The 63,398-nt window shown below is 43.5% G+C and overlaps 3 protein-coding genes and 1 pseudogene across 3 annotated transcripts; 1 reads left to right on the top strand and 3 right to left on the bottom strand.

Moving 5' to 3' along the window:
- Positions 1-2,512: 2,512 nt before the first annotated feature.
- Positions 2,513-3,469, bottom strand: LOC128846077 (olfactory receptor 14A16-like). The gene has a single exon (XM_054045151.1). The coding sequence runs from the start codon at positions 3,467-3,469 to the stop codon at positions 2,513-2,515; it is 957 nt and encodes a 318-aa protein (XP_053901126.1).
- Positions 3,470-16,344: 12,875 nt separating this feature from the next.
- LOC128846078 (olfactory receptor 14I1-like) lies at positions 16,345-17,372 on the bottom strand (annotated as a pseudogene).
- Positions 17,373-40,392: 23,020 nt separating this feature from the next.
- On the top strand, positions 40,393-41,334 carry LOC128846989 (olfactory receptor 14C36-like). Its single transcript, XM_054046293.1, has one exon. It carries the CDS (start codon positions 40,399-40,401, stop codon positions 41,332-41,334), a length of 936 nt encoding a protein of 311 aa, XP_053902268.1. The 5' UTR covers positions 40,393-40,398.
- A 17,078-nt stretch (positions 41,335-58,412) lies between these two features.
- Positions 58,413-59,354, bottom strand: LOC128846921 (olfactory receptor 14A16-like). The gene has a single exon (XM_054046192.1). It carries the CDS (start codon positions 59,346-59,348, stop codon positions 58,413-58,415), a length of 936 nt encoding a protein of 311 aa, XP_053902167.1. The 5' UTR covers positions 59,349-59,354.
- Between the last annotated feature and the right edge of the window lie 4,044 nt (positions 59,355-63,398).

Here is a 63,398-nt window from a genome sequence, read left to right on the forward strand (position 1 = left end):
CAGCATCCAAAGGGCCCTGGCCTTTTATACCCTCCACCCATGTGAAGGTGCTCCTCTGCAGTGACATCGGTCTAATTGAGATGGTAATCTGATCCTTACAGAAATCATAGACATTTAGGACTGGAAAGGACCTCAACAGGTCATCTATCAAAGACCTCTGCACTAAGGTTGGACTACATATTATTTAGATAATCCCTGATAGGTGTTCATCTAACCTGTTCTTAAAAAGTGACCAGTATTGAAGTAGGTTCTCCCAGGATACTTGGGTGGCCTGTTCCATGCTGCAATCTACTTCTCTGTTGGTGTGTCCATGTTTTGTGAAGCTGGCATTAAGTGTGTTAAGGTGTGTATCCCAGACTTTCTCCTAGGAGAAACAACGTGACATCTGAGTACCTAGCTGTAAATAACAGACTTCTTGGTGTGCTGGAGTGCTTAGTGGATCTGTGAAGTTAAATGCGTTGAGTTGTCTGTAGAATCCCATTGCTGATGGTGGTGTTCAGGAAGTTGATGCTGGTATGGGAGTATACTAGAGAAAGCTTGATGGGTAGGTGGTGGTTGCTGAAATTGTGGTGAAAATCTATGAAGAAATTTATATTGTCTGTCCAGAGGATGAAAATACCATCAATGTATCTCTGGTATATTGTTGGTTTCAGTACGAAATATTTGCAGAAATTCTTTAGTGAATAATGCTGAATAATAAATAGTTTGAAGGAAATAATAATCTGATCTTTTACAGTCAAGAACAGAAAAAGAAGCACAATAATTTGCAAGGATTATCTATCTATCTATCTATCTATCTATCTATCTATCTATCTATCTATCTATCTAATCATATGATGCTTCCCTGAATGGCTGTGTAAAAAACTACGCATAAACATGGTAATCAATAAATTTAATTAATAAATAATAATATTAATAAATAATTAATATCAAATAATTAATAATAGCCAAATTCTGTGGTCCAGGGCACGTTTAGTAACCTTTGAATAGTTGTATGCATAAAAAAACATTGGCTAAATCTGGATCTCTTTGAAGTGAAAAGTGAAATTGCACTTTGTCATAGTTACAGGGCTAGCTGCACCTCTGACCCCTTCTATGGTTTCTTTGAGTGCACCCATCAGGTCACAGCTTCGTGCCTGCCCCTCTCTTAGCGGGATCGATGTTATTCACCAACTCTTAAACTGGATCCTGGGGTATAGTAACTTGTGCACCAACTGTGATTTCCCAGCAGGGTCAATTGGATTCATTACCTGCTGTTATTCCCCCCTGGAGCTGTTACCAATACTAAATTGAGTGACCAGACAGCTTTCTCTACACAAAGTATAATAATTTATTTACCACAGCAGGAACAAAGCATAACATAAGAGAAAATATTACACAGTAACTCCTCCCCTGACACAATAAAAACTGAAATGGGGTCCATATTTGTCCTCATTATACAGAGTCAGGTAGGACTGTCTTTAGGGATGTCACTGTTCCTCAGCGGGTCACAGCTGACAAAGCCAAATTCAGGACAAACTGCTGAGACATAGGGCAGACTCCCGCAAACTGGTTGCTATTCTACCGTTACATTATACCAAGCCAGTAACAAACGTGAACTTCTGTCTCACCACACTGGTTAACGAGAAGCCAGACATGCAGTCTTCTTAATTATCCCAGCCCATGGCTCATCACCCAGACACTGGAGTAAAGGATGAGTGGTTACTGAAAACCAATTTAATCAGATATAGGGTCCTTCCAGTCCCAAGGGATCAGCCACTTAGCCAGGTAAATATATAACTTAGACCTTAGCCAATAATCACGCTGATACCAATCCTTTAGTAACTAAAATCTAAATGTTTATTAATAAAAGACAAAAAAGAGAATTATTAATGGTTAATAGATCATATACATTCAAGTGGTCTTTCAGTGTTCAAAGATCAGGATGATAGCAGAAATTGAATAAATTATTAGATTGCAAATGTTTCTCTGGAATCACCCAAACATATTAGGGGGTTGTCCTTGTTCCAAACTTGCTTGGTAAAAATCCAGTGCATAGAAATGAAGCAGAAAATGAAGACAAAATGGAGATGCCTCAGGGGTCTTTTATATCCTCTGTCATGTGCAAGAAATTTTACTATCTCAAAGAAAGTTCACAGCCTCTGTTTGTAGAAAGTTACTGTTTCAACATGGAGTCCAGGGTCACATAAGCATATCACATGTCCTTACATGCTTTGATGACTCACAGGTGCATCCATTGCCCATATTCTTGCTGAGGTGTCCACAGGAAGGCTTACTTGGCGGGATGCATTTCTTCTACTGGCCATTGTGAGAGCTAAAAAGCAACAGAGGGTCCTGTGGCACCTTTGAGACTAACTGAAGTATTGGGAGCAGAAGCTTTCGTGGGTAAGAACCTCACTTCTTCAGATGCAAGACTTCAGACTAACACGGCTACTCAGACTAACACGGCTACCCCTCTGATACTGTGAGAGCTAAGTGTCCTTGATGGGTCATCAACAGAATAATATCACAGTCAAGGGAGAACTATGGACTTTATATTCATGGTGAATAATCTCCCTGCTATCAGTCTCCTCAGGGCAGCTTGGATCTCCTCGGTCCTCATGTTGTAGATGATGGGATTCATAATTGGAGGCACCACAGAATAGAGAACTGCCACCATGAGATCCCACCCTGATGTTGAGCTTGAGGTGGGCTTCAGGTAGGCAACAGTAAGAGTCCAGAGGAACAAGGAAACCACAAAGAGGTGAGGAAGGCAGGTGGAGAAGGCTTTATGCCGGCCCTGTTCAGAGGGGATTCTCAGCACCGTGGTGAAGATCTGAACATACGACACAATTATAAAAACAAAGCAGCATAAAGATAAACAAGCACTAAATACAATTGCCCCAGATTCTCTGTGGTATGTGTCAGAGCAGGTGAGCTTGAGTAGTTGAGGGATTTCGCAGAAGAACTGATCCACCATGTTCCCTCCACAGAAGGTTAATGCAAATGTGGTCCCAGTGTGTAATGCAGAATTGAGAATACTACAGAGCCATGCACTGGCTGCCATTCGGACACAAGCTCTTCTGTTCATTATAGCTTCGTAATGAAGAGGTTGGCAGATGGCGACATATCGATCGTATGCCATGACAGTGAGGAAGCTGAGCTCAGCTACCGCGAACAAGGGAAAGAGAAAGACTTGGGTGACGCACCCAGAATAAGAAATTGACCTCGAGTTGGTTAGTGAATTGACCATGGATTTAGGAATGGGGACAGAGATGTAGCAGAGGTCTATGAAGGATAAGTTGAGCAGGAAGAAGTACATGGGGGTGTGAAGATGATGGTCAAGGGCTATGACTGTGATGATGAGAAGATTCCCCATCAAGGCTGCCAGATAAAGAACTAGAAACAGTAGAAAGTGTAACAGCTGCAGCTCCCGAACACCAGAGAATCCCAAGAGCAGAAAATCGAATGTTGAAGTTTGGTTGCTCATTTTCCTTCTCGGTATACTGTGTTCTGCTGTAGAGGGAAGGGCAAGGAAAAAGGTCAGAATTAGAGTAACAGATCGAATGAGTCTGATTCTCATCTTAATAATATTTCAGGGATGTCAAAGGAGCACAGCACTCTTCACTTCCATTGACTAGAAGTCATGAGGGCTCCTCACCTCTGACAATCAGAGCACTTCTCCAGTGTGTGATCACACAGGTCTAAGGTGACCAGACAGCAAATGTGAAAAATTGGGACAGGGGTAGGGGGTAATAGGAGCCTATATAAGAAAAAGACCCTAAACTCTGGACATCTGGTCACCCTACACTGGTGTAAATTAGATTAGCTCTTTTAAAGTCAATGGGACTGCATCTGTTTAGATCATGGGAGATGTGCTCGAATCACAGCTACTATTGCCTTCTGATTTCCCAACGTGGCTCTGAGAGCACAACTTATCTCTTACAACCCAAGATCTGCCTGGGACTGATCCTGAGAATTCTTCAGAGACACTTGAACAGTTCCTACACTCTTTACTGTCTGCTGGCTTAATTCAGACACCGCCTGCTCCAGCCTCTTTCCTACTCTTTCACTATTACACACTTTCTTTTCCATTGCCATGATCTGAGCCTGGCGGGTGTCTGATTAGGGAAATTGGTTTTTTTTATTTTATTTAGGGTTTTTTTTACGCTATTCTTTTTTAGTTCCTTTATTTCTTATTTATTTATTTCCTTCTGACATAATCCCTCGACCAGGCCGCCAGCCTGGTGCCTTGAGTCCCAGGAACTCAATATATCCATAAATTGACTCCCAAACCACAATATGGAGAAATTCCAAGCTGCTACGCTGGCCCGCATGCTTCTCTCTTGCACAGCATAGCAAACCATTTGTACCAATCTTCCCCTTCCTCTCCACCACTCCTGGTGACTGTCTCACCAAATCTGTTCCCAAGGGTATTCAGAACCCAAAGCAGTAGTCACTTAACTGGGTTCTTTAGGTGGTTTCAGGAATAAATTAATGGGGGGTGTGGCACAGCTCATTTGTCTAACAAATAATTGGCATAAGTAAAAGTTATTTTACCTAAAAGTACTTTTCTATTACATGTTAAGCACACACATACACACACATGCTGTTGTGGTAGGTTTAGAGCATTTTAAAACATTTATATTTATAAGTTAAGCAATGATTTTGTGGGATCAGCAGCGAGACTTCCGGGGGGAGGGAGAACGCCTTCTCTCTATCTGCTGAAAAACTTAACTGTTAGATCCTTGCCCCGCCCTAAAGCTTCCTGGTACTGCTCCAAAGCACACTTTCTAACTTAACTTGTTCTATTTTATTTTAAACAAAGCGCCAAACTTATAATTGCCTCTAGCAATTTTCCTAGCCACAGCCAATAACCATTCATTATTTTTATTAGTAAAGCATTTTTAATTATAACAATAAAACTGACAAATCAAAAGCACCTACAACCAAAGTTATCCAAACATTCTTTCTATTTTTATAAAACCTAATTCCCCTACCCCAACCTCCCATTTAAATAGCAAAATAGCGAACATAGAACTATTTAGCCTTTCCTGTAAGGGCCTAAAATTATTCTAGCTATATAATATGTAGTTTTTCACTAGCAATAACTAAACAAACAAAATAATGAACTACAGTACTGTCAAATTCTGGGGTAACAACTTGATAAAATTCAGTATGAAGGATGTAATAAAGTACAAGCCAAGATAAACTGTCCTAGCAGAGAGGGTCCCTCTATTGCAACAAACAGCAGACTTCAAACTTGGGTATGAAACTAAAATGCCAACATTGCCCACTTTCCAGGGAAATACAACCGTGAATCACACATTGTCCTAAATGGCACCTCAACTGTGATGATTCCTCCTCAATCTCTGTATAAAAAATGGCCTGATTCCTGGTTACATATTGATTTATGGCATCAAATCCTAGCTGCACTTCCATCTCTGTGCAATGACAGACTCGGAGGATTGCTCAGTTACGGCTGGGTTCTGCTCTAGGATCTGACACGGACCTTCTGTGTGATCTTAGGCCAGTCACTTCCCCTCCCTATGCCTTTGTTTACCCTCCCTCACTTTCTCTGCTGTGTCTACTAGGACTGTAACTTATTAGGCATATGTTCTTTGCACCTATTGACAGCATTTTTGTTTAACTGGCAGCAGTGTGGGACGGTGTTCAAGCAGGAGGTCTGGGATCTAGTCCCATTGAACTCCCCTATGTTCTTGGGCAAGGTCATAATAGACGGGCTTTGGCTGGGGCTTCAACTCTCTGTGCATCAATTTAAAGGTGCTGGTATGTTTAAAACATTCTGTGGGTTACCAGCTTTATTGCTTACTCAATTTTATCATCCTGCAACTATCCCTTTGAAACAGAAATAAACATGGTTGCAGTAGAGTCATGGGGTTCAAAATTGTGGCATAATTGGACAATATTATTGTTCCCCATGATAGTTTCCAGCTAGCGGTGCTCAGATATTTTTGGCTTGAAGTATTTCTAAGGCAAACTGGGTTTTTGGTATATTATTTTCTTTGAAAAACTGAAAACATTTCTATTGTTATTTCATCTGAAAACATTCCATTTTCAGCATTTTTAGCTGAAATTGTTTAATTCTCACATGCCAGAAACCAAACACATTTTAGTTTTCACAATTTCTATGAAAAGTAATTTTTTTCTGCTGAAAAGAAAATAAGACTTGACTGGCTCTAGATGTTTCACTGAATTGATCATAAAAGTCTTAAAGAGTTCCAACTATAATTCACGTTTATATTATTCAATTTACTCTTATATTAATATCCTGAAATATTTAATTGAAATATCAGACTTACTGGGGTGGTCTTTGCAGAAATTTCCCCATGCATTTGGTGTTCCACAGTCAGGATTCTTTGGTTCTTAGTACTCTCTCTTTCCCAGACCCTCATCACTGTATTATCCCGCAACTGTTTCCATTTTCCATTCCTGGATTTCCTGCATTGCTGGGTCTCTCGGCAGCTCCAAGCAGACAGGGATCCACTCCACAGATGGGCGCTCCCTACTCCACTCCTGCGGCAGGCTTGGCTGATGGGAGATGAACTAAATAGGGTCATGGGCTGGAAGTCCCTCCCAGTTCTAGAGCTGATCCTGTGCAGATTTCAGACATTGGCACAGAGAGGGATGTCCCTGCTCTGGAGTTAAATAACTAAGTCTGGTCTCCAGGGCTGTGAGCCCAACTCTGATCTCATCAGAGGAATCCACAGCTCAGGATGCCGTGGCTGTTTGATGAGGTACCCAGAGTCAGACACTAAAAACTAAGGGCCAGCTCCTGAGCTGTTGTAAATTGATACAGTTCCATTGATTTCAGAATAGCTAGGGATCTTTTCGCCAACTGGGGTACCGGCCCTTTGATTTCAATGAAGCTCTGGATGATTTTCACCAGCTGAGAATCTGGTCCATTGCACATTTTAAATCTATATTCTTTGTGTGTGAATGGAAAACAAGGATGAAAGGGAAGTTCAAACCTCTCTGCACGTTCTTAGTTTTTAATTACAAGAGTGGAACTTTTCATGGTTAAGGAGCAATTCTTTCCCTCTACGGACTGAAGATTGGAGTTCAGTGTTCAGATCATCAGCTTCTATTAGGATGAATGGTCTGACATTTTTCTTTCTTTCTTTCTTTCTTTCTTTCTTTCTTTCTTTCTTTCTTTCTTTCTTTCTTTCCAATTGAAGTTGAAAATCCAAAGTTCTGTTCCTAGTCGGAATGATTCGCTTCGTAACCATTAAAAGTTGCACTCTTTTAATGAATCCCATGGGACAAAGAGCTGAGAAAGTGCTGACTGTTTAGGAACTTTTGTCTCCTCTTCCATTTCAATTCACAGGCAAACAAAGTGGATTTGAAACTGTAAGAGACCAGATCCCCAGCTGGTGTAAATCTGCCAGAGAACCACTGAAATCAATAGCCTGTATTCCCAACTGCTGTATATCAGCCGTTTGTCATTGAAGTATGGGTCAGATCCCAGCTGGCATAAATCAGCCATAGTGCCACTGAAATCAAAAGGCCAGATACTTAGTGAGCAAAAATACCCCTACCTACTCTGAAGTCAACAGCACTGTGTTAGTTTACACCAGCTCATGGTCTGTCCCTTGGTTTTTAGTGTTTGCCCCTGGGTACCTCCTAATGACCAACTCTGACCACCCATGGCCGCCTCAGTTGTCAGCTCGTCTGGTGCATGCATCCCAAGACCTTTGCCCCTCCCACCCCCAAAAAAATCTTTGCTTCCCCTAGAGGTAATTACATGGGGTTAATGAAGGAACAGGCTATTCCAGGCCAGCTGAGGTCCTGGTGCCACTGGGCTCTGAGCTACTGTAGGTCACATGTCTGTGCTACAAATACCTAGGGGCACCCTTTGAGCCACAGCCCTGGCTTGTTTATATCTTTGCAGGGATGCTGCCATCGTGTGAGGTCCAGGGCAGGCCGTCTTCCCCCTCTTTTGGGACAGGGTTAACTAGGACAGGTTGTCAGAGTGGTGTACTCCAGAGGTGAGATCAGAGCTGGACTCATAGCCCCGGAGAGCAGATTCAGCTATGGACGTGTGGCTGGGATTTGGGGCCATCACTCAATGTGTAACCAGGTGGCAGGCTTTCTACCTGGTGTTGAGGTGGAATCATGACATACCCAGTATGGATTGCGTCCATTTTCCTAAAATTAAATGTTCATTTTCTCCTTTGAATCTGTGTTTCTTTATAAATATGATCAACTGATGGCATTATTCGCTCCATGAGAATATAGCACACAGTCTACTTATGATCACTGGGGTATTTACCTTCAAATATCTAGACAAACACACTTCAGTCAATGGAGTTAATATAGGCTTACATCAATGTAAAAAGTTAAATCTCTCTCTCTCTCTCTCTCTCATAATTCACAATCAAACAGAAATCTGTCTGCCACATTGAGAGTATGTGATAGAACAAGGAATGGTCATATTTATATTCCTATTCAATCATACACTCTACTTTTATTTCCTGTATACGTACTGCACACAGCCATGCACAAAGATAGTATTCAAGTAATTATTATTACTATTGACATCAGCAGCCAGCAAATTCAGAAATCCTTCTTCGGGTTTGATGTGACTAGATTTACATTGGACAGTACATGGAATACCAGGTCAGTGCATGTAATGGCACTTTTCTACTTATACCAAGATTGGAATAAAATTATCCGAAAAGTAATTTACATCAGTGCTCATGTTACTATTGAATTTAGTCCCAAATCTCTGGGACAAGACTTTGTCAGTATTAAATCAATTATATCAATGGAGCTGCTCTTCACTGGCATGGGTCTAGAGGAGATAGGAATCTCACCCTTACATCTCTGTTGTTGCAATTTCTCCAGGCTGCCTTCAGCCATATTTAGATTCTTTGGTGTCTTGACCATTGTCAAAATCCTGATCCCTTTGAAGTAAGTGGATAAATCTCATTGACTTCAATGGGATCCAAATTTGGCCTCATTCTGCAGATTGATTTTGTCTATAAGAAACAATGGAATTCTTTCTATTCAAAAAAGCATTTCCACCCTACTGAGTTTAAGCAGAACATGGATTTATTTATTTAGATTTAAAACAATTAAAAGACGCTTGTCAAATGTCTAGGTTCCCTAATACATCATGACTAATACCATTCAATCCCAGCAGCATTAAAATAATCATTGAAACCAGAATTCAGCTATCCGGACAACTCCTGAAATTCTTTTCCACTTCTCCATCATTGTGGGAAACAAACCTTAAGCTGTCCCCAAAAAAAACATTGACACCCCGAATTCATTACGAAACTTTTACACCTCCATGAAACCAAACATCCTCCCTCCCTTCCTCCAAAAAAGGAAGAAACATAAATTGATTTATTGATAAAATAAAACAAAACAAAAGAGAATAACACAGACAAACAAGTTGTCACAACCTGGCCCAGCATCTGACTGTGCAGTCACTGATCTGTCATGAGTAAATCCAATCATTGGGTCCCACATGCTTCTAAGCCACTGGATCTGGGTAGTGTCTAGTGATTGTTTCTAGCTCTGGGCCTCCAGGACACTATGATGCTCTGTACCTCGGGGGAATATCCCACACCCCTATGTTCATCTTTATAAAATGATTGTGTGGTGTCCAGTGCAGTTTGTCATGCTGGATGTCTGCAGAGGGCTCATAGTGCGCTGATCATGGTTGTTGTAGTGATGTTATAATAAGGTTATAGGGTATAATTTCATGAGGGTGAAAATGTATCATCATGGCTTAAAGCAAGCCCATCCAAAAACTCTCCAAGAACAGAGAGACAGTTCACACTTTGTCAGGTCATTGATGGGACGGGCCCAGCCCAGCCTCACAGGAACAATGGACACTGGCTTAGGCAGCAATGGGGGAATCTGTTGCACCCTTGAGGGAGTCACCCCCTTCCTTTGGGCAGTTTGGGACTGCGATGAGTTAATGCTCACCTGACTCTGAAGAGAAGGGGGGGCAAAGCTAAGAAGAAAGGACATGATAAAACGGAGAGAGACATTTCATAGAATCATAGAATACCAGGGTTAGAAGGGACCTCAGGAGGTCATCTAGTCCAACCCCCTGCTCAAAGCAGGACCAATCCCCAAATAAATCATCCCAGCCAGGGCTTTGTCAAGCCTCACCTTAAAAACCTCTAAGGAAGGAGATTCCACCACCTTCTTAGGTAACGCATTCCAGAGCTTCACCACCCTCCTAGTGAAAAAGCTTTTCCTAATATTCAACCTAAGCCTCCCCCACTGCAACTTGAGACCAATGTCACACCCCAATTGCCCCCTCCCTCAAGTTCCCTGGTGAAGCAGATCAGTATTGTATGTTGCTAACGCTGTGGCAAGCATCACAAAGCATTATTGGAGGAGTTAAAGGTGTGTGTGGAATGGAAGATTCCTTTGCAGGTTTCAGGAGGACTAGGAGTGGGGGGAAGAAAAAACAGCAGAGAGAGAGAGACAAAGCAGAAAATGGGTTAACTCTGCGCTCCTGCCTGACCCGAGATAAGATGTTGACTTCAGCCGGCTCAAGGCCACAGATGTGCTGCTACCTGCCAAGAAAAAAAAGGGGGGGGGGGAGATTTCAAGCCTGTCCCACTGTGAGAAAGGAGAAACACAGAACAAAATGCAGAGGCTGCAAAAAGAAGTGGGACCAACAAAGGCCAGGAAGAGAAAAACATGACTGTCTCATGGCCCTGAAGCTGGTTGTTTTGGCGAAAGCTGAAGAAGCCACAAAAGGCAGTCTGGACTGGAATACCAAGCACGGGGACAAAGGTCTCTGAAGGGGATGCCCCCAAGAGACACCAGGGCATAAAACCCTCTCAAGAGCAGAAGCAAGTTGGAGACTTTGCAGCGGAACCCCGGATGGCCTGTGCACAGGACAGACTCCCGTCCATACCCCACCCCTTTCTCTTCTGATGGTATCCCCAGGCCTGGCCAGCCTGAGGCACCTTGGCTGTGAGTATGAAAGTGGGTCAGGGTTTGAGCACTAACACTTCTTCCTTCCTTTAAGTGACGGGGAAGCAGTTCCCACACTCACCGCTGTTTTTTTTTTTAAATTATTTTATTAATAAAGCTTTAAAATCTAGACATTTGATGCATTTTGTCATCTCCTCCCCAAATGATCCTGTGGCGTCAGCGTGATCGACTGACGCTCCAGGCAGATTGGTAACGAAAATCTGTCACACCATTACTCCTTGTTCTGTCATCTGCTGACAGTGAGAACAGCCTAGATCCATCCTCTTTGGAACCCCCTTTCAGGTAGTTGAAAGCAGCTATCAAATTGCCCTTCATTCTTCTCTTCTGCAGATTAAATAAACCCAGTTCCCTCAGCCTCTCCTCATAAGTCATGTGCTTCAGCCCCCTAAACATTTTTGTTGCCCTCCGCTGGACTCTTTCCAAGTTTTTCACATCCTTATTGTAGTATGGGTCCCAAAACTGGACACAGTATTCCAGAAGAGGCCTCACCAATGCTGAATAGAGGGGAATGATCATGCCTCTTGATCTGCTGGCAGTGCTCCTACTTATACCTTCCAAAATGCCTTTAGCCTTCTTGGCAACAAGGGCACACTGTCGACTCATATCCAGCTTCTCGTCCACTGTAACCCCTAGGTCCTTTTCTGCAGAACTGCTGCCTAGCCATTCGGTCCCTAGTCTGTAGCAGTGCATGGGATTCTTCCATCTGAAGTGCAGGACTCTGCACTTGTCCTTGTTGAACCTCATCAGATTTCTTTTGGCCCAATCCTCTGATTTATCTAGGTCCCTCTGTATCCTATCCCTACCCTCCAGCGTATCTACCACTCCTCCCAGTTCAGTGTCATATGCAAACTCGCTGAGCATGCAGTCCACGCCATCCTCCAGATCATTAATGAAGATATTGAACAAAACCGGCCCCAGGACCAACCCTTGGGGCACTCCACTTGCTACAGGCTGCCAACTAGACATGGAGCCATTGATCACTACCCTTTGAGACTGATGATCTAACCAGCTTTCTATCCACCTTATAGTCCTTATAATCCATTAATCCAGCCCATACTTCTTTAACTTGCTGGCAAGAATACTGTGGGAGACCATATCAAAAGCTTTGCTAAAGTCAAGGAATAACACGTCCACTGCTTTCCACTCATCCACAGAGCCAGTTATCTGATCATAGAAGGCAATTAGGTTAGTCAGGCATGACTGCCCTTGGTGAATCCATGCTGACTCTTCCTGATCACTTTCCTCTCCTCTAAGTGCTTCAAAATTGATTCCTTGAAGACCTGCTCAATGATTTTTCCAGGGACTGAGGTGAGGCTGACTGGTCTGTAGTTCCCCGGATCCTCCTCCTTCCCTTTTTAAAAAATGGGCACTACATTAGCCTTTTTTCAGTCATTTGGGACCTTCCCTGATCCCCATGAGTTTTCAAAGATTATGGCCAATGGCTCTGCAATCATATCTGCCAACTCCTTTAGCACCATCGGATGCAGTGCATCTGGCCCCATGGACTTGTGCTTGGCCAGCTTTTCTAAATAGTCCTGAAAACTTCTTTCTCCATAGAGGGCTGGTCACCTACTCCCCAGCCAATAAGCAAACCAATAAGCAAAATGAAAAACAAAACAAAAAACAATCAAGCAAACATGAGCCAAACCTCCCACACCTGATGTTCAGTTTTTTACATCAAAAAAGGAGAAGAGATAGATATTTCATGAAGTTCACTAGGGACTTAGGAATTGCTATTGATATTCAGTGCTATGGGCTCAGGTAGGGTGAAGATTATATCAATACATAGATAGGTGTGTATGAAGATTTGTGGATAGATATATAGATTCTGATCTTATTTACACTGGAATAATTCTTCTCTAACTAATTTCACTTCAATGGAGTTACTCCAGATAATACTACTTCATAAGCAGATTGCACGTTGTTCTCTCAAGAATGCAATTATGTCATCAGTTGATTATATTTTTGAAGAAGTGCAGAATGAAATCACAAGCAAATGCCAATGACAGACCTTTTAATTCTTGGTGAACAACCTCCACACAATCAGTTTCTTCAATGCAACTTTGATCTCCTTGTTCCTTATGCTGTAGATCATCGGATTCATCATTGGAGGCACCACAAAATAGAGAACACCAACCATCAGATCCAGACCTGATGCTGAGCTGGAGTTGGGTTTCATGTAGGCAAAGGATGCCGTGCAAACTAACAAGGTGACCACAGTGAGGTGAGGGAGGCAGGGGAAGAAGGCTTTATGCCAGCCCTGGGGATTCTCAGCACAGTTTTGAAGATCTGACCATAAGACACATTTATAAAAAACAAAGCAGTTTAAACCTAAGAAAGCACTAAACACAAGAACCACAACTTCACTGAGGTACGAGTCAGAGCAGGTGAGCTTGAGTAGCTGGGGGATTTCACAGAAGAGCTGGTTGATAACATTGGACTGGCAGAAGGGTAACCTGAAGGTGTTCCCAGTGTGCAGTGAAGCACAGACAATACCACTGAGCTGCCATTTGGATACAAGCTCTCCTGTTCATCACTGTCTCATAGTGCAGTGGTTGGCATATAGCAACATATCTGTCATATGCCATGATGGTGAGTAAGGCAAGATTAACTGCAGTGAAGGGTACTGTTGGGAGGGTACTGTCTCCACGATGATAAACAGTTCCTGGCTGTCGGGGAGAATGGTTTCGCCGCTTGCCTGGTGTGCGTTATCTTCAACCTCCTCCTCCTCTTCCTCATCCCCAAAATCCTCATCCCTGTTGCATGAGACTCCCTTGCAGGAGTCCATGTACAGGAGTGGGGTAGTTGTAGGGGCAACCCCTAGAATTGCATGCAGCTCATCGTAGAAGCAGCATATCTGGGGGTCTGACCTGGAGTGGCCACTTGTCTCTTTGATTTTTTGGTAGGCTTGCCTCAGCTCCTTAAGTTTCACGCGGCACTGCTGCGGGTCCCTGTTATAGCCTCTGTACTTCATGCCCTTGGAGATTTTTTCAAATATTTTGGCATTTTGTCTTTTGGAACGGAGTTCTGATAGCACGGTTTTTTATCCCCATAAAGTGATCAGATCCAGTACCTTCCGTTCAGTCCATGCTGGAGCTCTTTTGCGATTCTGGGACTCCATGGTCACCTCTGCTGACAAGCTCTACACACCTGTGCTGATCAGCTTGCCATGTTGGCCAAACAGGAAATGAAATTCAAAAGTTCACGGGGCTTTTCCTTTCTACCTGACCAGTGCATCTGAGTTGAGAGTGCTGTCCAGAGTGGTCACAATGGAGCACTCTGGGATAGCTCCCGGAGGCCAATATTGTTGAATTGCGTGCACACTACCACGAATTCGACCCGGCGATGTCAATTTCAGCACTAATCCCCTCGTCGGGGAGGAGTACAGATATAGATTTTAAGAACCCTTTAAGTCGACAAAAATGGCTTCCTCATGTGGACGGGTGCAGGGTTAAATCGATCTAATGCTGTTAAATTTGACCTAAACTTGTAGTGTAGACCAGGGCTAAGCAGTTTGCCTCTCTCAGAGCAATTGTCTCAGGCCCTCTATAGACTGAGGCAGGTGTTGCATTGGTTAACTGAGGACAGCCCCCTCCACCCCATGAGTGATTGACTCATGCAAGACTCTGGCAGCCATTGCTCTATTGATTACACTTAGCTTTTGTCTTTTCAAGCTTTCCTTCTCAACCATGAGGACTAGAAAATGGCTATAGTTTAGGAAAAGGAAGCTGAGATTCTGTTGTAATTCCATGACTCCTGGAGCTGAGGTCCTAGACACTGGTTTATAGGCCTTAAACTTTAAACTTTAATCCAGCCCCAAAAAGCTTTCCTAATACCACAGTTCCGTATGCAGATCTGCTATGTATGCCAGTGGTGCCATGGCGCTGGGCCCACAGTTGAAAGGGGCTCCGGCGTGCTCTCCTCCACTCCCCCCACCCCCCGCTCTCTCCTGTGGGGTCAGAGCTTGATGCTGCGGGCTGCTGTGGCTCCGTGGCAGGCTCTGCCTGCAGCCTAGCTCCTGCCCCGCCCCTTTCCCCAGCGTACTACACACATTCCCTCCCACTGCTCCCTACTGATCAGCCTTGCCCGGGGGAGGAGGGAGGAGGGAGCCGCAGCACGCCGCTCTGGGGGGGAGGAGGAGAAGAAGAGGTGGGGATGAGGCCTCTCCCCCACCTCTTTCCCCAGCGTGCTATGCCCCCACCCCCACCCCCTGCTGGTGAGTTGGATCAGCCTTGCAGGCAGGAGTGGGGCAAGGAGGAGCGAGCCGCAGCACACCACTCTGGGGAGGAGGAGAAGACGAGCCGGGGTGAGGCCTTGAGGAAGGGGCTGGAATTGGGGCATACCCCCTCCAGTCCCCTGCGTGAGCACCCTCCCCGAAATTCCATCAGCACCTAATCTGAATCTTTTGGCATCTAAATACCTTTGAAAATCTGGCCCTTAGATGATATTGAAAATTCTACCCCATCCAAATCCCGCAAGCCCTACTGACATGAGACATGTCAATGGTGTCTCTGACTAGACTGGTGACATGGGATCATCTGTGGCTTGCTGTGACAGATCCTGGAGTTGCTGCCATTGACATTATGATGTAAAGCACCCCAGGCTTCCCCTGAGATGTTGTGTTGAGGAGACTTGGGGCCATGGATGGATTGATGGGGAGAACGTAAACTGTGTTGGGATTGCTGAGGTGCACAAGGTTTTGGCCCAGTGGGATGTGGAGGGCTTGATCTGAAGACTATATTGAGTTGGCAGCTGAGATTTGCAAATCACCTAAGGATCTGGGCACCTCATTCTCATTTAAAGTAACTGAGGTCTAGGCATTCAAATTTCCTAGGCGGCTTTGTCAATTTCAGCCTTCCTCTGCTGAACACCTAAGAAAATATAGACACAGGAGTTGGAGATATGAGCTCTGAGTCTCTCCACTGGGCTGAATTCAGCCCTTGTGTAAACAGGTGCAACTCCACTGAATTCAGTTCACTAGGGATGTAGCCATCTTCACCAGGGCACAAGCTGGTCCATGGAATGCTATGTAGGATATTCAAGGGAACCTAAGGGATTCAGGCACCCTTCTCCCATTGAATGTAGATAGAAGTTGGGTGCCACAGGTTCTCACTGAGAATCCCAGCTGGAGAACACAGCTCCCTTCACCCCCTTTCCCAGCCAATGAAGCATGTGAAGGTGGGCCAGTTTCTTGTGTCTGGACAACAGTACAAATTAGAGGGAGAGAGAGAGAGAGAGAGAGAGAGAGAGAGGTTCAAAGGAAGAGGAAAATGGAAGATAAACAAGAAGAGGATGAGTAAGAAGTAGAAGGGGAAAGAAGAGAGACAGAATGAAACTGTAGGGGAAAGAAAAAAAGAAAGAAAAAGATAATGATGGTCATGATGATGAAGGAGAAGATGACAATGATAATGAAGTCTGTTGTAATTGGTTTCCAGCCATTAAAATGTATTGTCTTTGTAGTTTACAGTTCATAGGGGAAAAGACCAATATTCCATTCTTTGGTGAAAGTTTCCTGCCAAACATTTTCCCCAGCGCAGCTTTGATCTTCTTGTTCCTTAGAATGTAGATGAGGGGATTCATCATGGGCGGTACCACGGAATAGAATACAGCCACCAACAGCTCCTGAGTACTGGTGGCAGTTGATGCTGGTCCCATGTATGCAAAGGTGCTCGCACCAAGGAACAGAATCACAACCATGAGGTGGGGCAGGCAGGTGCAGAAGACCTCAGATTTTCCCTGCATGGAGGGGATCCTCAGCACAGTGGCAAAGATATGGAAATAAGACATCACAATGAAAGCAAAGCAACACAAGCCTATGCTCACACTAACGGTGATCACAGTGATTTTGCTGAGATAGGACTTGGAGCAGGAGAGCTTCAGCAGTGAGGGGATAGTGCAGAAGAACTGCTGGATAACATTAGAGGGGCAGAAAGGCCGCCTGACCATGTTACCAGTGTGCAGCACTGAGTACAGAGTGCCATTTGAGTACACTTCCCCGTGCTCATGATGGCCCCATAGCACAGAGGATTGCAGATGGCAAGGTAGCGGTCATAGGCCATTATGGTGAGGAAGGACAGCTCTGCTCCCATGAATGCAATAATGAGGAATACCTGAGTGATGCACCCCAGGAAGGAAATGGATGAGCAGTTGGTGAGGGAGTTCACCAGGGATTTGGGGACAGTGACTGAGATGTAGCAGAGGTCCAGGAAGGTTAAATTGACAAGGAAGCAGTATATGGGGATGTGGAGGTGGTGGTGAAGGGCTATGACCATAATGATGAGAAGATTCCTCAGCAGAGCCCCCAGGTAAATCACTAGAAATACCACAAAGTTCAAAATCTGCAGCTCCCAGATATTAGAGAATCCCAGTAAAAGAAACTCAGACATACTGATCCCATTGGACATCTCCTTCATCTTTATGTTCTGTGTGGCCTGCAAAGGAAAGAGGCCAAGGGAATGGTTATGGGAAGGGCATCACAGGGGAATAACATAGGAACTTTTTCTTGACATATGTGCAATGTGCCTGAGGTGGCACATGGCCAGGATTCATCACCGAATTTGCTCAGTTTGTGATCATGGCATAGAGATCCACTTATAAAATTTGCCAATGATACCAAGCTGGAAGGGGTTGCAAGTGCTTTGGAGGGTAGGATTAGAATTCAAAATGATCTTGACAAACTGGATATATGATCTGAATTGAATCGGATGAAATTCAATAGGGGCAAATTCAAAGTACTACGCTTGGGAAGGGCACAATCAGTTGCACAAATACAAAATGGAAAATGACTGCCTTAGAAGGAATACTGCAGATGAGGATCCTGGGGTTATAGTGGATCACAAACTACATGCACTGCTCTACAGCCAAAATGCTTCTGAAATAAATGTAGTCAAACTTTGCTAATTCTGGGTCACTGAGAACGAAAATGATGCTTAAAATTGTTGATTCGCTCTAGTTTTCAAGACATGCTATTGGGTCAGTAAATACGACCCTTGACTTGGGAATGGCGGAGGATAAGTGAGTTATAAAGGGAAAGGATCTCAATTTAAATCAGAAATGACTAAAAGACATCTTTGACTGGATCTATGAATAAATCTATGACTGGGTTTGGACAGTACTTGCTTTTTAGGCAAAACAATGAAGGATGCAATCTGAAGCTGGTATTGCATCATACATGATATGAATTACATTATGTTATTCCTAGAAGTCATGGATGATGCAATCATAATGAAGCTTACATCACTCTGCTGAACAAATTGCCCTATATCAGCTCTAGAAATCATACAGTGTCGTGCTCTCTTATTTGTCAGTGTTTGATTTTGCAAAGGGACACATTTCTGTTTAGCCAAAGTGAGCAGAGATGCCTCATACTTGTGTGAACAGTGCAGATAACTTCTGCTATGTTTATGGTGAAGTGACTTTTGCATCACAAAAGCACAGTATAACCACTATGGTTAAGAAAGCCTATCACCTTTATTTTGGCTGCAAAATTGGAGATCAGGACAAGAGGTGGGCCCCACACATATGCTGCAACACTTGTGCAACAAATCTTTGCTAGTGGTTGAACAGGAAAAGGAAATCTATGCCTTTTGTAGTGCCAATGATTTGGAGAGAGCCAACAGATCATACCAGCAATTGTTACTTCTGCATGGTGCCTCCGGTTGGGAAAGGTGTGTCAAAGAAGAAAAAGTGGACTGTGCATTATCCAAACATTCCATCAGCTATACGCCCAGTACCCCACAGAGAAGGACTGCCGGTTCCTGATGCACCAGAATCATTCTCACTTGAGTCAGACGAGGAAGAGGAAGAGGATGAAACTTCTGGTCCTGAACCATCAATGCCACAGGACCCACATTTTCTCCCATCCTCCTCCTCTGAACCACACCTCATAAAACAAGGTGAACTGAATGACCTTGTCAGGGATTTGGAACTACCAAAGAGTAAGGCAGAGCTGTTGGGCTCCAGACTACAGCAGTGGAATCTCCTGGAAGGTGATGTTAAGGTTTCCATGTTCTGTGACCGTCAAAAGGATCTTGTCCCATTCTTCTTCATGGAAGGTGATCTTGTAGCCTGCAACAACATCGATGGTGTGATGGCAGCCCTCAACATCGTTCACGATCCAGATGAGTGGAGACTGTTCATTGATTCATCGAAGACGTATCTTAAAGCTGTTTTACTGCATAATGGCAATGTTTTGCCATCAATTCCAGTTGGTCATGCACTCCATATGAAGGAAACCTATGACAACATGAAACAACTTTTGAGGTGCTAAATTATGACCAACATCAATGGCAGCTTTGTGGCGATTTGAAGGTTCTTGCTCTCTTGTTTGGTCTGCAGCCTGGATACACAAAGTACTGCTGTTTTCTCTGTGAATGGGATAGTCGTGCAAGAGATTCCCACTACATCAAGAAAGATCGGCCACTCCGACAGTCATTGGAGCCTGGGAGGAAAAGTGTTCAGCATCCACCACTTGTTGAATCAAGGAAGATTTTGTTACCATCCTTACACATCAAGCTGTGTCTGATGAAGAACTTTGTCAAGGTCATTGACAAAACACAAGCAGCTTTCAAGTACCTCTGTGGAAAATTTCCAAGGTTAAGTGAAGCTAAGATAAAGGAAGCTGTCTTTGTTGGTCCTCAGATTTGTGAACTTCTTCGAGATGATGCATTTGACCATGCACTGTGTGGCAAGGAAAAGACAGCATGGAAAGCCTTCCAATTAGTGGCAATAAATTATCTCGGAAACAACAAGGCAGACAACTACAGGTTGTTGGTGGAAACCTCCTCAAGGCATACAAAAGCTTTGCTTGCAACATGTCACTAAAGATAGATTTTTTGCACTCTCATCTAGATTTTTTTCCACCGAACTGCAGAGCAGTGAGCGACGAGCACGGCGAGCGATTTCACCAGGACATTGCAACAATGGAGAAATGAAATCAGGGTGAATGGAGCCCATCAATGCTTGCAGACTATTGCTGGACAGTGACAAGAGATGCTCCATTTAATGAATGCAAGAGACAAGCCAAGAAGCGCCGAGTAGACACTGAATAGGACTAAACTATGTACATAATAGTTTTTTGCCTTTTGTTTCATAATAAATTTTATTTATATAACACTTTTGCTGATTTTTAAAGTGTTACATAAACAGGACTGGTGACATATTATCATGTAAGGCAACCATAATCACATGAAAAGGCCTAGCTTTACAATTTATGATTAAAACTCTACTATCTACACAATATACATAGACAGAAAGTGTAAAAACTTAAATATCTTAGTAACAGTAGCCAATCAGTTGTTTTAATTGTCATATTTGAATTCAGCACATCAAAATACATAATAAATAGCACATTTTATCTCTGAACCAAATGACTTCCTAAAAATTGTAGACCAGTGATATGAGTCAACAATGCATTACTGTTGCAAAAAAAGTGAACGTCATTCTGGGATATAGTAGCAGGAGTGTTGTAAGCAAGACAAGAGAAGTCTCTTCCTGTAGATAACAAATTTCTTGGTGTGTTTGATGTGGACCCAGGCAGACCCATCATATTTGGCCACATCACTCTTATTGAAGGAATATCAGGACTCCTAGAAATCATCCTCAAACCACTCAGAACACAAAGGGCCAGCTTCCTCCATGACACAACAGACTTCCTCCACAAACTCTCAAAACACAAAGGGCCAGCTTCCTCCAGGACTAGGGTGACCAGATGTCCCAATTTTGTACGGACAATCCTGATTTTTAGGCCTTTTTCTTATATAGGCACCTATTACTTCCCACCCCTATCCCGATTTTTCACACTTGCTGTCTGGTCACCCTATCCAGACTTACTTACTTATCCAGACACAACAGACTTACTCCACAAACTCTGCAGCATTAAAAACCTCCATCAGAACAACATTCTTGCCACCATGGATCCCACCTCCCTATACACCAATATCCCTCACAATAATGGCACAGCTGCCCGCATCACATATTTACCACACAATGGACAATCCTCAGATATCCACTCCCAAACACATCACCATATTCATCTATAACAATTTTACTTTCAACAACAATTGTTTTTGTCTAAACCATGGGAACTACTGTGGATACCAGGATGGCTCTCCAATTTGCCAACTTCTTCTTGGGGCACCTTGAAGAAGAATTTCTGGAGAAAAGCACCATGAATCCAATGATATACATGAAATACATCAATGATATTTTCATCCTCTGGACAGACAACTTAAACTCCTAGATTTCTACCACAACTTCAACAACAACAACCCATCCATTAAACTCTCTTTGGAACACGCCCACACCAGCACAGTCCCACATTTCCTGGACACCACAATCAGCTTCAACAGTGGGACCCTACAGACAACCCATGTACAAGAAACCCACAGATCACCAAACCTAACTTCATAGATCCAGCAACCACCTCAAAAACACCAAGAAATCTGTTATCTGTAGACAGGCACACAGATAACATAGAATATGCTCTGAAGAGAAAGTCCGGGATAAACACCTTAACACACTCAAAATAGCCTTCACCAAAAAAGGACACTCCACCAGAGAGTAGATCACATCATGGAATGGGCCACCCAAATACCCTGAGAGAACCGGCTTCAATACAGAAATAAAACACCCTCTGAGCACACACCCCTAGTTATCACCCACCACCCACACTGGAATCCATACTAGATATCATAAAACAGCTACAACACATACTCAATGGTTAACCCATCCTGAAAGAAATTTTTCCTGAACCCATCTTCTGGCCTTCAAACAACCTGCCAGCCTCTCCAAGCTCAGCATCTGAAGCAAGCTCCCCACAGACCAGGATACACCATCTCAAAGCAGCACCAGATCCTGCCTAAACAATACATGTGAAACCTGCAGATGTATCTCCACTGCTAGAGTGATTAACGTCCCCCAAAACACATCTTTCAAGATCCACGGGTCTTACACATGACTATCACAACATGTGTGTACCTCCTCATTCAGAGCACTAAATGCCCCAATAACAACTATGTGGGTGAAACCAGACAATCACTACACTTCTGGATGAACTCACACAGGAAAATGATAAAAGACAAAAACACCATATCACCTGTGGGTGAACACTTTTCACAAAGTGATCACTCTATATCTGATCTCTCTGTCCTCCTCTTCAAAGGAAACCTGCCAGAGACCCTCAAAAGATGAGCCCGGGAGCTTAAATTCATAACTTTGCTAGACACTAGAAATCATGGACTGAATAGAGACACTGGATCTTTGGCTTATTACAACAATCCGTAACCTACTACCAACCCCTCTTTATTCCCTATGACTGGAGGGGTGTTAACGGGATGCTTAATCTTGAATGGTCCCTTGAAATATGTGTTAACAATTTATGCTAAACAATCTGTTCAAACCTTGTATTTAACAATAACACTTTGAGTTAATTTCCCAGACTTGAAGAAGAGCTCTGGGTAAACTCAAAAACTTGTCTCTCTCACAGAAGTTGGTCCAATAAAAGGTATTACCTCACCCACCTTATCTCTCGTAGAGAAGTTATTTTACCTCTATATTTAGTACCAGTGTGACCACTAATGGAATAGTGTGTCTAGTTTCAGTGACCAGAATTCAAGAAAAATATTGATAATTTGGAGAGGAGTCAGAGAAGAGCCAAGAGAATGATTAAAAGATTAAAAAACATGTCTTACAGTGATAGACATATGGAGCTCAATATATTTAGCTTAACAAAGAGAAGGTTAAGGGGTGACTTAATTACAATCTATAAGTACCTACATGGGGAACAAATATTTAATAATGGGCTCTTGAAGCTATCAGAGAAAGGTCAAGCATAATCCGATGACTGGAAGTTCAAGCTAAACAAATTCAGAATGGAAATAAGGCAAACATTATTAACACGGAGAGTAATTAACCTTTGAAACAATTTACTAATAGTTGTGGTGCATTCTCCATCAATGACAACTTTTAAATCAGGATTAATTTTTTTTCTAAAACATCTGATTTCAAGATTATTTGGGGGAAGTTCTCTGGCCTGTGTTCTACAGCAGGTCAGGCGAGATGATCAAAATGGTCCCTCCTGGCCTTGGAATCTGTGAAGCTCTGAATCTCTATGTAATGATGAGCTAATAGTATTGCTCATTAGCTTCTATGTTGTATCATTTCCCTCAGGAACTTTATGTCTGTGTTGCACACATCAATGGCAGTGAGGGGACTTGGGGGTCTATTCTTGGCTCTGCCACTGACTTGCTCTGTGACCATGGGCCTGTCACTTCCCCTCTCTGTATCTCAGTTTCCCATCCCTTTCTCTGCCTTACTACTTCACTGTGAACTCTTTGGGGGATGGGTGTGTCTTGTTATGTATATGTTCTGTGTACCTAGTTACAGTTTTTGTGCTCAACTGGGAACAGTGTTGGATACTGGATTTGATGCTGGAGCAAGAAGTCTGGGTTCTACACCCACTGACCTTCTCCATGTTCCTCTATCTTCCGTGCCAGGATAGACAGGGTCTACCTGCAAGGTTCAGTTCTGTCTCTGTGTCTAAAGGTATTGGTCTGTATAAAAAACAAACTCTGTAAGTAGCAACTTGGCTGCTTACTCAATTTTACTTTCCTTTGAGAAAGAAATTAAAACAGACTCTGTCAGCATTCCCTCCCGACTCTAAACTCTAGGGTACAGATGTGGGGACTTGCATGAAAGACCCCCTAAACTTATTTCTATTAGCTTAGCTTAAAAACTTCCCCAAGGCACAAATTCTTCCTTGCCCTTGGATGGTATGCTGCCACCACCGAGTGAGTTAGACAAAGATTCAGGAAAAGGACCACTTGAAGTTCCTGTTTCCCCAAATATCCCCCCAAGCTCCTTCAACCCCTTTCCTGGGGAAGCTTGAGAATAATACACCAACCAGATAGGTAACCAAGGTGAGCACAGACCAGAACCTTGGGTTTTTAGGACACTAAAATTCAATCAGGTTCTAAAAAGCAACAGAACTTTATTATAAAGAAAAAAGTATAAGAAGCATCTCTATAAAATCAGGATGGAAGGTAATTTTACAGGGTAATAAGATTCAAAACACAGAGGATTCCCTCTAGGCAATACTTTAAAGTTACAAAAACAGGGATAAACCTCCCTCTTAGCACAGGGAAAATTCACAAGCTAAAACAAAAGATATTCTAACACATTTCCTTGCTATTTCTTACTATTTCTGTACTTTTAGATGTATCATTCAGTAGGAGCTGGATTACTTGTTTGGTTTCTCTCTTTGTCTCCCGAGAGAACACAAAACAAAGCCTTTCTCCCCCCGCGCCCCCCCCCCCCGATTTGAAAGTATCTTTTTTCCTCATTGGTCCTTCTGGTCAGGTGTCAACCAGGTTATCTGAGCTTCTTAACCCTTTACAGGTAAAGGAGGGATTTTATGCTACTCTTAGCTGTATGTTTGTGACAGATGCAATAGAATCATTGGGTTTCCAAATATGGTATTATTAGACAAAAGCAAGGTACCCCACCATTGTTTAAAGTGTAAGCCTGGCTGGAAATTTTGTGCTGAATTTTGTTTGTTTGTTTGTTTGTTTGTTTGTTTGTTTGTTTGTTTGTTTGTGTGCATGGATGGATGGAAATTTTGGTTTTTACCAAAACAATATTGTTCTCAGAATGTGTCTGCTTTGATAGAAAATTTCTGATGTTCTCTTTGAAAGCTGAAAACTCATAAAACAAATCTTTTTCTCAATTTCTTCTTAAAATTGACACTTTTCATCTGAAAATTGCTTAATGCAGTCACCTCTATATGGAATGTGGGGGCAATGAAATAAAATATTACGCAGTGAAGAAATTTCCATTGAGAAATTAGCTCTAATGAAGTTAAAGCACGAACACAGACTCAATCCTTTGACGTTCAAACACTGCTCTCAGGAAGTCAGATGGAGCATTGCCAGCAGGGCTGGATCCAGGTTTTCTGCCGCCCCAAGAGGCGAAAAAAAAACAAAAAACAAAAAGGAGATTGGAAGAACTTCGGAGGCAGCTCAATCGCGCTGCTCCATTCCTCGGCGGCAGTTCGGCGGTGAGTACTTCACTCCCTCTCTTCCTCTTCAGTGGCAGCTCAAAAAGGAAGAGAGGGACTGAGGGACCCACCGCCGAATTCCTGCCAAAGACCCAGGTGTGCCGCCCCTTTGTATTGGCCGCCCCAAGCACCTGCTTCTTTAGCTAGTGCCTGGAGCCGGCCCTGATTGCCAGTGACTCCAGTGGGGTCAGGATTGGGCCTTTCCTGCTATATAAGAGCTGAGAGTTGTAGGGCTGAAAAGAGAAGAATATTTTGAACAGAATTCGCCACATTGCAAATGAAGTGTCTGAGAGACATAAATCAAGATGTAGTTTTTGTATACTGCCATGTTATACTATATATTTCAGTAAATACGAATGGCCATTGCTTTTCAGGGCTAACTCCTGTCTACACAAGAGTAACACCTCCAGAAGCTAGGCCTTATTAAAATATCATGCTACAGAGTCTCTGCTCTCATCTAACAATTTACACCAGTGTAACCAGAATCTGCTGAGGCAGGTGATCAAACAATTGGTGGCTCATTGACGGTGGAATTCTCTTCTTGTGCTACATCCCAATCAGTTCATTTTAATGATGTGCTGTTTGGCCTACCTTTTTTTCCTAGCTTAGGAGAGGCCTACAGTTATGGGACTAGGCTTCAAAACTTACTTAGCACTTTATAAACAGAGAGAAGTTAGTATTTTCTGATGGCTTCATAGTGGCCTCTTTGAAATGGACTAGGATCTTTGTCCAGTTCCTAGAAGACGGTGACCCTGCCACACAAACATCAACATCACTGGAATTATATTTGAACCTCTGTGGTCTATTACTATAAAGATATCCAGGGATATGGAGAAGGGAATTGTCTGTCATATATAGAAAGTGTCCCACCAGGGCAGGATAGAAGCACATTTCCAAGGAATGGAGGGGGTAAAAAACTGCCCAGCTGCCTCCTGGACGTCTAAATGTACTACTGAAAAATGTCAGACTTCAGACCTTTGGGTGAATCATCTGGCCACTCAAGGTTAGGGGGATGCAAAGAAAAGTAGGATACAAGGGGGCAAGACATACATCTCTGTGCATTAAGGCTGGTATATGCAAAGGGGTATAAAGGAATTAGGAGTCTAACTCCCATTGTGCAATCAATGCAAGTTGGCATCTAATTCCATGAAGTCACTCTGAATATCCCAGTCAGAGCTCACAGTTTGGAGGAAAAAGAAGAACAGGAGTACTTGTGGCACCTTAGAGACTAACAAATTTATTAGAGCATAAGCTTTCGTGGACTACAGCCCACTTCTTCGGATGCATATGCGGATACAGACTAACACGGCTGTTACTCTGAAGTTTGGAGGAAGAGTCCACTGTATCATTTGTGCCACATTCTGCAGCACTCACAGCCCCTTGTTTCTGCTCCGATTTCTCAGGATGCTGCAGAGTCAGTTACAAGTCCCTCCACAGGGCCAAGACCATTCCTGGTGCCTCTCCATGGAAATCAGCAGATTTGTACCCAAGATGCATTGGGATCATTCTGTTGAGCTATTTTCTACTCACTCCCCTGCTAATGCCCACTGGGGACAACCACAGCTCTGCGTCCCCAAAGGTGGGAGGCAGCCCATAATCTTTCGATCTGTAGTTAAAGCATTTACCCAGGAGGTAGGAGACCCAAGGTCAATTCCTGTCAATTCCAGGCAGAGGCCTGGTGAAAGAGGTTCCTCCCTTCAAGGAACCTGCCCCAACCACTTAGCTATGGGATCGTCTGATGGGTTGCTTCTCTATTTCTCCTGTTGAAGCCATTCCACTTTAATTAAATAATTACCTGTTAATTAGACATGAGAAAGAAGTTGCACCATAGGCAGAGGGAGGGATTGAGCATCGGACCATTACTTCTTGGGGGACTTTTCTAACCATGACGCTGAAGGTTACAATGGAGGCTGGCTAACCTTTCCTCCATCCGCTTTTCATGTGGAGCTAGCCATGGTCTGAGCATACCTACTAGATTGGGCCTGACAGGGGGGATAGGTGGGGAATGTCTATATTGTTGATTTGCCTGAAGGTGCAGGCTTTTCCTTCAGGACCACGCTTACCCTCAGTTGGTGGTGTAGCACATAGAGCTAGTTTAGCATTGCATTCAGAATTAACAAAAGGAACCTACAGGCCTATATCCTGTGAAGTAGTTAACATAAGGCTTTGAGACCTATAAATCTTAGCATAAGTAAGTGGCCCAATACTGACCCTGAGCTTTGCAGAATTGGGAACAATGTGCTTATGGCAGGAGTCTGTATAACATGACACCTGGTAACAGTAGGAAAATTGATCTGACACTAGGCTTGGATATATTAGCATAGAAACATTGGTAAATTATTAACAATTAACTTGCCTTGGCAATGAATTGGCCAATATAATATGTGAAAAACCTCAAAATACTAATTTATAGAATTAGGACCCCATATGGACAAAGAAGTTTGGACCTTTGTATGAATATTAATGTCAGCTATCGGGCCCTATAATAGGTCAGGCCCCCATGTAAGGGGGAGATCTGGATCATCAGACTTCTTTGGAAAGTCAGGGACAGGATAGATGACCGTCTCTCTCTTACCACCAGATCCCCAAGGAAGGGTGTGCTTCTATGTAAAGCATGATAAAAAATTCAGCTTAATTGTATATTACTGCTGTCTTTTTTATGTGATTTGGAGCAGCTGTGTCACTACTGATTGTGCTAATAAAAGTGTTTAAAGATTCACTTTGCTTGCAGTGTGTGTCATTGTTTTGCACATTGGGGTTCCCAACCAGTTGCTGAACTTGATAACTCTGATTCTATTGTGCTGCATTCTGGGACTAGAATTCTACACTCTCCAAATCATTAAATAAGTCATTACTGGAAATCAGTAATAGAATCAGTAAACACTTTCAAAAAGCAACAGAGAGTCCTGTGGCACCTTTAAGACTAACAGAAGTATTGGGAACATAAGCTTTCGTGGGTAAGAACCTCACTTCTTCAGATGCAAGTAATGGAAATCTCCAGAGGCAGGTATAAATCAGTGTGGAGATAAGGAGGTTAGTTCAATCAGGGAGGGTGAGGTGCTCTGCTAGCAGTTGAGGTGTGAACACAAAGGGAGGAGAAACTGCTTCTGTAGTTGGATAGCCATTCACAGTCTTTGTTTAATCCTGATCTGATGGTGTCAAATTTGCAAATGAACTGGAGCTCAGCAGTTTCTCTTTGGAGTCTGGTCCTGAAGTTTTTTTGCTGTAAGATGGCTACCTTTACATTGGCTATTGTGTGGCCAGGGAGGTTGAAGTGTTCTACTACAGGTTTTTGTATATTGCCATTCCTGATATCTGACTTGTGTCCATTTATCCTCTTGCGTAGTGACTGTCCAGTTTGGCCAATGTACATAGCAGAGGGGCATTGCTGGCATATGATGGCATATATAACATTGGTGGACGTGCAGGTGAATGAGCCGGTGATGTTGTAGCTGATCTGGTGAGGTCCTGTGATGGTGTTGCTAGTGTAGATATGTGAGCAGAGTTGGCATCGAGGTTTGTTGCATGGGTTGGTTCCTGAGTGAGAGTTGTTATGGTGCAGTGCGTGGTTGCTGGTGAGAATATGCTTAAGGTTAGCAGGTTGTCTGTGGGGAGGACTGGCCTGCCTCCCAAGGTCTGTGAAAGTGAGGGATCATTGTCCAGGATGGGTTGTAGATCACTGATGATGCATTCGGAATAACCCCTGTGTTAACACAGGAACAAATCAACATACCCTTAGAGCCCCAACCGGGGTTATTCTATCTTCTACCTAAGATCCACAAACCTGGAAATCCTGGATGCCCCATCATCTCGGGCATTGGCACTCTCACTGAAGGACTGTCTGGATATGTGGACTCCCTACTCAGACCCTATGCCACCAGCACTCCCAGCTATCTCCGTGACACCACAGATTTCCTGAGAAAACTACAATGCATTGGTGACCTCCCAGAAAACACCATCCTAGCCACCATGGATGTAGAGGCTCTCTACACAAACATCCCACACACAGATGGAATACAAGCTGTCAGGAACAGTATCCCTGATGATGAGACAGCACAACTTTATTGCTGAGCTCTGTGACTTTATCCTCATGCACAATTATTTCAAATTTGGTGACAATATATACCTCCAGACCAGTGGCACCGCTGTGGGCACCCGCATGGCCCCACAATATGCCAACATTTTTATGGCTGACCGGGAACAACGCTTCCTCAGCTCTCGTCCACTCATGCCCCTTCTCTGTCTACGCTATATTGATGACATCTTCATCATCTGGACCCATGGGAAGGAGACCCTGGAAGAATCCACCATGATTTCAACAGCTTCCACCCCACCATCAACCTCAGCCTGGACCAATCAACACGGGAGGTCCACTTCCTAGACACCACCATACAAATAAGCGATGGCCACATTAACACCACCCTATACCGAAAACACACTGACCGCTACGCCTACCTTCATGCCTTCAGCTTCCACCCCGGTCACACCACACGATCCATCATCTACAGCCAAGCACTGAGGTACAATCTGTGGAAGCAGAGAAAAGAACTGACAGAAGGGAACTGTAATGCATGACGTTTGTTAGCAAGAGTCAGGCTAACTGTAACCCTGATAACGCGAGATTTGTAGAAGCGAGGATTGTGTGAGGCGGGTGAGAAAGAGCTGTGTAAGAAGTTATGATGACCTCAGCATAGATAAAGTGTAGAAGACCTTGGGTAGATAAGGTATAGAAAATAATTGTATGTTGGCAAGAGTCAAAACAACTGAGGAAATGAGATATCAAGATGGCCTATGTATAAACAAAAATGCTGCTGTCCCTCATTATTTTTGTAATGAAAGGTATAAATGCTTGCTGTAATTAGTTATCAGTGAGAGACCTGTTTACCTCTCTCCCTCTGCACATGTGAGAGTTAATAAAACATCTGACTTGCTATACCTAAACAAATAGTGAGAACTCAGTTTTTCTCCGACAATTTGGGGGCTCGTCCGGGATGGCAACGCCCGCAGAGGCACCGGCAGCTGCTACGGATCGTTCCCCTTCGAACCCCATGGTGCCACAATAGAGGTAGGAGACCTTTTGAAATCTCTATTGGGGTGTCGGAGGAGGACTGTCCGTGGGGCCGTCTGCCCCTGTTGGGCTCACGCCATCCGAACTTATTGACTGTGCAGCAAGGTCAGATGCTGAGCGGCGTAATAGGGGAATTGTTTGCCGCCCCCTGTATGCATATGCTAGGTGCATAAGGTTTGCACCTGTGTTGAGGGGTTGTTACCGCCTCAAGAGGGGTTTTTACCGCCTCAAGTGATGCATCGAGGTACTTGGGAATAGTACCTGGAGGTACTCAGGAGTAGTACCTGGTATAAGGCCTTGGTGTGTGTGTGGTCTGTGTGTGTGTGTACACCAGTGTGAATTGAGTGTTACCGGAAGACGCCCAGAGTACTCTGCGAAGTCTTTTGGCTCGTGACCAGAACTACTCTAATGCAAGCCCGGTAACTAGAGGATCTTTTAGGAGATCCGACCCACGGTGGGCTAACTCGTCCTGGCATCGTCCGGCGAGGAGGCTACCTGGGTCTAGGAGTGTGTGAACCCATCTTCCCTCCCCTTTTCCTCTCCATGTGAGCCACTGACAGTCTGATCATCTCACTGGATGCAACAGAGTAAGCGGCGCCGTCTCTCTGAGACTAGCCGACGCTCTTTGCTGAAGGGAGGTGTAGGAGGGTCGTGGCCATCCTCGTTAGTCTCTCCTGTGTGAATACCCTGTAGGGAGAGATCCTTAGTTTATGTGCCGCTAGCGCGGACAGGGCATCCTCCTCCCTGTGTGTGTGATTGGAAAATGGGTGGGGGACAGTCTAAGGATTCCCTCTCACCCACTAAGGGTACCCCAGCTTATTTCATGTACGTACATTATGGTACTAAAACCTGCAGGTATTTAGAGAATTGGAATCATTACACGCGTGAAAATTCATCTAAACAATGCCCACTAGAAGGTACCTTCAATCTAGATAAGATCATACATCTCAGAGGAGCTTTTAATCACAAAAAAGCCTCTGACACAAATGGGAGCAATTTGTCTATTGAGGAAAGGAACGGGTTAATTTGAAATTCAGCTTGGTCCAGAGATAAAGAGAAAGTTAATCTGCGTTCAAGGTCAAGAATCAATGCAGACCAGACTAAGTATAAAGAAAAACTGCTTTCGGCCCCAGCTGACTGTGAAAAAATATAGACATAGTCAAACCAAAGGCAATACAAGTTAAAGTGCTGAGATTACATTTGCAAAGCTTAACTGTCCAGTGAGATCCAACAGTCTGCCTTTGCGACCCTGGAGCTGGCGTGGTTTGGGGAAGCTGAAGAAGCCACAGGCAGCCGGCCTGGACTGGAATCACTGAAAAGACGCCCCAGGAGACCTCAGGGTGTAAAAGAACTGCCCTCCCAAGAGAGGAAGCAAGTTGGAGATTGCACAGCACCTTCTCTGAACGTTATACACAGACGTGGCCAGTCTGGACGTACGTGTGTGAGTATGAAAGTGTGCCTACTCTCAGCCGCAGTAAGTCTGAGAACCGGAGAGGGATTTAGCATTCCTCTTTCCACCCCGGCTGACCGGGAAGGGTGTCAGGTGGATCTACCCCAGTCGTAGCAGGACTGGGCAACAGAGAAGTTGGAGAAAAGGGAAGAGTTGTGTACTTGATAACTAGAATTGAGCAATTAAGAGCATAGATCATGAACCAGGCAGCAACTCAAACCTACGCCCAGGGCAAGTTGCAAGCCTTGAGACAGGACTTCCAGGCAGAAAAGGAAGCACTGGCTAAGCAAGTACCGGTCCTTCAGGGACTTGTCAGAATTTAACCATTTGTGTTTGCATATGCTGTAAGAGCAGTGTGTTTGCCACAAGAGAAAATTGAATAGTTAAATGCCAATGGGCAATGCGTTTTGCCCAAGTGGCAAGCCTCACGGGGGAGGACTTGGGTAGCCTTGTGAGTAAGAAGATAAAGAGAAGAGACCAGGAAGGGTGGGGGCTAGTTAAGAAGCCCACCCTCCTATCTAAATTGGTAGTGAAAAAGCTGGTGCCCATGGAAGGGACGGTTCAGCGAGAAAAGCAGGATCGGGCCCAAGCGGGCAGGCAATAGATAGAGAGATTGGAGAACAGGTTGGAAACTTTGAGGGCATAGTGGAAGGAAAGGAGTAAGTAATTATAAGCATGGGGATTTCAAATCCCCAGGATAATAATTGAAATGGTAAAATGTGTGTAAGACAGAGTCTTTGTACCAAGGTGCAAGGCTCTCCTTTCTTCTGCAGAATAAAGCAACTCTTCCTTATCCCTGTCTGGCTGTTATTGGCTCTCAGCTAGGTGGACCCGATATTTTGGTGACAGTTAATGGCGACTCCGGTTAATGAATTTCTGTCTTATATATTTAGGTGTTAGGTGTGTGGATGGAACTGAGCCTCTCATTCGTAATTCCTCAGAGTGGAAGCCATCGCGTGCAATGAAGCTCTGAGGTTGAATTGGGATCCTTCTGTCCCGTCCCCTGTAGCGGTCAGTATTAGTAGAAATTCCTGTAATAGGATCCTATTAGGCCATAATTCCCTCTGTTCTCTGTGTAATTCTCTGTTAGAGTGTCAGCAGGCAGATGGGTGGGTCTCTGGTAAAACTCTCTAAGGATAGCCCTTTGGATTATATGTTAAGTAAATGGCCTTTACCCGGTGTTCAGGAAAGAATAAAGATTTGAATTTGTTTTTGGGTAACAAAATAGCAGATAAAAGATCTGGTAAAAAGAGAGAGAAGGACAGTGCCCCTGGCTCTGTGTGGTCGAACTGTCACTTTACTAGGGGTGCATGGAGATTTTGTAAGCACAAAAGAAACAGTTACACCTTGTGTAGAAATTGATGTGGCTAGTGTTGTGGAAATTGAATTGTGGATAGGATGTGCATTTTCCCCAGAACATGTGCAGTGTATATTGTAGCAGAGGTAAAAGAAATGCAAACCTACCAATATAGGTTGTGTCGTCTCTTTCAGATCACTGGGTGTTTGAAAGCAGGAGTTAGAAGTAAAAGGCAATCAAAAGTCTGGGAAAGTTAATTGTGACTTTTTACATAAGAATTTTTAAGCTGTGGATAGCTTTGGATCTGGAAGCAAGCCAGAAAGCATCTGTATTAATGCAATTTTCTAACTAATAAGGTAGAAGCCACTGAAACCTGGGCTGCCTATGAAACAAATACAAAGAAATATGGGGTAATTCCTCTGTTTTGTCTAAAATCAACAAGAGTATGTGTGTATATAAAGGAAATATTTTAAGCAATGACTGACTACCCAGAAGGGGTAGACCTCTGTTCTTTTGTCTTTCAGATCATCAGAGAAAACGGATGCCAGCTGAACAGCATTCAATGTACCATGCATTTACTGGTACAATAGGAATTATTTTTGTGTTCTTTGTCCTGTCTTGTGGTGTTTGTCTTGTGGCCAGAATTGTTGGGTTTAATATTTTGTGATATACTAAAGTGTAATACAGTTGCTTAAGTAAGAAAAAAAAACTTCATTGGCCAGATTTTTTTTTAATTGAAAAAAATTGTTGTTAAAATTTGCATACCAACAGTCTTTGGAAGCAAGGACATGGAAGGTTAACCCACTCCCCATATTGCCCATGGGATCCTTCTGGCTACCTCAGATTTCTAGCCAGAGGGCTGGGGAGGGAGGAAAGCTATTGGACACCTGAGGTTGTACTGAGTGGACTCCTCAAAAGTGGGTGTGCTTGTCCTGGTTTGTTGGTCCAAAGCTCTGTAATAAAGTTATTTTACTGGAAGGGTGTACATGGCATACATTGAATAATAAGACTAATGTACTGTATAATGGCAATGTGTATGTGTTCATTGTTGGGAAAAGGTGTATAAGTGAAGAGTGGAAGTTTCCTTTGTAGGTTAAAAGAAGCCAAGAAGGGGAGAAGGAAAAAGAACAGAATGAGTTAACTGAGAAAAAATAGCTAGCAAGCTCAGTCCAAAGATAAGATGCTGGCACCATCCAAGGACACTGCCCACAGCTAAGACTTGGCTGATAGCCAAGAAAAGGGGGGCCTGAATGTGCCCAAGCAACTATGAGATCTGAAAAACACTGCCAGGCATTAATGAAATGTGTTAGGTTTCTTTTCTCACAGATAAAAGAAGTGCTACCCAAAGACCCTAGCAGCCCTGCCATTCATTGAAACAAGGAGACTGAGTCTACGTAAAGTCTATCAACGAAAGACTGCTTTGGCTCCACACTGGAAAGGCCCTTTCCAAGTCCTGTTAACCACCACCACCACTGTGAAGTGCCAAGGACTACCTGCCTGGACCCATGCTTCTCACTGTAAAAAGACCCCTCCACCTCGGGAGGACTCTCCGACTGATGATAAGCCTATTTCTCCTTCTAGCTCTGCTGTGTCTTCTGGACAGCAGGAAAAAGAAAGAAAGAAAAAAAAAGACAAGGTGAAGTGCTATTAACCTCTCCCTTGTCCACTGACAGACCTACTGTGCCTCTGGATTTTTCTAGAAGAAGCAAAACCATTACAGGGTGATGTGCTAGTAACCTCTCCCCTGTATGATGCTAAACCACACTGTTTCAGGAAAAGAGAAGAAGGAACACTTGCTTCATTGAAACCACAAAGTCCAGGGATTCCTGACTACAAGAGACATTAAGAACTGACCCTGGTGAAGAAACAAAGAATTATACACTGGCAGGAAGAAACTTGTGGGACCCATGCTTGGGAATGTGGTATAGTACTACACCAAAAAGAAATGTATTAGGATATCAATGAACTGTGATTAACACTACACTAGGGACTGTTAAATTTTCATTACCCTTATCCAGTTTCCAGATTACCTCTACATACCCAAATTGCTCACAGGGGGCTGCCATTAGATTAGCACAACAGAGGGCTTGGGTTATTTCTTCTAGAAAGAAGAGAGACTTGACCGGATCCCTGTGGGATGGGGCCAATAATGCAGTAGCAGTCTGGAATATTTTTAAGAACCAGGAACATGATGAGAAATTGGGCCAACTAGAGAAGGCCATAGGCCTTGTTTCTGGAGCACAACTAACCCAGGTACAGGCTGGAGTTGGTGAGTTACATGTTATTTCTGCCCTTAGTTCAATGACCCAGAAGTTGCTGACAGAGATGGTATTGAATATCACAGAGGCTGGGAAGGCATTGCAGTGGGATCTAGCATGCTCAGAGATTCAGGATTTCTTGAATGACCAGCTAATGGCCATTCGGAATGATCTAGAGCACCAGGCTTGGCCCACTGCCCTTACAGACACGTTAGGAGTACCATCTGATCTGTGGCCATGGAGACATACTTGGAAACTTTCTGGGTGGAAGTGTGGACGTTCTCAGTGCTCCTTCCAAGCATATGGACCGGTTCAGGGGGTGTGGGCTCCCACATACCGAATCCTGCCGGGTCCATGGGGAGGATGCATGTGGGATTGGGTAATTCACCGAGACATCTGGGAAATTAGACCTCCTGGTATGCCCAATCAATTTTTAGTCAGTGCTCCTGGGATTACATCTGACATTTGGGTGGGGTTAGGGAGTCAATGGACATTTTGGCCGTTACAACCCCCACAGCTTCAGTGTATCCGTAAACTGAAGCCAGGAGAAGTTGTTACTCTTCATGACTACATTTGCTGGGAGGGTAGGGGACAAGGAACTACCCTGACAGGACACTTATTTTTTTAAGCTAATGATAGCTGTGTGTATGTTAAAGCCACTACATTGCAAGACATACATTTTAATCTCACTACCACTGCAGGCAATCATATCATTTATTGGCCTGCAGATAGAGTTTTTCAAGTAGCCCTTAGGTTCCAGATACCCTTTAATTGGACTAGCTTACTATCTGATAGATTTCAAAATTTGCTTTCATTGTTACCTGAGATTCAGAAAATCTCTGAGATACAAGGGCAAATTCACATGCTTCAAAATGTATATCAAGTAGAAAAGTATGCCTTTCACACTGCTTATAGAGTAGCTACCTTATGTACTAAATATGATGTATTGTGCTTTATGACAAAGGCTGTACAACAACCCCATTATAGTATTGCTATGGGAATGTTATTGCTTGTATTGTTATTAGTTAGTTTAGGATTATGTTATTGTTGTTGTAAAAGACGTAATAATAGTAATACCTTTCATGTTCATGCTAATCATGCATTGTCATTGCATCCAATCAAAACCCCTAAGGTTGAAGCATCTGATTTAGAATCAGAAGTCCAGGACTTGATGCAAATAGAGATTTGAGAATGTTTGTTGTACTAGAAGTACAAAAGGGGGGGTTGTGGAAGCAGAGAAAAGAACTGACAGAAGGGAACTGTAATGCATGACGTTTGTTAGCAAGAGTCAGGCTAACTGTAACCCTGATAACGCGAGATTTGTAGAAGCGAGGATTGTGTGAGGCGGGTGAGAAAGAGCTGTGTAAGAAGTTATGATGACCTCAGCATAGATAAAGTGTAGAAGACCTTGGGTAGATAAGGTATAGAAAATAATTGTATGTTGGCAAGAGTCAAAACAACTGAGGAAATGAGATATCAAGATGGCCTATGTATAAACAAAAATGCTGCTGTCCCTCATTATTTTTGTAATGAAAGGTATAAATGCTTGCTGTAATTAGTTATCAGTGAGAGACCTGTTTACCTCTCTCCCTCTGCACATGTGAGAGTTAATAAAACATCTGACTTGCTATACCTAAACAAATAGTGAGAACTCAGTTTTTCTCCGACAAATCGCATGTGTTCCAACCCCTCAGACAGAGACCAACACCTACAAAATCTTCACCAAGTTTTCTCAAAACTACGATACCCACACAAGGAAATAAAGAAACAAATTAACAGAGCCAGATGTGTACCCAGAAGCCTCCTGCTACAAGACAGGCCCAAAAGAGAAACCAACAGAACTCCACTGGCCATCACCTACAGTCCTCAGCTTAAACCTCTCCAACGCATCATCTGTGATCTACAACCCATCCTGGACAATGATCCCTCACTTTCACAGACCTTGGGAGGCAGGCCAGTCCTCACCCACAGACAACCTGCCAACCTTAAGCATATTTTCACCAGCAACCACGCACTGCACCATAACAACTCTAACTCAGGAACCAACCCATGCAACAAACCTCGATGCCAACTCTGCCCACATATCTACACCAGCAACACCATCACAGGACCTCACCAGATCAGCTACAACATCACCGGCTCATTCACCTGCACGTCCACCAATGTTATATATGCCATCATATGCCAGCAATGCCCCTCTGCTATGTACATTGGCCAAACTGGACAGTCACTACGCAAGAGGATAAATGGACACAAGTCAGATATCAGGAATGGCAATATACAAAAACCTGTAGTAGAACACTTCAACCTCCCTGGCCACACAATAGCAGATGTAAAGGTAGCCATCTTACTGCAAAAAAACTTCAGGACCAGACTCCAAAGAGAAACTGCTGAGCTCCAGTTCATTTGCAAATTTGACACCATCAGATCAGGATTAAACAAAGACTGTGAATGGCTATCCAACTACAGAAGCAGTTTCTCCTCCCTTTGTTTTCACACCTCAACTGCTAGCAGAGCACCTCACCCTCCCTGATTGAACTAACCTCCTTATCTCCACACTGATTTATACCTGCCTCTGGAGATTTCCATTACTTGCATCTGAAGAAGTGAGGTTCTTACCCACGAAAGCTTATGCTCCCAATACTTCTGTTAGTCTTAAAGGTGCCACAGGAATCTCAGTTGCATTTTACAGATTCAGACTAACACGGCTACCCCTCTGATACTTAACCACTTTCAACAACTGGACTGGGAAGTGCTGGGTGTTCCAACCCAGTTTATTATAGACATGACACCACTTCATCCCACACCATTCTCTCCTGGGGGTGCCACTGAGATGTCTCCCTGCCCCTGGTTTAGGTCCTTCCTCTGTTCGGTGTCTGTGCTTGGGAGTAGTCTCTCATCCCTCTCCATCCCTGTTATGTTACCTATCGGTCCAGGCCAGGCTGGATACTCCTCACCAATTTAACAGATAGGTGCACATCTTGCAGGGTTCTGTCTCTTAAACCTTGGCTTTACCATCTCAGAATCTTCAATTATCTCAAGATCTTAAATATTTTATGCTTATTAAAATGGGATGGAGAGTCTAAGGAATGAGAAATTCAAATACAGGAAAAACATTCCACTGGGCATCATAGTACATGTTACCCGGGGTTCTTTCAACCCAAAGCATTTGGTAAATTTTACTCTGTGCCAAGTGGTGTTAGGAAATAAATCAAGAGAGACACGGCCATCCGACCGATAGATGGCTGACACAAACAGGACACAAGAGTGCTTTCACTTAAAGCTAAACTTTACTTAGTCTCACAGACTTACACATGTCCGCAATAGGTTAGTAAAACACCCCCAACCCTTGATAATTACCGAAGCTGAGTGTGGCTCTTGAGTGGCACAGCGACAGGCTTCCATTGGCCAAATTTCCATCTGCTGGTGGGGACCCCAAGATGCGTCCAGAGGGAGCGTTCCTGAAGAAACCCTCCCGAAGAGTCCCCTACCTCAACCACACAATGACATATCACTTACAGAAAACTTGCTAAGCAAGCAGCTTTTGAAGGTCAAGCAAGAGGTTTCCTTCTGATCATCAATTTAACCAGATGTGTTTTTTCAGAATGTACATGCCTTGATGTCCTGACAGACATATTCCTGGAGGCACATATAGACAAACTTCCTGTTTTTTTCTAAAATACATGGATCAGCAATTTCAACATTCTTAGCATGAAGGACACGGGGACAAGCTGCCCTTTCTGTGGCACCCAAAACCCCCTCCCCTCCTGCCTTTGTTAAGCTAAGGCTGCTGGATGGCCAATTTACAGCCTGCTGACTTGGCTACTTTTAGCAATAAGCAACAGTGGTTTTGTATGGCCTGCTGGCTTGGCTACTGCTAGCAATGAGCAATAGTGATTCAGGCACTGTTATTTGTTTGCCAAGATCTCCCCGTACAGTACAGATACTCAGATCATGTCAAGTAGAATAGCTCCATAGCATTATCCTGTGTATACCAACTGGGGATCTGGCATCATTGACACCAATGGTATTAAGCAGATTTACACAAGTTGGGGGCAGGGGGGATTTTGATTCAATTGACTCCAAAGAAGCCACATTGGTATACGTCAGATTGAGATCTGACCCTTAGTATTTTTTCAGTCTCTAGGACATACGTGCAACTGGTGTGAATTAAACATTTTCAAGATGTGATGTAGCATTGCACTGGAGCCTAATGTGCCTTTTATCTTATCATGTTGTCTGCAGTAATTACATACATATCTATTTGCTGAGAAAGAAAGAAAGAAAGAAAGAAAGAAAGAAAGAAAGAAAGAAAGAAAGAAAGAAAGAAAGAAAGAAAGAAAGAAAGTTGGGGCAAGTTGAAAATGAGATAGAGAAAATTTCTGCAACATTGAATTCCTCCACAGTTCTGTCCCCAGTAGGAATTAATTACTCTGTAAACATTAAAAGTCCCATTCTTGCAATTAATCCCTTGGGTCAAAGATCAAAGAAAGTGCAGATGGGTTTGGAACTTTTGTCTCCTCAGTTCAGATTCAGAGACAAAGAATATAGATTTGAAACTGTTTATGGGCCCGGTACCTAGAAGGTGTAGATCTTCAGTAGGACCAGCAAAGTTAATGAAGCCAGATTCCCCAGCTGGTGAAAACGGACATACTACCATGGGCATCTTAGAGCCAGATCCTCCGCTAATGTAAATCAAAGAAGTTTCATTGAAATCCAAAGGCCGCATCTCCACTTGGCTTTAAGAGCCCTAACTATTCAGAACTCAATGGAACTGTATCAGTTCACATGAGTTGAGGATGTTTGCAGGCAGCCGGCCATCTATGTGGTGTTGCAGTGAAATCGTTACAGGCGAGCTGTCATACACAATGCCAAGTCCATCTCATATTTCCATTAAAAGTGGATATCAGGCAGTATTGGCATTTTAGCAATTTAGTTTCATGCCCAAGTCCAGAGCTTGCTGTTTGTAGCAAGAGGGGATCCATCTTGGCTAGAATTGTTGCACTCGGACAGTACTTTGCTCCATCCTTCACATGGCATTTTATTAAGCCACATCATGAGCCAGATCTTCAGATGGTGCAAACTGATGCAGCTCCATTGACTTTAAGGGACCTGCGCCAATTTACATTCATGTGATAACTCACCAATCCTAGTTAGTAGAAGTGATGAGTGCTGTGCATTGTTGGCACTCACATCATGATATATTGCTGCAGGGAATCAGGGCCACTCCCACTGTCACTGTAATCCCCACCACTGTCTTTGTCCTTCCCTCCACAGCCATCACACAATGAACTGAGAAACAAAATGTTCAACCGAACCATTGTGACCGAATTCCTTCTCCTGGGATTTTCTGATGTTCGGGAGCTGCAGATTTTGCACTTTGGGGTGTTCCTGGTCATTTACCTGGCAGGCATGCTGGGAAATCCTCTCATCATCACAGCCGTAGCTCTCGACCACCATCTTCACACCCCCATGTACTTCTTCCTGTTGAACCTGTCCATCCTAGATCTTGGCTCCATCTCCGTCACCATCCCCAAATCCATGGCCAATTCCCTCATGAACACCAGGGTGATTTCTTATCCTGGATGTGTCACCCAAGTCTTTCTCTTTTTCTTCTTCACTGCAACTGATCTTGCCTTACTCACCATCATGGCATACGACCGACATGTCGCCATCTGCCAACCACTGCACTATGAGAGAGTGGTGAATAGGAGAGCATGTGTTCAAATGGCAGCCAGTGCCTGGATTACTAGTATTGTCTACTCTGCCCTGCACACTGGGAACACCTTCAGGTTGCCCTTCTGCCAGTCCAATGTCATCAACCAGTTCTTCTGTGAAATCCCCCAGCTACTCAAACTCACCTGCTCTGACTCAGACCTCAGTGAAGTTGGGGCTATTGTCTTAGGTGCGTTTTTAGGTTTAAACTGCTTTGTTTTTATAATTGTGTCTTATGTTCAGATCTTCAAAACCGTGCTAAGAATCCCCTCTGAGCAGGGCCGGCATAAAGCCTTCTCCACCTGCCTCCCTCACCTCATTGTGGTCTCGTTGTTAGTTTGCACTGCATCCTTCGCCTACTTGAAACCCACCTCCAGCTCAGCATCAGGTCTGGATCTCATGGTGGGTGTTCTCTATTCCCTGGTACCTCCAGTGATGAATCCAATCATCTACAGCATGAGGAACAAGGAGATCAAAGCTGAATTGAAGAAACTGATTGTGTGGAGGTTGTTCACCAAGAGTTAAAATGTCCCTCATTGCACCTTTACTGTGATTTCATTCTGAGTTTCTTTGTAGATATAATCAACTGATGACAAAATTGTCTCTTTGAGAACATAGGGTGCAATCTATTTATGAAATCATAAAATGTGGACTAGCTCCACTGAAGTTAAATGAGTTAGTATAAGATTACACCAGTGTACATAAGATCAGAATCTAAATATCTTTCCATACATCTATATAGACACCTATATATTTGTCTTAGGGGGGTACTGTCACCGCACTATCTGAGCATGTTGCACACAATATCAACAACCATATGTAAGTCACAGGTGGACTTCATGAAGTCTGTGGCTCTTCTCCTTTTTTGGGATAAAAATTGTGATGGGGTATGAGAGGGTTGGCTTGTGTATTTGCTCGTTTCTTTTTCATTTTGTTTAATTTTGTTGATTCATTCATTGACTTGTTTCTTTGTTCCAGGTGGCTTTTGTGGGGGAGGAGCTTTGGAGGGTGGAGTATGTTTGACTAAATGGTGGTATCCATTTAATTTGCCATCTATTCAAGGTTTAAATGTCATAATCTCTTTGATGGGGGGTTTTCAGACACTTGAAGTTTTGCTTTCCCCATTGATGAAGAATTGAAAAAAAGTTTCTGCAGGTGTCTGTTCAGTGATTATTTTAATGTTGATGGGATTTTATTGTTTCATTTATGATGTGTTAGGGCACCTACAGCCTTATATAACTGTATCTATTATTTTTATTTATTTCTTTAAAATGTATTAAAATAAATAAATAAATATTGTATTGTTCTTCCTATGGTGGAAAGGAATTTGGACGAGAAAGGTATTACAATATTTCCTATAGACAAACTGAGTCTGAATCAGAAGGCCAAGTTTTTATTCCACCGAACTACTGCAGTGATCGAGCTGGAAGTGCTCATATTTTCTCTTATGATGTTCTTTGTTCCTATTGTGGTAAATAAATCACACTTTGAATGGTAAAGACGTCTAGTCACTCAACTTTCTCCAAGTTTCTTTTGATGCAATGTTGTGCTATATATCTTAATAGTGGTGGTCATTGAATAATCATGAATAATCTGAACATGGTCACATCTCATGTGGGAAGAACTGCAGGTACCAAACACAGTTGGAGAAATCACGGTTGGTGCACAAGTTGTTATTGCCTGGGACCCAGTTTGTGAAGGAGAGAATCACTTGATTCAACCCTAAGAGAGGGACAGGCACAAAGCTTAGACCAGAGGGTTTGAAGTAAGAGATCAGAGCAGGGAGAAGAGGCTCAGCTAACCTTGTAATCATAACAATTGGGATACAGCCATTCACTTCAATGTGTATATTTGTATGTGCCATTGGTCTCTCATCCACACAAGTATCCAAATGTTTCTAGATCTCTGAAGTTGGTTGCTGTTATTATTAATTAATATTTTTAAACCATGTTTGTGTGTACTACATACACAATAGATAAAATAAGATCATGTAGATAGATAGATAGATAGATCATGAAAAATCAATGCCAATTTATTGTACCCCTTTTTTCTGTCTATGACTGTTGATGTCCAGCTCATGATTTTCCTGCGAGTATTTATTATTTGTACTTATTTCTTTGAATATTTCTCACTCCATTACTCTTTTACAAGGACTTCATTACATGTGTTGTCTGTGAGCGTTGAGCCATTTTAAATGGATACATTATGTATTCTGGTTCTTTGCCTTATTGGATGCAATGAGTTTTCTTAAAAACAAAGGGACAGCTACTCAGTTGGTCTAAATCATAGTAGCTTCTTTTCCAAACACTCAGTGATTATGAATTTAAAACTCAAACTCCTTTGAATAATCTGAACAAAGGCACTGCTCTGGAAAAAACACGTAAGCCAGTGCTTAACTTGAAACTGAAGGCTTACAACTGAACTCATGCTTAAGTGCTTTTCCCCCCTTTGGATTAGGGGCTATGGATGTGATTTTCAATTGGGTTTATGGTAATTACGCATCCAACTCCTATTAACTTTCAGTGGGAGCTCAGCACCCAATTCCCTTGGGCCCCTTTGAAATATCCTATCCCAGTTGGTTCAAGTTCACTGTTACCATGAACATTCATGCCTGCATTGGTGGAATGTTCATGGAGTGTAACCACAAAGGAGCCATGGACTCAACTGAGCCAAATTAATTTTAAAAGTAAAACTAATATTCCTATAAATATGTTTTTATTGTTGTCATTCAATTCTTCAAATGACACAATCAAAGAGACAATCAAAACTGTACTCCAAGTTTCCTTTGATGCAATGTTGTGCTATGTATCTTAATAGTGGTGGTCATTGAACACCAGGTTGTTACTATTTGCTGAGACACTTGCGAAAATAGGTGGTGGTTCATTGACACTGGATTTGCCTTCTCATGCTACAGCTGAACTCTACTGACCTTCAGGATGTGCCCTGAGGCTTACTCATTCTTGCAAATTTTCCTTGAAGCGGTGGATTGAAAAGGTAGTATGATTGGATTGATTAGTTGAGGTGAGAGAATGTTATGGTGAATAGATGAGGAATGAACTTATCCGTGTGAGTGAAAAGTGTAGAAGTTGATTGCAGGATTAGGGAGAAAAATTGTATAGCTTGTGAATGGGTCAGGTGACTTCTAGTCTTCCTGTGATGCATTAAGTATTAGCTATTGCTCAAAGACACTACATATGCCAGTGGCAAATCAATGAGCCAAGGACCATGGGAGTTAGGTGCCTAAAACCTTTGAGGACCTGGGCCTGAATCAAGTTCTTCTAAATTCCTTTTGTAGTACACTACCTTAGACTCCTTTGAAATTCCAGCCTAAATACATCATTTGCATGTGCCGATACGGTGTAATTTGGGGGTGGAGAATGAAAGTAACATTTGCAAAATGGCTCTAAATAATTATTTCAAATATTGTCTTAATAATAACAAAGACATCACATCCAAACATTGATGAAGCTCTAAAAGGACCTGGTATTGTCACACAACACACTCTTGTATTGTATGCACCAACTTTGAACTCATCCCTACATAACCGACCACAATGTTTGGTTGGCAACAATTGTCCATTTTGATGGCTATCACAATCTCCATGGACAGAACATGAAGTGACTGGGACCAAGAGATTGAACTATCCCCTCCCACTTCTGAGATGGTCTCTTTGTCTCTGCCGAGGTTGCTCACAGAGGGTTAACTGGTCCCAGTTTGGATGCATGGGCTGTCTGTGGTTTCGGCTGTAGCATGAGAAGGCAATTCCAATGTCAATGAACCACCACCTATTTTCACAAGTGTCTCAGCAACTAATAACAACCTGGTGTTCAATGAGCATCACTATTAAAATATATAGCACAACATTGCACCAAAGGAAACTTGGAGCTACTGTTTTGATTGTCTCTCCCAGAAGCTCGAGTCAGCTCTTACCCTGTATCATTTGAAGAACTGAGCAAGAACAACAAAAAAACATGTTTATATGAATATTAGTTTTACTTTTAAAATCAATTTGGCTCAGGTGAGTCATTCCACCAATACAGGCATGAATATTCATGGTAACAGTGAACTCGAACCAATTGGGGTAGGATATTTCAAAGGGGGCCAAGGGAACTGGGTGCTGAACTCCCATTGAAAGTCAATAGGAGTTGGATGTGTAATTACCATAAGGCCAATTGAAAATCATATCCATACCCCCTAACCCAAAGCGGGGAAAAAAGCACTTGAGCATGAGTTCAGTCATAAGCCTTCAGTTGGACTTCTCTCGTGTTTAATGTTAAGCACTGGCTTACGTGTTTTTCCAGATCAGTGCCTTAGTTCAGAATATTCAAAGGAGATTGAGTTTTACATTCAGAATCATTGAATGTTTGGACAAGAAGCTACTATTGTGATGGTACCTCCCAAAAGGCTTTATGGAAATATGCTTAGAATGTGTTTTATGCTGCATATGCCATGTAACATATCTCAAAGGTTATGATCTACTGAATGTATTAATCCTATTTGTATGCATGTATCATTTTTGTATTCAAAGTTATGAATGTTGTCTGTGTACTGGCTTGATTTCTAAATAACCTTAGTAGAGCATTTGGTCAGTTCCTGGAGAAAGGAATGTTGAAATGAAGTATCTAATCAAGAAACACTTAAAGGACAATGGATCTTGGAATGCTCCAATCCACATAAGAAGTCTACTTGAGGACATTCAAGGTAGCTTGTAAACAATGGATGCTACCTGTAAAACTGTGAGTCATGCATGGACATGTGACTTTCCCAGGGGACTCCTAAACTCCATCTTGGAGCTGGACTTTGCATAGGGGTGAAGAGGGGGTCTCCTGAGATCCACAAGAGAAAGTCTATTTAAACCCCTGGGAGACCCCTCCATTTTGCCTTCAGCTGGCTAAAGAGAGAGCCTCCCCACCTCCCAGAATACTTGGAAGAAACTGGAACAGAAGGCAGTGACTGCAAGGATTGTGGGTGATTGCTGGACCCAGGCTAAAAGGAGATTAGTCTGTAAAAGGGAGCATTCTGGAACTGGTGAGGATCTTATCTGTATTCAGTTTGATTAGACATAGATTTGCGCATTTTATTTTATTTTGCTTGGTGACTTACTTTTTCTGTCTGTTACTAGTTGAAACCACTTAAATCCTACTTTCTGTATTTAATAAAATCACTTTTTACTTATTAATTAACTCAGAGTATGTATTAATACCTGGGGCGGCAAACAGCTGTGCATATCTCTCTATCACTGTTATAGAGGGGGAACAATTTATGAGTTTACCCTGTATAAGCTTTATACAGGGTAAAACAGATTTATTTGGGTTTAGACCCCATTGGGAGTTGGGCAACTGAGTGTTAAAGACAGGAGCACTTCTGTTAGCTGTTTTCAGTTAACTGCAGCTTTGGGGAAAGTAATTCAGACCCTGGGTCTTTGTTGGAGCAGACGGGAGTGTCTGGCTCTGGCAGGACAGGGTGCTGGGGCCCTGAGCTGGCAGGGAAAGTAGGGGTAGAAGTAGTCTTGGCACATCGGGTAGCAGCTCCTAAGGGGGTTTCTGTGATCCAACCCATCACAACTGTGATTTAGACCAACTGAGTAGCTTTATTTTTAAGAAAACTCATTGTATCCAATAAGGCAAAGAAACAGAGCACGTTATAATGTATTCATTTAAAATGGTTCAAAGCTCACAGACAGAGCATGTAATGAAGTTCTTGTAAAAGAGTAATGGAGTAAGAAATATTCAAAGAAATAACAACAAATAATAAATAGTCACAGGAAAATCATGAGCTGGACATCAACAGTCATAGACAGAAAAAGAGGAACAATAAATTGGCATTGATTTTTTATGATCTATCTATCTAGCTACATGATCTTATTTTAACTATTGTGTATGTAGTACACACAACCATGCACAAACATGGTTTAATAAATATTAATTAATAATAATAACAGCAACCAGCTTTGGAGATCTAGACACATTTGGATATTTGTGTGGAGGAGAGACGAATGGCTACATACAAACCTACACATTGAAGTGAATGGCTATATCCCAATTGTTACGATTAAAAGGTTAGCTCAATCTCTTCTCCCCACTCTGGTCTCTTACTTCAAACCCTCTGGTCTAAGCTTCATGCCTATCCTTGTCTTAGGGTGGAATGATGTGATTCTCCATCTCTCAAATTGGGTCCCAAACATGATTTCTCCAACTGTGTTTGGTACCTGCAGTTCTTCCCACAGGAGCTGTGACCAGTAGTAAGTTGAGTGACTAGACATCTTCATCATGCAAAGTGTGATTTATTTACCACAATAGGAACAAAGCACAACATAAGAGAAAATATGAGCACTTCCAGCTCGATCACTGCAGTAGTTTGGTGGAATAAAAATTTGGCCTTATTATTCAGACTTAGTTTGTCTTTAGGAAATATTTTAATACCTTTCTCTTCCAAATACCTTTCCACCATTGGAAGAACAATACAGTATTTATTTATTTTAATAAATTTAAATAAATAAATAACAATAATACATTCAGTTATATAAGGCTATAGGTGCCCTAATACATCATAAATGACATAATAAAATCCCATCAGCATTAAAATAATCACTTGAACAGACACCTGCACCAACTTTTTTTCAATTCTTCGTCAATGGAGAAAGCAAAACTTCAGGTGTCTCAGAAAACCCCATCAAGGTGATTATGACATTGACACGTTGAATAGATGACAGAATAAATAGATACCACCATTTAGTCAAACATAGTCCATGCTCCCAAGCTCCTCCGTCCCCCAAGAAAGCCACCTGGAACAAAGAAACAAGTCAATGAATGAATCAACAAAATTAAACAAAATGAAAAAGAAACAAGCAAACACACAAGCCAAACCTCTCAGACCCCAAGCACAATTTTTATCCCAAAAAAGGAGAAGAGCTACAGACTTCATGAAGTCCACCTGTGACTTAGATATGGTTGTTGATATTGTGTGCAACATGCTCAGATAGTGTGGTGACAGTAACCCTATAAATCCCTATGACAGATAGGTAGGTGCATATGTAGATTTATGGAAAGATTCTGATCTTATGCTCACTGGTGTTGTGAAAGTAGAATGAATTATATTGTAAAAATAGAATGGATTCAAGAAATGCTGTATGTACCTTTAAGCAAAAATAAGGAATGTTGAAATACAGGTGTCAGGAAAAGGGGAACATTAAGGCATAAACAATAAGTCCATTTAAGCTAATGGTGGAACATTAGCCAGAGATCTGTAAAAGTGAGTAAGGAAATTGAATATGTATGTCTAGCCTCAGGTAAACTTGTCAGTTCTGCTTTCTTTGTCCTCTTGTTAAGTTCGCGCCCTTTTTATCTGTATAAAATAAGGTAGTGTGGGCCTTTCATGGTGCTCACATTATCTGAATGTATTAACAGAGCACTGTGCTAATAAACAGAGTGGTCTAACAAATTGTGAGTCCTGAATCTAACGTTGACAATTTGGAGGTTCCACCGAGATGGCAACCGTCTTCACTGGGCCGTGTGATTCCTGACCATTTTTGTAGGACGACTGTGGCAGCCGGCACCTGAGCATTTGGCCCGAGCGGTCCTCCTCCTGAACGGAAGGGCGGACGACCACAGTGAAGTCTACGCCATCGAACCTGTTGGTTCCCACTCTGTTCTAGTAGGGATCCTGGGATCTGACATCAGGAATCTGGTCAGGTAATTATTTCTGTGTTTTGTCTGGACTGAGGACTGTCCTGTCTCTGTGTCTATCCATCCTCCTGTGGAGTGTTTGAGTCTGGGTGCCGTCTCCATCCTGGGATCGGCCGACCAAGGGATTCCTGTCCCCCCGGTCTGAATGAGTGAAATCTGCACAATCGCAGCCGCACCGCACATTGGTTAAAACCCTTGGTGTAAAAGCAAGGACGATTGAGGCAGTAGTCTGTGGGCTCCTTTTGTGTGCTGCACCGGGCATCGCACTGACGAACCCGAATTTCCTTCTTTTGTAATTGGGGTGTGTAAAGTCCTCCTGTATGGGTAACCAGATGTCTAAGTTCCCTAAAGGAACGCCGGCTCATTTGATGTATTTTAGGAAGGGTCCGGACACCTGTAAATTTCTGGAAAAATGGTCTAGGTTAACTCATGGAAATCCCAAAACTCAGTGGTCACTGTTAGGATCTTGAGACAAAGACTGAGTGGATGTCTTAAAAGACAAACTTGGCCAACCTAAAACTAAATTGGCCAGAGGAGAGGTTGATTGTTTCATGCAGTGGTGGGAAGAGGGAAATCGTAGGTGGACAAAATCAAAACTTGCCTCTCTCAAAGATTCAAACGATAAGTTAAAAGCTTTATTAAAAGCCTCCTCTCCCACCACCAGATCGAGCACTCCCCTTTACCCCATTCTCCGAAGAGACTCAGATTGATCCCGATCCCCTTCATACTCTCATCTCATTGTGAAAAAGGGCGAAGAAAACCCCTTGTTAAATTCTGGGGACGACAATGAGAAAGACATATTAATTTGGCAGCCTTGCGTTGGATCAATAGATGATCACCAGCCTCCTCAGTTCAGGAACAATTCTTATAGGTCACCAGTTCAGACCAGTCCGGACCGTCCAATGCCGCCCAGGCCCATTCTTCCAGTACTGCTCAGGCCTGTAAAGAACCCTCCAGTCTGCCTGACTCCTCTGCTTTTTCTTATGCATGCAAAGATAGCCTGAATAAGGATTGGGCCCGTTGCTTGCGCTCTAGCTCTAAAACTGTCCAGGCTCCCCTCCGAATCCTGCATACTGGGGGCCAAGAAGGGGGTTCCAATTGGCGCTATAAACCCTGGACTCGTTCAAAGCTCCTTTCAATTGTAAAAGGCTTTCCAAAGCCCCTGGAAAATCCTACCAAATTCGCAGAGGAAATTTTGTTAGTATGCGACAGTTATAAACCCTCTGAGGCAGACCTCCTGCAGCTGTGTAAGCTACTTGTAACCCCTAGCGAATATAAAAAATGGCTCACAGCAGCAAATTGGCCCATCAGTGAGCGCCACTCTAATTTGCCAGACACCGATCCTAATGCTGAATACCGGAAAAAGTGTAAGGACCGAGCTAAAAATCTACTTGAAGCCATCCCTCGAGTATGGACTCCTAAAATCAACTGGACAACCATACATTGCTGTAAACAGCGATAGGGAAAAAACCCGGGCGACTATTGCACCCGGCTAGCTGATGTTTTTCTGCAACGTTCTGGTATACAGCAACCGGATAAAAATGGACAGGGTGCCCTGGCTCATGCGTTGGTTAATGGCCTCCTACCTGCTATTGACAGTATGCTAAAGCAAATAAGTGTTGGGTGGAAGACCGAAACCATGAACAAATTGCAAACAGTGGCAGAGCACTGCCAATGCACTCTGAAAAAAAAGAAGAAACAGTCCTCTCAAAAATTAATGGCCCTGCAAATACAACATTATTCAGGGCAGGACAAACAGTACTGGGGACGGGGAAGGTTCCAGGGATGGGGACGTGGTCATGGGAGGGGTCGTGGAACTGGGTTTTGGGGATGTTTGTAGTTACTGTAAACAGCCCGGACATTGAAAAAACAAGTGTTCGAACCAACCTAATAGCTCTGTAAATAACCAGTTAGACCCCCTGTCGGCACAGCCTGACAATTCCCAGCCTTACTTTGTCCCACAGCAATGACGGGACGCCAGGGAAATTTTAACTCCTTTACTCCCTCTCACTCCCACGGGTGAGTGTGTTTTGCCTATTAATGATCTTTCTCTCCCTTTCCTTGTTGATACGGGAGCTTCACTCTCTGCAGTTCAAACTACCGATCTGCTTGCAGTTCCCCGCTCTGGAAAAACCATGTCCGCTGTGGGTATTACGGGAGTCCCAACCCCTTATCCCCTTTCAAAACCTCTACTGGTCCAAGTTGGTCCCCTTTCTGCGGATCATGCATTCCTTCTCTCTGATTTCACTCCAGTAAACCTTTTGGGTCGGGATCTTTTATGTAAACTTGGCTGTACCATACATTGTTCCCCGGATGGTGTCTACTTACAAATCCCCCAGTCCTCTCTGAGTGATTCTGTGGCCTCCCTGCTATCTGAAACTCCCCTTTCCACTCCAGTTCCCTGTTACCCATTGATCCCATCCTTTAAACACCTAATTTCACAGGTCCCATCCTCTCTGTGGCCAACCCACCCATCTGAAGTGGGCAGCTTAAATACTGAACCCGTCTGCATTACTGTTGACTCCTCCAAACCCCTACCTTGCCTGTCTCAATACCCTTTAAATCCCGAAGCAGAGGCTGGCATTGCTCCGGTCATGACCGCCCTGCGGGAACAAGGCATTATTGTCCCCTGTTCCAGCCCCTGTAAAACCCCTATTCTCCCAGTTCGAAAAGCTGATCGTAAATCCGTGGCGGTTTGTTCAGGATCTTCGAGCCATTAACCCCATTGTTATACCCACCTTTCCTGTTGTCCCTAACCCAGCAACAATTCTGGCTTCTATCCCACCAGATGCAACTCATTTTACTGTTGTTGATTTGTGCTCTTCTTTCTTTTCTGTCCCGGTTCACCCTGACTCCCAGTATCTTTTTGCGTTTTCTTACAAGGGGCAGCAGTACACGTGGACCACATTCCCTCAGGGGTATACTGAAAGCCCATCTTACTTTTCCCAAGCATTAGCCCGAGACCTTGCTGACCTTGTTTTTCCATCCAGGTCCACACTAGTCCAAAATGTAGATGATCTACTCCTCTGATCCCCTTCGTTGTCTGCCTCAGGAACTAATTTTTTAGTGCTCCTTACTGCCCTATCAAAGAAGGGTCACAAAGCTTCTCAATCTAAGCTACAGATCTGTCAAGCCTCTGTCACATACCTTGGCTTTCTTCTCTCCCAGGGTTCCCGTACACTTTCTCTGTCCCGCGTCCAAGCTATCGTCAGTTTTCCCCAACCCCACTCCCCATGCCAGCTCCAAAAGTTTTTGGAAATGGCTGGATTTTGCAGGCAATAAATTCCCCAATATGCCTCCCTTGCAAAACCTCTCCAGGAACTCACTCGAGTCTCTGTGCCTGACCCCATGCCTTGGGCGCCTGAGGCCGACTCTGTCTTTGTTTCCCTCAAACAGGGTTTGGTTTCTGCCCCCACCTTAGGGCTGCCTGACTATTCTACACCTTTTATCCTTTTCTGCCATGAACAATCTGGGTGTGCACTGGAAGTCCTCACTCAGATGCATGGAGACAAAAAAACACTCAGTGGCTTATTTCTCTGCCACTTTGGATCCTATTGCCCAAGGCTTATCCCCCTGTCTGCATGCTGTGGCTGCTGCAGTGTGCCTAGTCAAAATGTCTGAATCCCTTGTCCTCCGCTCTCCACTTACCCTCATGGTACCTCACTGTGTGAAAACTCTCCTGCTACAACGTAACACAGGCTGCCTCTCCTCCGCCTGCCATACCAGGTATAAACTTTTACTGCTGTCGGCTTCATATATCACCATAAAGCATTCTTCTCAGTTAAACCCTGCCACTCTCCTTCCTTTGTCTAATAACGGTGATCCCCAGGATTGCCTTGCAACTGTCTCTGCTGTTACAGTCCCGCACCCTGACCTTTCTGATGTCCCTCTCCCTAACTCTGACCTTGTTTTGTTACTGATGGTTCCCGTTTTTGAGACAACCAAGGTCGTCTCCTTGCAGGATATGCTGTACTGTCACTCTCTAAAACTCTAAAAGCTGTGCCTTTACCTTCTGTAACCTCAGTGCAAGTTGCTGAATTAGTTGCCCTCACCTGTGCCTGTTTTTTGGTGGAGGAACACTCCGCCACCATTTACATTGACTCCCGCTATGCTTTTGGGGTTGTACATAACTTTGGCACCCTCTGGCAAGCTCAGGGTTTCCTTACCTCTACCGGTACCCCTATCAAAAATGGTCCCTACATCGCTGCTCTCCTGTATGCAATTTTACTTCCATCTGCCCTAAGTATTGTTAAGTGCCCTGGCCACTTGATGGCAGATACTGATGTTGCTAAGGGTAACACATTTGCTAACGCCTCTGCTAAACATGCTGCTGCCATAAAACCTTCCCCAGATGCATTCCTAGGTTCCCTTTCTGTTTCTATACCACCGTCGTCCCTCACTGACCTCACCCTGCTCCAAGACTCTGCCCCAGAAGCCAAAAAGAACTCCTGGGTTGCCCACAGTTGCTCTGTACATCCTGATTCCCTTTGGCGTTTGTCTACTGGCACCTTTGTGGCCTCTTTTTCACTCTAGCTGTCGCTGGCTGCCCTGCTATATGGTGTTTCGCATGTCGGAAAGAAGGGGATGGTCTCTGCTGTAACTAAGGCAAAATGGTGGGCCACCAATTTCAGCTCGTTTGCAGCCCGCCACTGTGCTGCCTGTACCACTTGCCAAAGCCACAATATTGGTAAACCTGTAAAAGTGGCTCAGGGTTTCCGGGGCCTGCCCCAAGCACCATTCTTGCATTGGCAACTTGATTTTGTACAAATGCCTAAGTGTCAACAATATGAATTTATTTTGGTTATGGTATGTTTATTTTCTGGTTGTATCAAAGCCTTTCCTTGTCGCAAGGCTGACTCACTGTCTGTTGCCAAATGTTTGTTAAATCATATTATGCCTGCCAAGGGAATTCCTGCCACTCTGTCCAGTGACCGGGGTACACATTTTACCGGACAAATTGTTCAACACCTGGATCGTGTATTACATATCACACACCTGCTGCACTATCCCTACCACCCACAAAGAAAGCCAAATGGTGTAATTAAAAATAAGCTGGCTAAAATTTGTAACTCTACAGGGTTAAGCTTGCCAGCGACTTTACCACTGACCCTTATAAAAATGTGATCCACTCCATCCCAAAGGCATAAATTAAGTCCCTTTAAAATTATTATAAAATGTCCTATGCAAGCTATGGCTACCATTACTCCAGTCCCAAACTTAAACTTAACTCACAGTACGCTCCTTCAATATTGCAAAAAAATTAATGAAAGCTGTAAGTCACTTCCATTCACAGGTTCAAGCTGCCTGGCCAAAGGAAGCCACCTCTGACACTTGCCACAACCTCAAGCCAGGTAATTGGGTCTACGTACGGCACCATCATCAAAAACACACCTTGAAGCCCTGGTAAAAGGGTCCTCATCAGGTACTGCTTACTACCCAGATGGCTGTTAAACTATCTGGCATCGCAGCATGGATACATGCTTCGCAGTGTAAAAAGGCACCATCCCCAGCAAATCAATCATCACCTCAAAACCACACAGAGTCCATTTTAAATAAAAATAAAAAAAAAACTGTAAAGAAACAGCCTGCAATACCTTACAATCTACACTCTCGTATGGGTTGCCAAAAGCAGATGACAACCTAAAGCAAGGCCCCCCAAAAAAGCAGTAGCAAGCCTAGCACCTGCTGCCTGGTGAACCTAAAACCATAACTGTGATTCCCTCAGTTAAGGTTGTCAGAACCAGAAGGGCCTTGCCTCCAACATGCGCCTCTGGTGGCACCTGTTCCTCGGCTGCTGGTGTCTTAAGGTCTGGGGAGTCCACAATGACAATTCTTTTATCCAGCAGCAAGTGTGAATAGCTCAGACCATTAATATTTCTAATTGCTGGGTCTGCAGACACAACCCAGCCCACTCTCAAGCTGGTGTTCCTGTCCTGGCAATCCTACTCAGTTCCCCAGACCTCACTGGAAAACCTTGTCCATTTAACAAGACATGAAACAGCAAAGACACTTAAAAATCAGTGAAAATAAATGTATCTAAATGAATAAGTGTGGTTAAAAAAAAGGGCATTGGTACTGGGTGTGTAATGAAACAGGGCTGGATCTGAAAAAAAGCTGTTGCCTTTGGCATATTGTGGCCAATGGTGTATGGAATTATTCAAACAAAACTAAAAAGTGGTGGGCCGGGTATGGAAATATATTTCTTTTCTCGTCCTGGAATCAAACAAAAAAATCAATCTCATGTTCCCCTAACCTTAGTAAAAACAATACAGTCTTTCAATGCCATGCAAATAACACCACTCCTCGTAAGGAGAATTACCCTGTACCCTTTAAAGAATATTATGCCTCCTTTGCAGGCACCTATGTAACAAATGGGTGCAACCAACCCTTCCTGGTCTCAATAGGCCATCATTGGGTTTGTAAAACCAAAGCTTATACTGCGTTACCAGCTAACTGATGAGGTATCTGTTATCCCGCCCAACTCTTCTCACAATTCCGAGTGCTAGGGTCCTTCCCACAAAAACACCTCCGTAATTTCAGGCAAAGAAAAAGGAACTTACCAAATGTCCAATGGTATGTAAATAACATAAGCCCCTTAACCTGAAAAAAGGCCATTGGCAGTTCCCTTATCCTACTTGGGGGAGTAATACACCATGCAAAAAGGCTCCTAAGGCCTGGCAGCATATGGTCCTGGTGTTTGCTGGCATTCAAGCAACATCCATTCTTTATCTCACTGTGTAATCCTCAAGAGAGTGATATCGCTCATGGTAACCTGGTTGAAAAATGGGAATTTAATTAAGGGTACAGAGGTGGCCGTTCCTACTGGGCTGTTTGCCTGTGGCTGAAAAGAAATCCTTCCCTGCAGTTAGCCAAGCGCGGGAGGTGGGGGTGGGGAATTGGCACTGAGCTTTTCGCGTTTGGCTAGAAGGTGGTTCTGGGTACATCCTCCCCCTCTCTCCAGGGAAGCAATTGCAGACAACCGTTTAGCACCTTTTTCCTGGGTGAACAGTGCAGACGCCATACCACAGCAAGCATGGAGCCCCCTCAACTCAAGACAGCAGTCATGAACATTGTAATCACCTCACACGTTATCGTGCAGTTTATGCTGAACCAGAACCTGCAAAACCAGGCGGCGAGGAGTAGGCTACGGCAGCGCGGCGGCGAGAGTGATGAGGACATGGACACGGAGTTCTATCAAACCGCGGGCCCCGGCGCTTTGGAGATCATGCTGTTAATGGGGCAGGTTATAGCCATGGAATGCCAATTCTGGCCCGGGAAACAAGCACAGACTGGTGGAACCACATAGTGCTGCAGGTGTGGGACGATTACCAGTGGCTGTGAAGCTTTCGCATGCATAAAGGCACTTTCATGGAACTTTGTGACTTGCTTTCCACTGCTCTGAAGCGCCAGAATACCAAGATGAGAGCAGCCCTCACAGTTGAGAAGCGAGTGGCGATAGCCCTGTGGAAGCTTGCAATGCCAGACAGCTACCAGTCAGTCGGGAATCAATTTGGAGTGGGCAAATCTACTGTGGGGACTGCTGTGATGCATGTAGCCAAAGCAATCACTGAGCTGCTGCTATGAAAGGTAGTGACTCTGGGAAATGTGCAGGTCATAGTGGATGGCTTTGCTGCAATGGGATTCCCTAACTATGGTAGGGAGTTAGATGGAATCCATATCCCTATCTTGGCACCGGAGCACCAGGGTACCCAGTACATAAACCGCAAGGGGTACTTTTCAATGGTGCTGCAAGCACTTGTGGATCACAAGGGACATTTCACCAACATCAACGTGGGCTGGCCAGGAAGGGTTCATGATGCTCGCATCTTCAGGAACACTACTCTGTTTAAACAGCAGCAGCAAGGGACTTACTTCCCGGACCAGAAAATAACCGTTGGGGATGTTGAAATGCCTATAGTTATCCTTGGGGACCCAGCCTACCCCTTAATGTCATGGCTCATGAAGCCATACACAGGCAGCCTGGACAGGAGTCAGGAGCTGTTCAACTACAGGCTGAGCAAGTGCAGAATGGTGGTAGAATGTGCATTTGGATGTTTAAAAGGTCACTGGTGCTCATTACTGACTCAGTCAGACCTCAGCCATACCAATATCCCCATTGTTATTGCTGCTTGCTATGTGCTCCACAATTTCTGTGAGAGTAAGGGGGAGACCTTTATGGCGGGGTGGGAGGCTGAGGCAAATCGCCTGCCTGCTGATTATGCGCAGCCAGACACCAGGGCAATTAGAAGATCACACCAGAAAGCGCTGTGCATCAGAGAAACTTTGAAAACCAGTTTCATGACTGGCCAAGCTACGGTGTGAAAGTTCTGTTTGTTGAAAACCCGCCCCCTTGATTGACTCATTCCCTGTAAGCAAACCATCCTCCCCCCTTAAATCACAGCTTGCTTTTAAAGGAAATAAAGTCACTATCGTTTAAAAATAATGTATTTTTAATTAATTGATTATAAACATAGGGAGAGAACTGACAAGGTAGTCCAGGTGGAGTTTGGGAGGAGGATAGGAGGGAAGTAAAAGGCCACTCAAAAAATTCAGTATAATGACAGCCTTTTGGTTGGGCTGTCCACAGGGGTGGACTGGGAGGGTGCATGGAGCCTTGCCCCCCCCCCAGCTCTTACACGTCTGGGTGAGGAGGCTATGGAACATGGTGAGGGGGGAGGGAGGTTATACAGTGGCTGCAGCGGCACTCTGTGATCCTGCTGCCGTTCCTGAAGCTCCACCAGATGCCGGAGCATGTCCGTTGGACCACGCAGCAGCCCCAGCATTGCAGCCTGCCACCTCTCATCTCGAGCGTCCCTCATGACCTCACGTTCACTGGCATCTTTCCTGTACTTAGATACCGTGTCCTTCCACTCATTCAAATGAGCTCTTTCATTGTGGGTGCATTTCATGATTTCCGAGAACATATCTTTCATATAGAACTGGAAGGGACCCCGAAAGGTCATCAAGTCCAGCCCCCTGGCTTCACTAGCAGGACCAAGTATTGATTTTGCCCCAGATCCCTAAGTGGCACCCTCAAGGACTGAACTCACAATCCTGGGTTTAGTAGGCCAATGCTCAAACCACTGAGCTATCCCTCCCCCCCTCATGTCCTCTTTCTCCTCCGCCTTATCTGAGATAGCCTTCAGGATGGAGGAGGGAGGCTTGAAAAATGTGCAGCTGCTGGAGGGATGGAAAAAAAGAGAGAAGTTTTTAAAAAGATACATTTTACAGAACAATGCTTATACTCTTTCACGGTGAACAACACTATTCACATTACATAGCACATGTGATTTCAGTACAAGGTCGCATTTTGCATTTTAATATTGAGTACCTATGGCTTTGGTGTTAGAGATCACAGATGCAGGTCCGGGCAACAGAATTCGGCTTGCATAAGGCCATGGTAAGCCATTGTCTTTCGGCTTCTACGCCCTCCTTTCCCACATACCAAGCAAAGCCTGTTGAGTGCTGTGGTTTTCCTGTTAACCTTCAGCAGCAGAAAACAAACTAACCCTGTGTGGTGTTGCAGTGGAATCCTCCCCCATCCAATTCTCTGGGATGATTGCTTTATCCCTCCCCCCACAGTGTGGCTAGTATCAAGGATAATGCCTGCAGAAACCAAACTAACGCCCCCCCCCCCCCCCCGTCCCGCCATGATGCGCGGTGCTCACATTATCTAAATGTATTAGCAAACCGCTGTGCTAATAAACAAAGTGGTCTAACAAATTGAAAGTCCTACATATAACTTTGACAGTGTAATCTTATACTAACTAATTTGACTTCAGTGAAGCTAGTTCAGATTTCATGATTTCATAAACAGATTGCACCCTATGTTCTCAAAGAGACAATTTTGTCATCAGTTGATTATGTCTACAAAGAAACTCAGAATGAAATCACAGTCAAGTTGCAATGATGGACATTTTAACTCTTGGTGAATAACCTCCACACAATCAGTTTCTTCCATGCAGCTTTCATCTCCTTGTTCCTCATGCTGTAGATGATAGGATTCATCACTGGAGGCACCAGGGAATAGAGAACACCCACCACAAGGTCCAGACCTGATGCCGAGCTGGAAGTGGGTTTCAGGTAGGCAAAGATGCAAGTGCAAATTAACAAAGAGAACACAGTGAGGTGAGGAAGGCAGGTGGAGAAGGCTTTATGCTGGCCCTGCTCAGAGGGGATTCTCAGCACAGTTTTGAAGATCTGAACATAAGACACAATTATAAAAACAAAGCAGTTTAACGCTAAAAACACACCTAAGGCAATAGCCCCAACTTCAGTGAGGTATGAATCAGAGCAGGTGAGCTTGAGTAGCTGGGGGATTTCACAGAAGAACTGGTTGATGACATTGGACTGGCAGAAGGGTAACCTGAAGGTGTTCCCGGTGTGCAGGGCAGAGTAGACACTACCAGCAATCCAGGCACTGACTGCCATTTGGACACAAGCTCTCCTGTTCATCACTCTCTCATAGTGCAGTGGTTGGCAGATGGCGACATATCGGTCATATGCCATGATGGTGAGTAAGGCAAGATCAGTTGCAGTGAAGAGGAAAAAGAGAAAGACTTGGGTGACACATCCAGGATAAGAAATCACCCTGGTGTTCATGAGGGAATTGGCCATGGATTTGGGGATGGTGACTGAGATGGATCCGAGGTCTAAGATGGACAGATTCACCAGGAAGAAGTACATGGGGGTGTGGAGATGGTGGTCGAGGGCTACGGCTGTGATGATGAGAAGATTCCCCATCAGGGCTGCCAGGTAAATCACCAGGAACACCACAAAGTGCAAAATCTGCAGCTCCCGAACATCAGAGAATCCCAGGAGAAGGAACTCGGTCAAGGTGGTTTGGTTGGACATTTTCTTTCTCAGTTCATTGTGTGATAGCTGTGGAGGGAAGGACAAAGACAGTGGGTGAATTACAGAGACAGAGGGAGTGGCCCTGATTTCCCACAACAATATGATGTGAGTGTCAACAATGCACAGCACTCATCACTTCTATTAACTTAGAGTGGTGAGTTATCATATGAATGTAAATTGGTGCAGTCCCCTTAAAGTTAATGGAGCTGCATCAGTTTGCACCATCTGAAGATCTGGCTCATGATGTGGCTTAATAAAATACCATGTGAAGGATGGAGCAAAGTACAATCCCAATTCAACCATTCTAGCCAAGATGGATCCCTTATTGCTACAAACAGCAGGCTCTGGACTTGGGCAACACTGCCTGATATCCTCTTTTCATGGAAATATGAGATGGACTTGGCATTGTATATGACTGCTCGCCTGTAAGGATTTCACTGCAACACCACATAGATGGCCGGCTGCCTGCAAACGTATTGATTTATGACACCAATTCCTGACTGCATTTCCATCTGTGTGTACTGATGGGCTAGCAGCATTGCTTCTCTACCTCTCTGCTGTGTCATTTATCTCTGTCACTTTATGGGTGTGTGGGTCAGTGGCCGTAAGGAGAGTTGGGTTTTGTTCTTGGCTCTACCACTGAACTGCTCTGTGACCTTGGGCCAGTGACTTCCCCTCCCTGTGCCTCTGTTTCCCCTCCATCCATTTCTCTGCTTTGTCTTCTTGGACTGTGAGTTCTGTGGGGGATGAGCTGTGTCTTATTATATGTATGTTCACTGTCCTCATTTACAGGATTTGTGTTTAGTGGGCAGCACCATGGGACAGAGGATATGGTGCTAGCGCAGAATATCTCAGTTCTAATCCCATTGACATCCTTTATGTCCTTGGGCAGGGATAAGAGAAACAGGCTTTGGCTGGGACTTCAATTCACTGTTCTCTATCTAAGGCGCTAGTATGTTTAATACCTATGATGTTGGCTGCCAACTTTGCTGCTTACTCAGTTTTACCATTCAACAAGTATCCCTTTGAAATAGAAATAAACACAGTTGCAATAGAGTAACTGGGTTCAAATTGTACTATTACACTGCTCTACAGCCAAAATGCTTCTGAAATAACTGTAGTCAAACTTTACTAATTCTGAGTCACCGAGAATGAAAATGATGCTTAAAATTGTTGATTGGCTCTAGTTTTCAAGCGATGCTATTGGGTCAGTATATACGACCCTTGACTTGGGAATGGAGGAGGATAAGTGAGTTAAAAAGGGAAGGGATCTCAATTTAAACCAGAAATGACTAAAATACATCTTTGACTGGATCTATGAATAAATCTATGACTGGGTTTGGACAGTACTTGCTTTTTAGGCAAAACAATGAATGATGCAATCTGAAGCTGGTATTGCATCATACGTGATATGAATTGCATCATGTTATTCGTAGAAGTCATGGATGACGCAATCATAACAAAGCTTACATCACTCTGCTGAACAAATTGCCCTATATCAGCTCTAGAAATCATACAGTGTCATGCTCTCTTATTTGTCAGTGTTTGATTTTGTCCCATACTTCTTCATGGAAGGTGATCTTGTAGCCTGCAACAACATCAATGGAGTGAAGGCAGCTCTCAACATCGTTCACAATCCAGATGAGTGGAGACTATTCATTGATTCATCAAAGACGAGTCTTAAAGCTGTTTTACTGCATAAGGGCAATATTTTGCCATCAATTCCAGTTGGTCATGCAGTCCATATGAAGGAAACCTATGACAACATGAAACAACTTTTGAGGTGCATAAACTATGACCAACATCAGTGGCAGCTTTGTGGCGATTTGAAGGTTGTTGCTCTCTTGCTTGGTCTGCAGACGGGATACACAAAGTACTGCTGTTTTCTCTGCGAATGGGATAGTCGTGCAAGAGATTCCCACTACATCAAGAAAGATCGGCCACTCCGACAGTCATTGGAGCCTGGGAGGAAAAGTGCTCAGCATCCACCACTTGTTGAATCAAGGAAGATTTTGTTACCACCTTTACACATCAAGCTGGGTTTGATGAAGAACTTTGTCAAGGCCATTGACAAAACACAAGCAGCTTTCAAGTACCTCTGTGGAAAATTTTCAAGGTTAAGTGAAGCTAAGATAAAGGAAGGTGTCTTTGTTGGTCCTCAGATTCGTGAACTTCTTCGACATGATGCATTTGACCATGCACTGCGTGGCAAGGAAAAGACAACATGGAAAGCCTTCCAGTTAGTTGCAATAAATTTTCTCGGAAACAACAAGGCAGACAACTACAGGTTGTTGGTGGAAAACCTCCTCAAGGCATACAAAAGCCTTGGTTGCAACATGTTACTAAAGATAGATTTTTTGCACTCTCATCTAGATTTTTACCCACCGAACTGTGGAGCAGTGAGCGACGAGCACGGCAAGCGATTTCACCAGGACATTGCAACAATGGAGAAATGCTATCAGGGCAAATGGAGCCCATGAATGCTTGCAGACTATTGCTGGACAGTGACAAGAGGTGCTCCATTTAATGAATACAAGAGACAAGCCAAGAAGCACCAAGTAGGCACTGAATAGGACTAAACTATGTACAGAATAGTTTTTTGCCTTTTGTGTCATAATAAATTTTATTTATATAACCCTTTTGCTGATTTTTAAAATAAACAGGATAGGTGAAATATTATCCTGTAAAGCAACCATAAACACATGAAAAGACCTAGGTTTACAATTTATGATTAAAACTCTACTATCTACACAATATACATAGACAGAAAGTGTAAAAACTTAAATATCATAGAAACAGTAGCCAATCAGTTGTTTTAATTGTCATATTTGAATTCAGCACATAAAAATACATAATAAATAGCACATTTTATCTCTGAAGCAGACAACTTCTCAAAAATTGTAGACCAGTGTTATTGGACTATATCAGTGTTCCTACCCCCGTTGAAATCTACATATCCAATCTGGGGTATTCAGACATTTTCAGTTTAAATTATTTCAAAGGCAAACTGGATTTTAAACTGAGACATTTTCCAAGGAAGTCTCTGCTATTCTTGAAAAACAACCTATGTACTGGAAAACTCGAAACTTTTTTTTTTTTAATTCAGTGACAATGTTTCGGTTTTAAGCAGTTTACCTGAAATTGTCTGGTTCTCAATGAACAAAAAGAAAAAAAATATTTTGGTTTTCACAATTTCTATGAAAAGAAAACTGTTGTCTGCTGGGGGAAAAAAAACTCTGAGGAGCTCTAAATGTTTAATTAAATTATATTAAATGTTTTGAAGAGTTCCAATTGTAACTCATATTTCTATTATGAAATTTGCCTCATATTAATACCCAAAGATTTTTATTTGCAAAGAGCAAACTTACTGTGTTGTCTCTGTGGAATATTCTCCAATTTGTGATGCATTTGACACTCCACTATGAGGATTTTTCAATCATTGCCTGTTTGTGTACCTGTCAATAATGCCCCATTACTGATTTATCCAGCTGCTGTTTCTCTGCCCCTTCACCATATTTCCTGAGATGCTGGGTCTTTCTGCAGTTCCCAGAAGACAGGGACCCACTCCACAGATGGGAGTTCCCGGCTCCCCTCCTCAGACAGGCTTGGCTGAGAGGTGAAACCTCTCCAAGCTGTAAAACAAATCACAGCTTCTGCAATCTTCAAACATGGGCACACTCAGAATGTGCTTGTTGGTGCTGAACTCTCATTGGAAGTCTACAGGAGTCTCATGTCAAACGTGATCACACCTCAGTATGTGCTTATTCTGCGGCTAAATAGCTGAACTCAGAATCCAGGGCTGTGAGCCCAGCTCTGATCTCACCTCAGGAGGAAACCACTCTGACATCCTGCCCTAGTCGATCCTAACCCCACAGAAGGGGAACAGTACCTGCCCTTGATCTCACATGATTGCAGCATGCCTGGAAGGACCCTTGGCTAAAAACAAGGCAGGGCTGATGCCACACATGAGTCCCAAGGAGATTGAAGAATAGAATATATATTTGTAACCCAGACATGTGACCCACAATAGCTTAGAGCCCAGTGGCATCA

This window comes from Malaclemys terrapin, chromosome 12 (assembly GCF_027887155.1).
Source record: "Malaclemys terrapin pileata isolate rMalTer1 chromosome 12, rMalTer1.hap1, whole genome shotgun sequence".
Classification (NCBI taxonomy): domain Eukaryota; kingdom Metazoa; phylum Chordata; order Testudines; family Emydidae; genus Malaclemys; species Malaclemys terrapin.

Coding starts and splice junctions, on each gene's coding strand:
- LOC128846077 (XM_054045151.1), bottom strand. CDS start 3,469: ATGAGCAACCAAACTTCAACATTCGATTTTCTGCTCTTGGGATTCTCT.
- LOC128846989 (XM_054046293.1), top strand. CDS start 40,399: ATGTTCAACCGAACCATTGTGACCGAATTCCTTCTCCTGGGATTTTCT.
- LOC128846921 (XM_054046192.1), bottom strand. CDS start 59,348: ATGTCCAACCAAACCACCTTGACCGAGTTCCTTCTCCTGGGATTCTCT.